This window comes from Nicotiana sylvestris, chromosome 8 (genome assembly GCF_000393655.2).
Source record: "Nicotiana sylvestris chromosome 8, ASM39365v2, whole genome shotgun sequence".
Lineage (NCBI taxonomy): Eukaryota > Viridiplantae > Streptophyta > Magnoliopsida > Solanales > Solanaceae > Nicotiana > Nicotiana sylvestris.
In genome coordinates this window covers 121,094,141-121,166,229 of record NC_091064.1, presented here as the reverse complement: position 1 = coordinate 121,166,229, position 72,089 = coordinate 121,094,141, and the positions used below count along the sequence as shown (strand labels likewise).

The 72,089-nt window shown below is 38.7% G+C and overlaps 1 protein-coding gene and 1 long non-coding RNA gene across 2 annotated transcripts; both read left to right on the top strand.

Annotated features, from left to right (window-relative positions):
- The first annotated feature begins 16,549 nt into the window (after positions 1-16,549).
- LOC138875607 (uncharacterized) lies at positions 16,550-40,178 on the top strand. Its single transcript, XM_070154454.1, has 4 exons — positions 16,550-16,892; positions 36,756-38,311; positions 38,400-38,541; positions 39,658-40,178. The coding sequence occupies exons 1-4, from the start codon at positions 16,550-16,552 to the stop codon at positions 40,176-40,178; spliced, it is 2,562 nt and encodes an 853-aa protein (XP_070010555.1).
- A 15,003-nt stretch (positions 40,179-55,181) lies between these two features.
- LOC138876482 (uncharacterized) lies at positions 55,182-68,370 on the top strand. The gene is made up of 3 exons (XR_011401782.1): positions 55,182-55,630; positions 59,894-59,961; positions 68,087-68,370. It is a non-coding gene; the product is annotated as an uncharacterized lncRNA (long non-coding RNA).
- The last annotated feature ends 3,719 nt before the right edge of the window (positions 68,371-72,089 follow it).

The following is a 72,089-nucleotide window of genomic DNA, read 5'->3' as shown; positions in this document are numbered from 1 at the left end:
TGAAAGCTAACAATACAAATATAATACAGGGAAACAAGGAATTCAATAACTGAAACAGAGGCAAAACAATCACAAGAAAATAACCGGGGGATCTCTCAGTATCCCGAGGATCTCTTAGTACCCTCAATATATGCCAAGGATCTCTTGGTATCCCAAGGATCTCTCGGTATCCTCAATGTATGCTAGGGATCTCTTGGTATCCCGAGAATCTCTTGATATCCTCAATGTATGATAGAGATCTCTTGGTATCCCGAGGATCCCTTGGTATCCTCAATGTATGATAGGGATCTCTTAGTATCCTGAGGATCTCTTGGTATCCTCAATGTATGATAGGGATCTCTTGGTATCCTCAATGTATGATAGGGATATCTTGGTATCCCGAGGATCTCTTGGTATTCTCAATATACGTGTTAGGGATCTCTCGGTCCCGCACTTCAGCTCAAATTGTAAATGCGTACAGTGGATCTCCCAAGATGTCGTCCCGTAGTCCCAAAGTAAAACACACTACAATGGCACAAGGAATATTCAAATAAACTCAACTTCATAACAAGGTGACACAAACAAATTCTAACCTAGCATGCTTCATGTAATACAAATAAGGCAGTTAAAGCAAATAAAACAATTAAGTCCATTAGACATGCTTCTCTAACTAACAGCAGGTTTAAAAGTGCAAGTAGAATAAATAGAAAGGGAAAGCACAATTAAAGTTACTTAATGAAAAATGGATTTTCAACAATTAGCACAAGTACGCACTCTTCACCTCACGTACAAGGCATTTCAATTATCACTATACCAATCCTAAGGGGAAAGTCCCCCACACAAGGTTAGACAAGTCACTTACCTCGTACTCAATAATCAATCCGAAACCACACTCTTGCCAGGAGTACTCGACTCCAAATGGCCTAAATCTATTCTATTCAATTTCATAACGTAAATAACACTTCAACTAACTGATTCTATAAAGAAATTCTAAGCTAATATGTGAAATTAGGTAAAATGACCAAAATGCCCCTCAGTCCCACGTCTCGAAATCAGGTAAAATTTATATTTTCAGAAACCTTGTACTCTCACGAGTCTATACATAATAAGAACACTAAAATCGGAGTTCAATTGACCCCTCAAATACCCATGTTAAGGTCTCTTAATCCCAAGCCCTAATTACCCATTTTTCCAAATTTTTCACCACCAATTAGGTCTTTAATCACATATAAACGAGTTATGAAGTCAAAATATTACCTCCAAGTGATTCCCCTTGAATCCCTCTTCAATCCTCTTCAAAAAAGCTTCAAAATCGCCTACAAATGGAGGAACTTAGGCTCAAAATCGCGGAATAGGCCTTTTAAATCATTCTGCCCAGGCATTTAAATCATTCTTCGCGAACGCGGTCAAAGCCTCGCGTTCGCAAAGCACAAATTGACGTTGACCATTTTTCTTTCTTCACGAACGCGTCCCCTTCTTTACGAACACGAAGGCTCAGCTTCCCAGCCCATCGCGAACGCGACTCCCTTCTCGCGAACACGTAGTTCAACGACCCCAGCCCTTCGTGAATGCGGGACCTCCCTCTCGAGCGCGAAGGCCAAACCTTTAGCTCCACATCCTAACCCTTCGCGAACGCGATGCACAACTGGTCTGCAACACACACAACAGTTTTCTGCAACTTCAAACATCATGAAATGGTCTGATTGACCACCCAAAACTCACTCGAGGCCCCCCGGGACCTCAACCAAACCTGCCAACCGATCCTAAAATATCATTCAAACTTGTTCCAACCTTCTGAACGCTCAAAACAATATCAAAACACCTATTTTTCATCGGATTCAAGCCTAAGAATTCCAAAAACTCTAAAAATACGCTTTTGATCAAAAAGTCTATCAACCTCGTCTGAATGACCTAAATTTTGCACACACGACACATTAAATACTATGGAGCTACTCCAACTTCCGAAATTCTATTCTGACCCTTGGATCAAAATATCACTATCGAACCGGAAACTTCAAAAATTCAACTTTTGGCATTTCAAGCCTAAATTAGCTACAGACCTCCAAAACACAATCCGAACACGCCCCTAAGCCCGAAATCACCCAACGGAGCTAACGGAACTATCAGATCTCCATTCCAAGGCCGTCTTCACACTGTTCCGACTACAGTCAACTTTCCGACACTTAAGCTCTCATTTAGGGACTAAGTGTCTCAAAACTCTCCGAAACTCAAAACCGAACATCTTGGCAAATCAAAATAGCAGAAATAAACTTGGGGAAAACAGTTAAAAGGGGACCGGGGCGTAAATTCTTAAAACGACCGGCCAGGTCATCACACAATATCACTAATGATTCTGCAAACATAAAGATCTAAAAGTGAAATGTCAGATCATCTTTTTACTCTTTGAAAATAATATTTATGGTGAATAAAATTATAATTATGATTAAATCTTTAACTAATAGTAAGAATCTTAATAAACATAAAATAAATTATTTGTTATGTTACCAAATAATAAAATCTTTCAATTAATTATTCAGCAAGAGAATACAATTTAATTATTTTTTAAATTCATCATATGAGTAAAATTATTTTTCAATTTAAAAAAAAATCTTAAGGTACATAACTTTATTTCATAAAAAGAGCGTTATAGATTAAAAATTAGATCACAAACTAAAAAATATTAGTATAGTATTAAGAATCAAACATAGGAATGTCAATGGGGCGGGGCGGATTTTGTTTGATGCGGGGCGTGGCGGGGCGTGGCGGGCAGGTTTACTCTTATGCGGGTGCGGGGCGGGTTAAAACAATTTTTAAAATTTTTAAAATGAGGCGGGGCGGATTGCGGATTTAATACGGGTTGAATGTGGGGCAACTTTGAATTTTATCTTTTTACTGGGGTTGTAAAAAAAAAGGAACCTAGATTTGTAAGCATATATTCTAATTTATACTAAATGAAAGTTGGAGACTTTATAAAAGTTGTATCCATTTAGCGATATGACTACTGAGCTATATTATTTGTTGTTGGCTATAAACTAAGACTAAAATAACGCGATACTTATTTGAATGTTTCGTATGAGGCAACTTGAACTGCTTTTCTTTTACATTAACTTTTTTCAACTTTAAACTGCATATTTCAGTTCTTTCAATGATATTTTGTTAATAAATTTCTATCTAATGCTTAATCGTCACGTGCGGAAGATGCTTCTTATCAGTGGGAAGTTTAGTGCACTATACTTTTCTGAGCATTCGACTTTCTAATGTAGAATAGTTAATATATAATTAATGTCTTTTCACTGACCTTTCTTTTTAAACTAGTTTGTTTTAGAAAAAAATTAAGCAAGGCGGGGCGGGTTAAAAACTAAAAAAATTACTATGCGGGGCGAGGTGGGGCAGGTTGAAATTTTTGTGAGTTTTGCCAAACCCGCCCTGCACCCGCCCCACCCCATTGCCATCCCTAATCAAACGGCCACACAATTGTCTGTTGAAGCATAATCAAAGCTAAATCCTGAACAAGAACAAACTTTCAAGACTATATTATAAAGAGTCGACTCTGGTATAGCGGGATTATCCTTTGTAGATGTCTCCGACGGAATCGAAATAATATTTCTATGTCATGCATTACTTGAAAATGTCAATCAAGAGGCATGATACTGTTAGTAAAATAACAAATGGTGTACCAACAACAATTTTATTATGAGGTCACTCACTTTAGATTCGATATACCTTTTCAAACAATTGAAATAACCATCACAAATATATCAAAGCAGAGCAAATGTTGCTAAATTTATAAGAAAAACAAAATTGATATTATGGGATGAAGCGCTTATGGCTAAGTGTCAAAAATCGAAACAAATTGCTTTGAATTCTAGAGATATATATTGAATATCAATGAAGTGCTTGGTGAAAAATTAATTATTTGGAAGGTGATTTTTGTCAAGTACTACAATAATTCCAAAATCGACGAAAGCAGGGACTATAAACTAGCTTGTCATACTTATGCCCTCAAATGAAAAAAAGTCAACTAATAAAAAATATAAAGTAAGAACAGATCTAGTTTTCGGTGACTTCTTGATTCGTGTCGGAAACAAAGAAGAGCATCTAATAAAAGATGATTATATAACAATAATGCATTTAATAAGGGAAATATTTCTATCATTATATTAAAACATACTTTGTGAAAATTGCATGATAGAAATTAAAGGTATCTTAATTAGCAAAAATGAATATATTGATCAACTAAATAAAAGGGTGATTGCGAAATTTTATGGTAAAAATAAAATATTTTTCAGTTTTTGACTTAGCGGAAGACGATACCAACAATTACTACCATGCAGAATACTTAAATACTTTAATACCAAATGGCTTTCTACCAAACAGGTTTGTTGTCAAGTTTATTAATTCTTACTTATATTATTGTCACATATATATATATATATATATATATATATATATATATATATATATATATATATATATATATATATATAATATATTAAGTTAAAATTGATCTTCTGTTGCATATATATTGATTTAAAAAAAATATCTGTCATGCTACTGAAAAAGTTAGATCCGCCGAATAGCTTATGTAATAGCATAAAGATGGTATATAGAAGTTTTGACAATAACTTCATACATGAAAAAAATATGATACTGGTCAATGTACTTCTAAGTATATGTTTATCCTCGAATTCAACTTTCGTCTTCCGAAACTAAAGAATATTTTTACATTTGTGTGATAATAATTTTAGATATATTTATATTTTGCAATTATAATAAATAAAGCACAAGAAAAAACATAATAAATATTAGGCTATATTTATTGCAATATGTTTTCTTGCACGAATAACTATTGTGAGCACGTGATTTTTGCCCTATATGAATTATTCCCACAAATTCAAAAGAAATAAAATTTTCCCATTGTTTGCAATTTCATGGATTTTTGTAGCATTTTTTTTTATTAATTGCATGCATTTGTCTGTGCACGTTTATTTTATTCATGAAAATATAAAAAATACATTGCATTTGCATTTAGGATTCAATTTTGCATTTTTCAATTAATTAGTAGTTTAGTTGTGTTACAAAATAGGAAAATCACAAAGATAACTCATTTTTGCATTTTTAACTTTTAATTTTGAAATTTTTAGTTTTTTTGGTAATTTAGGATTTAGTTAATTATTGAAAATACTGTGTTGAGTAATTAGCTTAATTTGGTAATTTAATTTAGCTCAAGAGTTGATTTAGGATTTAAATTAATTAAAAAAGAAAAAAAGAAAAAAAAGGAAAATTGAATGTGGAAAAGGACAAGAAAAGAAGTAAGGGCTGTTTTGGGCCAAATTGTAACGGCCCAAGTAAATTCCCCCTCCCAAAACCCGCTCGAGTCCAGGCCAAAACTTGTCCAAACCCAGTCCCCCTACCACTTAATCAAACGACCTCGTTCCTGACCCAAACGACCCCATTTTGAAGCCCTTTGATCTGGGCCGTTGTTTTTGATTAATCAGACGGCTGAGAACTAGGGTCTTCTTGGTATATATATGTCCGAACGCCATTACCCCCATCTTGTCTCTTTCAGAGACTGATCCCCAACGAACCCTAACTGAGCCGCCTCAAAATTCCACCGCCTTCCCCTGGCGGCGCCACCGTGAACTGCTACCAAACTTACACCAAATGCCTTCCTCCATCTCCACATCCCAAATCCGCACCCCTCTTCCCTCAAATCGGTCCCCAACTGTTCAAATCTCAAATCGAAGTCTCAAACCCTAACCGCCGCCCTAGAATTCCCAACCCCCTGCATGGCGGCGCCGAGCCCTTTCCCTACCAAATCAACACCAAGTGACCACCAGTCCCTCCCCATCTCAAATCCCATGTTGGTTTCTTTCGAATATCCCTGAAAGCCCCTGAATCTTGGAATCAAGTTTAGCCCTAAAGTTCCGGTTTTATACAACTGAATTTCTTGGTGAAGTTTTTGTTCATTTTGAGGTTATTCATGTATTTTTGATGAGAAAATACATGTTTAATCTCAAATTGAGCCGAGATTGGAGAAATTCGGAGGCTGTTCCCTTTCTTCTTCTGTTCAAATCATGTTAGGTATTTTTCTTCTTTATCTTTTGTTCAGTATTCTTTCTGTTCTACTCCTCCATTCCTTCTTTTATTTTATTGTATTGTTTGACCCTTTTGTGTTCGTTCAGAGAGTCATTTATTCATGCCTGGTTAATTTAGGGTACTTGCTTAGTTAATTAGTTCGCCTAGCAATTGGGTTAGTTCCCTTTCGTCATTTAGCACTAATATAGGTTAGGTTCTAGTTATGAGGTTTATGACAGTACTTGTATTGTTTTTTCTTTTCTCTTTCAGAAGCTTATAGAATTAGGGATTTGATTTGGAGCCTCAATTCATTACTAATCCGGTTGGCAATTGAGCCCATTCAATTTGGCTTGTATTTTTGGGTCGAACTTGACCCGTTTGGTTTGTGTTTGAAGTAATTCTCAGAATTAGGAGGGTAGTCTAGGTATTTTCGGGAGGGAATCTTTTCTGTAACTAACTAGAAGCTTCCAGGGAAAGGGGGAAGGGGAGGGGGGGTAGCTCAGTAATTGGTTTTAATTGAGGGTATTAAATGAACAAAAGAAAATTTGGAAAAGGGCCTGAGGGGTAAGAATCAAATTCAGAAAGTTGCCCTACCTGCCTTGCATATAAAGGCAGGCTTTCTTGCCTTTGAAGGCAGAGATTTAAGAACTGAAAAAATTCCAGAAAATTTCAGACGGCCAAATATTGAGAATTACTGTTTCATTGAGTTTAAACTTGAACTTTGAGGTCTCTTTGAATTTCTGGAGCAAATCTTCTGAATTAAAATGGATTGATCTTGTGGTTTGGGAAAAGTTTTGGAGTCAAGCTGTGTTGAGAAGCACTGTTTCGTTGGTTTAAGTTGGTTGCCTTGCTCGGTTAATTGAACCTGTTGAATCACTGCTACTGTTGTTTTTATACTGTGGCTGGTTTCCTCTTGGACCTCAAATCTTGTTTCTGATTCTGTTTCTATTACATTCAGGTACCTGCTCTTGAAACTCTATACTTTGTGAAGTTTTCCTTGAAGAATGAAATAAGAAGCAGAAGTTTTAAAGCACAACATTAATGTTTTGTTGATTCAGTCATGTTAATTTTGATTTTTTTACCTAATGAGTTATATTGTCTAATTGAGTTTCTAGTTAGTATAGATAAGTTTCATTACTGTACCTAATTTGGAATTGTCATGAAAAATGGAAAAACAGCTTGTTGGTTCAAATCAGTAGTTTAGGCTTTGTATTTCATCAGTTAAATCCTGGACTACACTAGGCATTCTCTATCATGTAATTCATTTAATTTGTTGGCAAATGCTTGTGGTGTTTGGATGTTGCAATGTTCATGTAAGGGTACAGTTGAATGCTCCTTTTAAGATGGTTTGGTTTGCTTCAGGGGGTAAAATCATGCATTAATTTACTGTTGAAGGGCATGTGAATGTGTCAAACTTTAGAAATGGAGTGGAAATTGGGGTGCTCATTTAGTCGACTTAAGGGTAAATATCAGAAAAGGTATCATGATTAGCTAGTTAATGTCTCAGTAGTTGTCAATTAATATTATTTCAATGATTAGCATGTGAACGTATTTAAACAAAGAATTGGTTGAATTAGTTGTCAGTTTAATGCCGATCAGTGTTTCAATAGATAATAATTTTCAGTTTAATTTTGTGGTTAATCAGTGTCGATTCTGCAGGATAGATTGAGGTTTTTGTGTTGGGTAAGACTCGATATTGAGTCTTGAATTCCAGTTTTGGTCTTGCAAGTCTTAGGTTCATAAAGCCTTAGATTTTGGGCCATTTTCGAGATAAGATGGTGCATTGATGCATTGGGCTTATCCGCCAAGCCCAATAGCTCATATTAATTGTTGTTGGACAATTTCTGCGTAACAGAGTTGATTCAAAATGTGCTAGAATAAAATTGGAGGCTCAAGTTGGTTAATTTGTTTTAATCAGTAGAAAATCAGAAACAAGGATGTAATTCAATTTTATGTTTCCATACAATGTTCTATTGAATTGGTAATGCAAATGTTTGGTTACGGAGATTGGGCCTACGGGTGGCCCAATTTGCCTAAAAGGCATCTAGTTTGGACGTTCGTGTCTTCACAAATCAAGGGGGCTCACTTTGGGCCCGAATCTGGACTCCTCCTGTGTTTAATTGATTAGGTCCATCAATTAGTGAAGGCGAGCCATACTAGATAATAATAGTTCATGGCCCTCATTTTTAATTAGACTTTGCTTTAATCCTTAGAATTCGAGGCGCGCCATTTAGCAAATTCCATGGCCCTCGCAAAGTGCAAACGCGTAATTGCTTAGGCGCGTATTCTAATAATCTATTTTCCTAAACTCGGGTGCACATTTATGTGACCCAAATCCAAATCTCAACGATGTTAAAATATGTCAAAAATCACGGGCACATTTATGTGACGTGATTCGAGGCGGGTTTTAATAACGTTGCAATTTCTCACTAAAAATGGATAAAAGCGGGTAAAGTCAAAATTTGCACATAGGTTCATAATTGTTTAAAATCAGATAATTAAGCCGAATATAACAGTTGAGCGACCGTGCTAGAACCACGGGACTCGGGAATGCCTAACACCTTCTCCCGGGTTAACAAAATTCTTTACTCGGATTTTTGGTTCGCGGACTGTTAAACAGAGTCAATCTTTTCCTCGATTAGGGGTTTGAAACCGGTGACTTGGGACACCATAAATTATCCTAAGTGGCGACTCTAAATTTAATAAATAAATAATCTCGTTTTGTTTGTCACTTTAAATTGGAAAAACTCCCTTATACCTACCCCCGGGTGTTAAAAAGGAGGTGTGACAGCTCTGACGACTCTGTTGGGGAATGAACCTAGAATCTCTGGTTCAGGGTTCAAGAATTTGAGCTTAGATGAATTGTTATATTTGGTTTTATCTGTTATCTGATTTTATTACATGTTTTGGGCCTAATGTGCTAAGTGATGCTTTTACCGCTTTGATATTATCTTAACTGCATATAAACTGTTACGAAACCCTTCTCTTCTCATCTTCGGGGATGTGCTCGCTGGTCGAGACTCCCTATTATGTTAGTGTCATACGTTGAAATAAGAAAGAGGCTCGGACAAGTTACTTAATCGGATGGCCTTTTGGTTCCCGATACGTAGCCCCCTCATCGGCTTAAGTTGTCCGCTCGGGTACACAGTCTAGAACATATACCTAGGTTTTGAACCTAGAATAACTCAGCCTCATGCCGGATCCCTAGTCAGAACGTTTGTTTTGCATCATGTGCATTTTGACTTTTGAGATTCAACACAGGGGTTGGGTCTGTCTAGGAGAGGTGTACCCGAAATGTAAAGATCATTATGATGCATTTTATTTGCTACTTGTGTATTCATTTGCTTCGGATTTGCATGTTGACCGGCTTATAAGGAAAAATTAGAAGGGTTAATGAGATGGTTGAGAGGGATAAGTGTCTGTTTTGAAAAACCAATGTGTCAAACATACCGAAACTCTACCGAAATTTTGAAAAAAGAGAGAATTTTGTAGTTTTCAAAGAAAAGAAAAAAGAGGAAAATCTTTGTGTTTTAGAAAGGAAAAATAGTTGGTTTTATTTTGATAAATTTACCCAAACTACGCCAGTTTGATTCCCACCGGATGTGGGATACGTAGGCAACCCCCATCAGGTCCAACTTCCTTTTTGCAAAAATAGCCCAAAAGAACAAATATTTTACTTTTGTTTGCAAATAATTAGGGTGACGTCATTCTTGGCAGAAATAGCCGAATGTCCCTAAAAGGGCGCCGGGAGGTTGTTTTTGCAAGAACAGCCACTTGTGGTCATTTTTTTCAAGGTTTTCACCTGTTAGCCAACACAGCCTTAAAATCTTTGACTCTGAGGTGCTGAAAGGCCGTATTTGCAAAACCGGATTTTATTTTTAAATGAAAAAGTGTCAATTTGTTTTTGAGTCAATTGAATCGTGATTTTTGCTTAACCACCCTAATAAATGTGCAGAATGAGCACAAGTCGGAATTTGCCAATAACAGTCGTGAACAAGATCCCTTTGGAGTTGCATGTAGTGGGATGATTTGGGTAAATCGGGACAAGACACAGTCAATCAATACTTGGGAGGCCTCACTGGGTTGTTGAAGATTAATCCTAGGGGAGACATCATAAAGGCGTTGGTTACATTTTGGGACCCGGCCCATAATGTATTTCATTTCTCAGATTTTGAACTTACCCCAACATTGGAAGAAATAGCCGGATATATTGGGAATCCCAAAGTTCCCCTGCGACACCAGTACCTGATTGCTCCAAGGGCCGTAGCCGTCCACAGGTTCTTAGACTTTTTGAAAATAAGCAGGGGGGTCCACAACCTAGACCTGACAACTAGTTTTTGTACTTTGCAGTTTATATACAACAGATATGGTCTTGTAGGAGGGTTCAACAAGTCGGAAAATAAAATCTGTAGCAAAGGAAACCGCCTAAAATGGGAAGAACACAGGTGTTTCGCATTCATGGTGGTCTTCTTGGGACTTTTGGTGTTTCCTAGAAAAGATGGGAATATTGACATATGAATAGCCGGAGTTGTCAGCACTTTGCTTACTCAGGCCAACAACACCCTCGTACCCATGATAGTAGCTGAAATCTTCCGCGCTCTCACAGCCTGCAAAGCCGGAGGAGACTTTTTTGAGGGGTGCAACGTGTTGTTGATGATCGAACACTTATGCCATCGTCCTCAATTTATGAGCTATAGGTCGACAAAAAAGACATGCGTAGAAGAATTTTACACAAGGGTTAACGGGATCAGCCTGCCAGAGGGGGCCACAGAGTGGGAAGCGTGCCTCCATTCCATTACTGCAAACCAAATAGAGTGGACGTTTGGATGGCTGTCTATGGATGAGGTCATATACATGCTAGCCACCGAGCCTCATTTCCTCTTGATGGGACTCAGGAGTATCCAGCCTTATGCTCCATATCGGGTTTTGAGGCAGCTGGGTAGATGCCAGATAGTTTCGAGAGATGAAGATCTTAGTGCCCAAGTAGTCGAGATCGGACTTAACGGTCAATTTCATGAAGCACCAGTCCGCCAAATATGGAGCGAATGTCAATACTTAACAGCCAATACCTGTGTGCGTGATCGATCTAAAGGTGAGGTTTCACCAGGGTACCTTGCTTGGTATAGGAGAGAAATTGAGTTAGGAAGGCCGGCTAAAAAACCCCATCTTCAGGAATTCATCGAGGCATCACAGGATAGGGGTGGGCATCGGTCGGTTCGGTTCGGTTTTGAACATTATCGGTTTTGCCTATCGGTTATCGGTTTACAAATATCATAACCCGATAACCAAACCGATAAGATATTGGTCATCGGTTATCGGTTAATCGGTTATATATCGTTATCAGTTTACCCAATAAGATAAAACAACTAAAAAAATTTGCAATATATAAAACAAAGAAATCAAACTGCCAGAACGTGTAAACTGCCAACTTTTGTTGTTTCTTAACAAAAGCACGCTCCCACTTCTGTGCAGTATCTACTGATGTCTGGCGGAGAACTGGTGGTGAGTCTTGCGTCTTGACTCTTGGGGGCTGCGACGGAAACAAGAATGAGAACTGAGAGACAAAGGACTGAAGACTGAAGAGTGAAGAGGGAATTAGGAAAATAAATAATCCTAGTATATACTTAAGGGTAAATTAGTAAATTACATCATTCTTATTGGGTTATCGGTTTTTACCCAATAACAAAAATGCAAACCGAGCCCGAACCGATAACCCAATAAAAAAAAATTTAACCCGTTACCGAACCGTTAACCCAATAATCCAATAACCCAATACCGATAACCCAATACCGATAACCCAATAAAGAATTAACGGTTCGGGTTATCGGTTTTACCCGATATATGCCCACCCCTATCACAGGAACAATGGGACTGGTTAGCCAAAGAAAGCGAGTATAGGGCTACCATAAGCAAATTGGAAAAACAAGTCAGGGACCTTCAGTTTGAAAATAGCTTGCAAGCCACTGCGGGCGAAGGAGAAAAGAAAAAGCTAGCCATAGAAAATGAGGCCCTTCGAGCCCAGATTCAGAAAATGAAAATAGCTGCAAAAAACCCAGCCCGAAGTGCCAAAGATGAGAAACTCATAGCTAACTTGAGGCAAAAAGTGAGTGATTATAGTTTTGATTTGAACAAAGCAGAAAGTGCACTAGCCAAGGCTCGAAAACAGTTGGCTAAAAATGCAAATGAATGAGCACGCCTGGTTAAGCAGTTGAAAGAAAAGTACGATGATGAGGTCGCGGGATTAAAGAAAAGGGTTATCACCACGGAAAAAAAATGATCAAACAGGCTAAAAACTTCAAAATTGAAAGAGAGCATTGTTATACAGCATTAGCACAATTAGAAATAAATTTGCAACAACTTTAGGAGCAGAATCAAGCGTCCGAGCAAACTTTGGAGGCCAGGGCCCAGCAGATTGGGCATTTGTTACAAGAAAAAGGTGTCATAAGAGAGAGAATTAGAAACATCGCCGATTACATCGTTATGAAGTGCCAAATCTGTGAGGATATGACTCGCACTACCCTCTTCGCGGCAGTGATGCCATTCGTTAAGTAGATAATGAGTGACTTGGACCGACTTCAAAGGGATCTTGCATATAGGCCCGCGACGAGACCGAATGATATCCCGCGGGCACCAGGAGCATTGATGTACTCACGATTTTTCATTTGAGTCTGTATTTCCTTTTTCGATGGAGTCTGTCAGTTGTGTTGAGTTTGTATTTTCCTTCTACTGGAGTCTGTCGTTTGTTGTCGAGTCTGCATTTTCTTCTGTCGGAGTATGATAGTTTATTTTTGGAGTTTGTATTTCATCTTTTCATCAGCGTCTATTAGTTTCTCTGGGAGTCTGTTAGTATTGAGTCTTTGTAATCAAAGCGTTTGCTTTTTATGAAATTAAAAATCTCAAAAATTGTTTTGTTATTTGCTTTCACACTTATCTCCCAGAACTACGCTCGGTCTGATTCATGCGGGGTCATGATACATAGGCAGTCTCCATAGGATTCGACCATAACCAAAAGAGAAAAAGAAAGAAGAAGTAAAAAAAGAGAGGAAAACAAGAAAAAAAAGAAGAAAAAAAGAAGAAGGAAAGAAAAGAGAGAAAAATAATAGGAAGAAGCAATGGCAAAACAAGAGAGAAATGAGTGGATAAAAACAAAAGAAAAGGCCAGAATGGAAAAAGAGAAGAAAGAAGTTACAAATGGAAAAGTCGGGATGACGCAAGCAGCCGATCAAATGCATAATAGAAACGGTTAACTGCTTAGGTGCATTCATTCCCCAAATGTGTGGTTATTAATTTGTTAAAGCCCTAACCACTAACAAGGTTGTTGTTGATGCATTGAGTTCAGGCAGGTGGTTAGTTGATTGGCATTCTGGAAACTCACTCATACAACACCCGATCAAAAGACAGGCTGAATATGGCCAACCAAGAACCGGAGACAAGTATTGTTGAACCGTCAAAAGAGGTGGAAGAACTAGATGTTAATGCAATGAAGGAAGAGATGTATAAGTTAAAGCAGCAGATGGCTGAAATGTACCAAGCCTGGGCCAAGGGGCATCCACCACCGGTTTATCCCGCCAACCCTGCCTATATCCCACCATCGGCCCAACCTCAGGATCCTCCCACTGTGAACTCATCTCTAGCCTTTCCCCTCTACCAACAATGCTATGGTGCCACTTCCCATACTTCTCAAGCTCCACCACCCAAACAAGTCCCATACCCTCCCCCACCAATCACACCTGTTTTTGTGGCACCTCCACCTTCTACATTACACCCATCTTCTAGTGAACCTCTGTTCCAAACTCACGACAACCAGTACTATCCCCCTGAACCCACCTTCAAAGTTCCAGAACCATATTCTTACACCCCTCATCTTGATCTCCCGGCAGAGACCGAGAAGCCACCCAACAATTCCGAGCATGAAGAGATGATCAAAAAGGTCAAAAGCTTAGAACAATCGTTAAGAGATATGAGGGGGTTGTGAGGTCAAGTAAGTGTGGCCTATAAAGATTTATGTTTGTTCCCAGATGTTCAGTTGCCAGCAGGGTTCAAAATGCCCAAGTTTGATCTGTACGACGGGCATGGTGATCCAGTAGCACACTTAAGAGGATTTTGTAGCAAGATGAGAGGAGCAGGTGGAAGAGATGAATTGCTGATGGCATATTTCAGCCAAAGTTTGAGTGGATCGGCATTAGAATGGTATACCAGATAAGATCGCAGCAGGTGGTACACATGGGACGATTTGGCCCAAGCCTTTGCCTGCCATTTTCAGTACAATCTCGAAATTATCCCAGATCGTCTGTCATTAACAAAGATTGAGAAGAAGCCCGGTGAGAGTTTCAGGGAATATGGATTCTGTTGGAGAGAGCAAGCCGGGAGGGTTGACCCTCCGATGAAAGAAAGTGAGATGGTTGATTATTTCTTGCAGGCTTTGGAACCCACTTATTTTGGTCACTTGGTGTCAGCAGTGGGCAAGTCTTTTAATGAAGTTGTAAAAATGGGAGGCATGGTTTAGGAGGGACTCAAGTCTAACAAGATCATGAGTTATTCAGCAATCAAAGCGACCACCCAGGCCATCCAAAACGGTAATGGAGGTGTACTCGAGAAAAAGAAGAAAGAGGACGTTGCGACAATTGAGTTGGGAGCTTAGGTCGGTTCCAGGAACCTTCCACGTTACTACAACCCGCCTCGACCCTACCACCAAACTTACCCCTACACTCCATATAGCCCACCGTAACACTACTACCCACCGCCAGATCCCCATTTTTACGTTCATCACGCACAAACCTATACCCAACCTTCTGCTCACGCACAATGGCGTACGCCAGCCCCACAAAGTCCATATCTAGCTCCACAAAATGCCCATCCACCCCCAAGAGCCTACAAACATCCCCCTAGAATAGGTTTTCGGCCAAATCAAGCCTTTAAGAATGAGAGGTTACAGAAGCAGAAGACTTTCACTCCATTGGGAGAATTATATACTAGTCTATTCCACCGGCTGAGACAGTTGGGTATGTTAAATCCGATCGAGGCTAAACTGCCGAATCCCCCTTCCAGAAATCTTGACCACTCGGTAAGTAGTGAGTATTGTTCAGGGACCCCGGGTCACGATATAGAGAAATGCTGGAAATTGAAAACAGCTATTCAAGAGATCATTGATACTAATCGGATTGAGGTCCAAGCCCCAGAGGCACCCAACATCAACCAAAACTCATTGCCGGCCCATCATAAGACTAATATGATTGAGATATTTCATAAGGGAGGGGAGCCTAAGAAGCCTTCGCAAAGCGTCATGATGATTCAGGCTAGTGAAGCCAAGCCGTTCGAAAAGTCAACAAATGAGAAGTTTGTGATCAAGTTGAACAGGGCAATTAATGAACCATCTGTGGAGGTCAAGAAGGGGTCCTCAAGTGACGTTGCAAGAAAACATGAAAGAGCAAAAGTGGTTGTGCCAGGAGTGACGAACAAGCCTGTGGTAATTGTGAAGGGCGTCCGCACAGATCCTGTCGTTATCAAACCGGTAACTCAATTACCGATAGTCAACAGCAAGACAGTCCCATGGAATTATGAACGAGTGATAGTAACTTACAAGAGGAAAGAGGTTAAAGAAGAAGTGTGTGAGAGCTATGGTTTGACTCGATCGGGGAGATGCTTCGCCCCCGAAGAGTTGAGAAAAGCCAAGACATTAAAAGATAACCCAGTGTTGGTGAAGAAACAAGTGACTGAGGAAGAAGCAGAAGAATTTCTGAGAAAGATGAAAGTACATGACTATTCCATTGTGGAGCAGTTAAGGAAGACACCAGCTCAGATCTCGCTCTTGTCATTATTGATCCATTTAGACGAACACCGTCGGGCTTTGATGAAGATCTTGAACGAAGCCCACGTTCCTGGAAAAATCTCAGTAAACCACTTGGAAAAGATAGCTAACAAGATATTTGAGGTAAACAGAGTCAATTTTTCTGATGATGAGTTGCCCATGGAGGGTACCGAGCATAATAGAGCCCTCTATCTAATGGTGAAATGTGAAGACTCCGTGGTTACTCGGGTACTGGTTGACAACGGCATTCTGAACAAGTTGAAGGTGGATGGTGAAAGAATTCATAAGAATAGTATCTGCGTTCGGGGATTCGGCGGAGGAGGGAAAGATTCGGTCGGGGATATAGTGCTCGAGCTTACAATAGGGCCAGTTGAATTTACTATTGTATTCCAGGTGCTCAATGTGGCTGTTTCTTACAATCTGTTGTTAGGTCGACCCTGGATTCATGCTGCCAAAGCGGTCCCGTCCACTCTGCATCAAATGGTTAAGTTTGAATGGGATAGACAGGAAATTGTTGTGCATGGCGAAGACAATTTGTGTGTTCCCAGTGATGCCATTGTTCCATTCATAGAGTTTGAAGACGACAAGGGGCCGTGGGTATATCAGGTTTTTGACACGGTATCGGTAGAGAAAATTCCTGAAGGGAAGTGCGTGCCGACTCCAAGGGTAGCTGCTGCATCAGTCATGGTAGTCGCTGAAATGTTGAAATATGGTTTTGTACCGAGCAAAGGTTTGGGCGCATCTCTGCAAGGTACCATACAACCTGTTTCTCTTCCTAAAAACTTGGATACATTTGGTTTGGGGTTCAAGCCCACAGTCGCAGAAGTGAGAAGAGCTAGAAAAATGAAACAGAGAGCATGGGCCCTTCCAAAACCAGTCCTGCGTCTATCCCGATCATTTGTCAGTCTTGGTACCAGTAAGCGCCTAGTGACATCGGTTCCCATTTCGGTGGTTGATGTCGATGGAGATTTGATGGAAAGTTTTGAGAGGATATTCGCCGATGTGAACGTGTTGGAAGCTGGAGAGGGTTCTAGCAAGGCAGATGTACAATTTGTTGGGCCCGGTGCAAAGATTAACAATTGGGAAGCTACTCCTCTCCCCACCAGGAGGGAGTTTTGGTAGTTTGCTTTGATTTTCTTTCAATTTATCTGGATTATGCCAGGGTTGTAATTCAGATTCTATGTTCCGTCCGTTTGGATGTATAAACCTCGTCATCTTTAATTTCAATGAAATGCAATTTCTCTTTTCCTTGCTTCCTGATAGTTTTATTTTTGTTTTCCTTTCTTCTTTGTACAGTTCTTTTATGCTGGCCTCGATGATATGACATGCATGCGGAATCTTCGGCCCAGTCTTAAAAGCCAATCTAGTTCTGAAATAGTAATTCAAGAAATAGAATGTGATGTTGAATCGGAATATGATGAGGATGAAGCCTTTGAAGAGATTAGTAAAGAATTAAGCCATTTTGAAGAAAAACCCAAGCCTAACCTGAGTGATACAGAAGCAATCAATTTAGGGGACCAAGATAATGTCCGGGAAACTAAAATAAGTGTCCATCTTGAACCACAACTCAGAGAGGAGATAATTAAAACACTGTTCGAGTATAAAGATATTTTTGCATGGTCCTATGACGACATGCCAGGTGTAAGCACTGGCTTGGTAGTTCAAAAATTGCCCACTGATCCGGCATTCCCCCCTATCAAGCAGAAGCTGAGGAAATTTAAAACTGATATGAGTGTGAAAATCAAGGAAGAGGTCACCAAACAGTTTGAGGCCAAGGTCATTCGGGTCACTCGGTATCCCACTTGGTTAGCCAATGTAGTGCCTGTGCCGAAGAAGGATGGCAAGAATAGGGTGTGTGTTGATTATCGAGACCTCAACAAGGTGAGTCCCAAGGATAATTTCCCACTGCCGAACATCCATATATTGATCGATCATTGTGCCAAACATGAGGTTGGTTCTTTTGTGGATTGTTATGTGGGCTACCACCAGATCTTAATGGATGAGGAGGATGCGGAAAAGACAGCATTCATCACGCCATGGGGAACGTACTGCTATCGAGTCATGCCATTTGGTTTGAAAAATGCTGGGGCAACCTACATGAGGGCAATGACGACCATATTCCACGACATGATATACAGGGTGATCGAGGTTTATGTGGATGATGTGATTGTAAAGTCTAAAAGTAGTCTGACCATGTCAGAGATCTGAGAAAGTTCTTCCAAAGGCGTTCGTAGGTACAATCTCAAGCTCAATCCTGCAAAATGCGCGTTCGGTGTTTCGTCTGGAAAGTTGTTGGGATTCATAGTCAGCCACCGAGGTATTGAATTAGACCCGTCAAAGATCAAAGCTATCTAGGAATTGCCACCCCCAAAGAACAAGACTGAGGTGATGAGCCTGTTGGGGAGATTGAATTACATCAGCAGGTTTATTTCTCAGCTCATGACAACTTGTGAGCCCATCTTCAAATTGTTAAAGAAAGATGCTGCAGTCAAGTGGACAGATGAATGTCAGGAAGCATTTGATAAGATAAAGGGGTACTTGTCAAACCTACCTGTGTTGGTCCCGCCAGAACTAGGGAGACCTTTGATTCTGTATTTGACAGTCTTGGATAATTCATTTGGATGTGTGTTGGGACAGCATGACATCACTGGCAGGAAGGAGCAGGCCATATATTATCTCAGCAAGAAGTTCACATCTTACGAGGTTAATTACACTCAGCTTGAGAGGACGTGTTGCGCCCTAACTTGGGTAGCCCAGAAGCTGAAACATTATTTGTCATCTTATACTACTTACCTCATCTCTCGCTTGGATCCGTTGAAGTATATCTTCCAGAAGCCTATGCCCACGGGAAGGCTCACAAAGTGGCAGATCTTGCTCACAGAATTTGACATTATCTATGTGACCAGGACCGCAATGAAAGCACAAGCATTGGCCGACCATTTGGTTGAGAATCCTATGGATGAAGAATACGAACCTTTGAATACTTACTTCCCTGATGAAGAGGTAATGCACATTGATGAGTTGGAACAGATTGAAAGGCCAGGATGGAAGTTTTTCTTTGATGGTGCTGCTAACATGAAAGGCGTTGGAATAGGAGCGGTACTTGTTTCTGAAATAGGGAATCATTACCATGTTACAGCACAACTTCGGTTCTACTATACTAATAACATGGCGGAATATGAGGCATGCATTTTAGGTTTAAGGATGGCTATGGACATGGGTGTCCAGGAAGTCTTGGTCTTGGGTGACTCGGACCTTCTGGTAAACTAGATATAGGGAGAATGGGAAACACGGGATTTAAAACTCATACCTTACCGGCAATGCTTGCATGGTCTCTACCAACGGTTTCAATTAATAGAGTTCAGGCATATTCCGAGGATCCACAATGAGGTCGCCGATGCTTTGACTACTCTGGCGTCAATGTTACATCATCCAGATAAGGCTTATGTAGACCCGTTACATATTCAGGTTCGCGATCAGCATGCTTATTGTAACATGGTGGAAGAAGAACTCGATGGCGAACCTTGGTTTCACGATATCAAGGAATACATCCGAAGGGGAGTATATCCGGTACAAGCCACAGGTGATCAAAAGAGAACAATTCGCTGCTTGGCAAGTGGAGTTTTCTTCAGTGGAGGAGTTTTGTACAAAAGAACTCTAGATCTCGGGTTATTAAGATGTGTAGATGCCAGACAGGACGCGACCATCATGACCGAAGTACATTCTGGAGTCTGTGGACCGCACATGACCGGGTACGTGTTGGCAAAGACGATTCTTCAGGCGGGTTATTATTGGCTCACTATAGAGCAAGATTGTATCAGTTTTGTGCGTAAATGTCACCAGTGCCAAGTGCATGGAGATTTGATTCATTCTCCCCCATCTGAATTACATACAATGTCTGTACCATGGCCTTTTGTTGCTTGAGGAATGAATGTCATTGGACCAATCGAGCCAGCAGCGTCCAACGGACACAGGTTTATTCTAGTGGCCATCGATTATTTCACCAAGTGGGTAGAGGCTAAAATATTCAAGTCTGTAACCAAGAAGGCGGTGGTTGATTTTGTGCATTCAAATATCATTTGCCGATTTGGGATACCGAAGGTGATCATTACAGACAATGGGGCTAATCTCAATAGTTATCTGATGAAAGAGGTATGTCAGCAGTTCAAGATTACACATCGCAATTCTACCCCATACTGCCCTAAGGCAAACGGAGCAGTTGAGGCGGCTAACAAGGACATAAAGAAAATACTTCGGAAAATGGTGGAAGGTTCTAGGCAGTGGCATGAAAAGTTGTCGTTTGCATTGTTGGGTTACCGCACTACTGTCCGTACTTCAGTAGGGGCGACTCCTTATTTGTTTGTGTATGGCACTGAAGCAGTAATACCCGCAGAAGTGAAAATTCCATCCCTTCGAATTGTCGCGGAGGCTGAGATCGATGATGAGGAGTGGGTCAAAACCCGCTTGGAACAATTGAGTTTGATCGATGAGAAGAGACTGGCAGCAGTGTGTCATGACCAGTTGTATCAACAGAGAATGGCAAGAGCATACAACAAGAAGGTGCGTCCACAGAAGTTTGAAGTGGGGCAGTTAGTATTGAAACGCATTCTTCCTCATCAGGTTGAAGCAAAAGGAAAATTTGCCCCAAATTGGCAGGGGTCGTTCGTTGTGACTAGAGTATTGTCCAATGGTGCATTGTATTTGACAGATGTAGAAGGCAAATTTGTAGAAATGGCTATCAATTCTGATGCAGTCAAGAGATATTATCTATGATTTCTTTCTTTGATTGTACTTGTTTGTATTTGGCATGTCTCGAATATTGAAATGACGAAGGCATTTTGTTCTGCTATCTAAACACTTTATCCCTCGTTACCCCTTTGAGACTCATTTATTTTCTTTCATACCCCTCCTTCGGAATCAATAGCAAATATCGGAAACACAAGCGTAAAGATAAGTAAAGGAACGAGAGAAAAAGAGAAAGGAAAAAGAAAAGAGAAAGAAAAGAATGGAAGGAGAAAGAAAAGAATGAAAAGAAAAAGAAAAGAAAAAGAAAAAGAGAAAAAAGAAACACAACAAAAGGAAAAACAAAAGAGGAAAAGAAGAGAAAGAAAAGAGAAGAAAAATTACAACAAATAAAGTAATTCCTATGTCATGAACTACGTTCGACCTGATTCCTTTTAAGGATACGTAGGCAGCCTCACGGTTCGGTCCCATCAAAATAAAAATTCAAAAGTCCCCAAGCAAGAAACTGGTGTAGAAGTTGTGGTTGTTATAAGAAATCTGGTTCCGAAAGTTGTAATTTTGAACCCATGATAAGTTGTTTTGAGCCTTTTATGCCCTTTCTTTCTAACCCCATCCAAAAGCTCACATTACGGTCCAAAGAAAGATCTTCTGATCAGTCTTCAAGAAATGCCAAGGCAAGAAAGTAGCGGTGATTCACATCAGGGGCAACACTCTGGTCCAATCAGGAGAAATAAAAATGAGAGAGTCTTATTGGTGAAAACCCTCACGGGCACCGTAAGGCGACAAGAGTTGAGAGAAATAAAAAATGAGAGAGTCTTATTGGTGAAAACCCTCACGGGCACCGTAAGGCGAAAGTGAGTTGAGAGATGAACGGATGAGAGAGGTCTGCTGGTGGAAACCTTCCAAGACACCGCAGGATGAACAAGGTCAGGATTTGGTTGAAGAAATCAGGTTATGGAAATTCCAGGGCAACAAAGTGTGGAAATTGGAAGTTGATTGGTTGGACAGATTGGTCCGAGTAATCCAAAATGCGCGTCATGATCATTGGGGCCGGCTGCTCCGCTCAGATAAGTCCTTTTTCTTTTTCATCTTCAGATAGTCTTCCCGTTTTGGATTTCCTTATCCTTAATTCTGAAAGTCATTGCATTTCATTTCTTTTGGGTTTATTCCTCTAAGATGTTCCCAATGTCAGCTCTGTTTAAGCAAATGAGAAGGAGTTTCAAAGCTCACACCAACTTCAAGACTGCAAAGCACAGCGCAGCCAAAGCATACTAAAGATAGCATGATGTAAAATGGGGCAAAGTGCCAGCAAGAGTTCCATCGGAAAAATGATTTGGTAATTTCATGGGAGATGTAGGGGTTCTGTTAAAGGGGTCAGAGGTGTGAAATAACGGTTCAAGTGTAACTCGGGTCATTCAAGGTCATAGGGTTTTGAAAGTCAGTCAGAAAGTCAAGCAATTCAGGGCCAGTTCGAGGAAGCCAGTCAAAACAAAACAATGCAGCGGAGAGACTTTCAGCAAAGAATGCCATCAGCTAACCACCACATTTTAATCTGATAGAATTTTTCTTTGATTAAAACAGGGGCAAGAAACCTAGTTTAAAGTTCAGAAATAACATAATCTAGCATAAATATATCCCAAAGGAATATAAGTTGGCTTAGAAGTTTGCATATTCGAGATAGGATTCAATTAGGAGTTTCCAGGACCCTCCTGAATAATGGGACTTAGCTTTAAGATTTCGATTAGATAACAACATGTAGCGTAAACTCTGCTGTAGGATAGTATAATTTAGCCATGAAAGTTGTCACCCTTAAGATAAGATTTGACCTTTGGTTTTTAGGACCCTCCTGGATAATGGGGAATAGTTTAAATGTCCTCTTAGATAGCAAGATTTAGCAGAAGTCACACCTATAAAGGATATAACTTAGATTTAAAATTGTCGTTTAGTTAAGAGTTGTCAGGACCCCCTGGATAATGGGACCTAGCTTTCAAATTCTTAGTAATACTTGGTAATATGATTTAGTTTTACACTCACATCTGTGCCCAGCCACCAAACTGGGGCAGAAAATTTCCTTTGTTTTTGTCTGTTCTGTTAAAGTCAGGAGCCCGCCTGGAGAGCAGGGAATACATTTCAATTCAGCAATCAGGAGCCCGCCTGGAAAGCAGGAAATACTTTTCAAGTCAGCAATCAGGAGCCCACCTGGAAAACAAGAGAGTATAACTCAAGTTTTAGATTTCAAGTTCTTATTGATATTTGGTAACGTGGTTTGTTTTACACTTACATACGTGTCTAGATACCCAAACTGGGGCAGAAAAATTCTTTGTTTTGTCTATTTTGTTGAAGTCAGGCACCCACCTAGATAGCAAGGGAATACTTTTCAAGTTCAGCAGTCAGGAGCCTGCCTGGAGAGCAGGGAATACATTCAAGTCAGCAGTCAGGAGCCCGTCTGGAGAGCAGGGAATACATTCAAGTCAACAGTCAGGAGCCCGCCTGGAGAGTAGGGAATACAGTTCAAGTTAGAAGTCAGGAGCCCGCCTAGAGAGCAGGGAATACATTTCAAGTTAGAAGTCAGAAGCCCACCTGGAGAACAAGGGAATACATTCATGTTTCAGCAATCAGGCGTCCACCTGGAGAAAGGGAAACATCTCAGATTACAATGCAAGGCGGCAACAAGGGGATTCCACCAGGAGAATACCAGTCAACAAAGCAACAAGAACCACAAGAGCAAGTCTGAAGATATAGATAGGATTTTATAATGCGTAGATCATAGTCTAGTCTAGCTTCTTTTCATTTTATCATGGTGTAATAAGGGGGTTCAGTAAGCAGTAGAAGCAACAACAACAACAGTGAAATCACAGCTTTATGGTAGTCCCAGCTACCAAAACTTTTGAACTACACAGACCTGATTCCTTTATGGCCAAGGATATGTAGGCAACCTCGGAAGTAGGGTGCGGTCAAATCATTTAAAAATGCTTCCCACAGAATACTCAAACGGGCAAAAATAGCTCATACCCGCTCACTTTATCTTTGCACGAAAACTCTTCGTGTTTCCGAGAAAAGAGGGGCAGCTGTGAGCACGTGATTTTTTCCCTATATGAATTATTCCCATAAATTCAAAAGAAATAAATTTTTCCCATTGTTTGCAATTTCATGGATTTTTGTAGCATTTTTTTTATTAATTGCTTGCATTTGTCTGTGCACGTTTATTTTATTCATGAAAATATAAAAAATATATTGCATTTGCATTTAGGATTCAATTTTGCATTTTTCAATTAATTAGTAGTTTAGTTGTGTTACAAAATAGGAAAATCACAAAGATAACTCATTTTTGCATTTTTAACTTTTAATTTTGAAATTTTTAGTTTTTTTGGTAATTTAGGATTTAGTTAATTATAGAAAATACTGTGTTGAGTAAATTTAATTTAGCTCAAGAGTTGATTTAGGATTTAAATTAATTAAAAAAGAAAAAAAGAAAAAAAAGGAAAATTGAATGTGGAAAATGACAAGAAAAGAAGTAAGGGCTGTTTTGGGCCAAATTGTAACGGCCCAAGTAAATTCCCCCTCCCAAAACCCGCTCGAGTCCAGGCCAAAACTTGTCCAAACCCAGTCCCCCTACCACTTAATCAAACGACCCCGTTCCTGACCCAAACGACCCCATTTTGAAGCCCTTTGATCTGGGCTGTTGTTTTTGACTAATCAGACGGCTGGGAACTAGGGTCTTCTTGGTATATATATGTCTGAACGCCATTACCCCCCATCTCGTCTCTTTCAGAGACCGATCCCCAACGAACCCTAACTGAGCCGCCTCAAAATTCCACCGCCTTCCCCTGGCGGCGCCACCGTGAACCGCCACCAAACTTACACCAAATGCCTTCCTCCATCTCCATATCCCAAATCCGCACCCCACTTCCCTCAAATCGATCCCCAACTGTTCAAATCTCAAACCGAAGTCTCAAACCCTAGCCGCCACCCTAGAATTCCCAACCCCCTGCATGGCGGCGCCGAGCACTTTCCCTACCAAATCAACACCAAGTGACCACCAGTCCCTCCCCATCTCAAATCCCATGTTGGTTTCTTTCGAATATCCCCGAAAGCCCCCGAATCTTGGAATCAAGTTTAGCCCTAAAGTTCTGATTTTATACAACTGAAGTTCTTGGTGAAGTTTTGGTTCATTTTGAGGTTATTCATGTATTTGTGATGATAAAATACATGTTTAATCTCAAATTGAGCCGAGATTGGAGAAATTCGAAGGTTGTTACCTTTCTTCTTCTGTTCAAATCATGTTAGGTATTTTTCTTCTTTATCTTTTGTTCAATATTCTTTTTGTTCTACTCCTCCATTCCTTCTATTATTTTGTTGTATTGTTTGACCCTTTTGTGTTCGTTCAGAGAGTCATTTATTCATGCCTGGTTAATTTAGGGTTCTTGCTTAGTTAATTAGTTCGCCTAGCAATTGGGTTAGTTCCCTTTCGTGATTTAGCACTAATATAGGTCAGGTTCTAGTTATGAGGTTTATGACAGTACTTGTATTGTTTTTTCTTTTCTCTTTCAAAAGCTTATAGAATTAGAGATTTGATTTGGGGCCTCAATTCATTACTGATCCGTTTGGCAATTGAGCCCATTCAATTTGGCTTGTATTTTTGGGTCGAACTTGGCCCGTTTGGTTTGTGTTTGAAGTAATTCTCAAAACTGGGAGGGTAGTCTAGGTATTTTCGGGAGGGAATCTTTTCTGTAACTAACTAGAAGCTTCCAGGAAAAGGGGGAAGGGGGGGTAGCTCAGTAATTGGTTTTAATTGAGGGTGTTAAATGAACAAAAGAAAATTTTGAAAAGGGACTGAAGGGTAAAAATCAAATTCGGAAAGTTGCCCGCCTTGCATATAAAGGCAGGCAGACTTTCTTTCCTTTGAAGGCAGAGATTTAAGAACTGAAAAAATTCCAGAAAATTTCAGACGGCCAAATATTGAGAATTACTGTTTCATTGAGTTTAAACTTGAACTTTGAGGTCTCTTTGAATTTCTGGAGCAAATCTTCTGAATTAAAATGGATTGATCTTGTGGTTTGGGAAAAGTTTTGGAGTCAAGCTGTGTTGAGAAGCATTGTTTCGTTGGTTTAAGTTGGTTGCCTTGCTCGGTTAATTGAACCTGTTGAATCACTGTTCCTGCTGTTTTTATACTGTGGCTGGTTTCCTCTTGGACCTGAAATCTTGTTTCTGATTCTATTTCTGTTATATTCAGGTACCTGTTCTTGAAACTCTATTGTTTGTGAAGTTTTCCTTGAAGAATGAAATGAGAAGTAGAAGTTTTAAAGCACAACATTAATGTTTTGTTGATTCAGTCATGTTAATTTTGATTTTCTTACCTAATGAGTTATATTGTCTAATTGAGTTTCTAGTTAGTATAGATAAGTTTCATTATTGTACCTAATTTGGAATTGTCATGAAAAATGGAAAAAAAACTTGTTGGTTCGAATCAGTAGTTTAGGCTCTGTATTTCATCAGTTAAATCCTGGACTACACTAGGCATTCTCTATCATGTAATTCATTTAATTTGCTGGTAAATGCTTGTGGTGTTTGGATGTTGCAATGTTCATGTAAGGGTATAGTTGAATGCTCCTTTCAAGATGGTTTGGTTTGCTTCAGGGTGTAAAATCATGCATTAATTTACTGTTGAAGGGCATGTGAATGTGTCAAACTTTAGAAATGGAGTGGAAATTGGGGTGCTCATTTAGTCGACTTAAGGGTAAATATCAAAAAAGGTATCATGATTAGCTAGTTAATGTCTCAGTAGTTGTCAATTAATATTGTTTCAATGATTAGCATGTGAACGTATTTAAACAAAGAATTGGTTGAATTAGTTGTCAGTTTAATGCCGATCAGTGTTTCAATAGATAATAATTTTCAGTTTAATTTTGTGGTTAATCAGTGTCGATTTTGCAGGATAGATTGAGGTTTTTGTGTTGGGTAAGACTCGATATTGAGTCTTGAATTCCAGTTTTGGTCTTGCAAGTCTTAGGTTCATGGAGCCTTAGATTTTGGGTCATTTTCAAGATAAGATGGTGCATTGATGCATTGGGCTTATCCGCCAAGCCCAATAGCTCATATTAATTGTTGTTGGACAATTTCTGCGTAACAGAGTTGATTCAAAATGTGCTAGAATAAAATTGGAGGCTCAAGTTGGCTAATTTGTTTTAATCAGTAGAAAATCAGAAACAAGGATGTAATTCAATCTCATGTTTCCATACAGTGTTCTATTGAATTGGTAATGCAAATGTTTGGTTACGGAGATTGGACCTACGGGTGGCCAATTTGCCTAAAAGGCATCTAGTTTGGACATTCGTGTCTTCACGAATCAAGGGGGCTCACTTTGAGCCCGAATCTGGACTCCTCCTGTGTTTAATTGATTAGGTCCATCAATTAGTGTAGACGAGCCATACTAGATAATAATAGTTCATGGCCCTCATTTTTAATTAGACTTTGCTTTAATCCTTAGAATTCGAGGTGCGCCATTTAGCAAATTCCATGGCCCTCGCAAAGTGCAAACGCGCAATTGCTTAGGCGCGTATTCTAATAATCTATTTTCCTAAACTCGGGTGCACATTTATGTGACCCAAATCCAAATCTCAACGATGTTAAAATATGTCAAAAATCACGGGCACATTTATGTGACGTGATTCGAGGCGTGTTTTAATAACGTTGCAATTTCTCACTAAAAATGGATAAAAGCGAGTAAAGTCAAAATTTGCACATAGGTTCATAATTGTTTAAAATCATATAATTAAGCCGAATATAACAGTTGAGCGACCGTGCTAGAACCACGGAACTCGGGAATGCCTAACACCTTCTCTCGGGTTAACAGAATTCCTTACTTGGATTTCTGGTTCGCAGACTGTTAAACAGAGTCAATCTTTTCCTCGATTCGGGGTTTGAAACCGGTGACTTGGGACACCATAAATTATCCCAAGTGGCGACTCTGAATTTAATAAATAAATCATCCCGTTTCGATTGTCACTTTAAATTGGAAAAACTCCCTTATACCAGCCCCGGGTGTTAAAAAGGAGGTGTGACAACTATATGTTGCACTTTCAAGAGGAATAGCAATATCGACAACAAGAATTCTGGTTACGGCAGAGCAACCAAAGCATTAGAAGGAACCATACTAAAAAAACATCAACTACAACGAAGTATTCGGTAAGATACCATCACATTAAATATTTTTAAACTATAATATATAATTATCTAGCTAACATTATTAAATTGATCATTTGTGTAAGTTCTAATGATGACCTTTCATTTTGAATTCACGTATTATGCTAATGTAATATTATTTTCTAGCTGATAGATGATTTAAATGTTTAAGCCATCACGTACCATTATTAACACGCAACGCACGTTCATAGATACTAGTATAAGATAAAATTGTGTATGTTTAAATAGAGAAAGGAAATTATGTTAAAAATAATACTCCTAAACCAAAAAGGAGTTCAAAGTGTCGTTTTGTACCTAATATATTCGTAAAAAGTTAATTTGTCAAAACTTTACTAACTTTAAAAACCTTTCTAAACCTAAAAGAAGTATAAATTGGTCAAAACTTTCCTAGTGTAAAATTTAATACTCCTAAATTTAAATGAAGTTCAAAGTAAAAACTTTCCTCCTGAAGAAATTGGAAAAGGAACGAAATTTTTCAACTAAAGGGATTGAAATCAAACGAAACTTTTGAAAAAGAACTAAACTTTCCTACTGAAGGATTTGAAAATTTTAATTAATTCTCTAAGATTTAAACTTTTCTAGTGTGAATTGAACGCTCTAGAATTCTAGAATGGAAAGAAATTCAAAAATCAAAGCTCTAAATATTCAGAAAATAATTAATTGACTATTCTTAACTATTAGGGAATTCATTAAATAGTAGTGATTAGGGAAGTCAAATGACTATTTTATCCAGTGCGAACTCTATTTTTATAAGGGCAAAAAAGGCGAACGACATTTCGCTAAGGGCCTTCGTGCTTTTAATATAGTATAGATTAAGATGCCTGAATCTGAATACACATCTAAATATCAAGATGTGCATTAAGATTAAGACATCTGAATTTGAATACACATTTGAATATATTAAGATGTGTATTAAGATCTGAATAGAAATAATTAAGACTGTTTGATTTTTAACACCTGAATGTATAAAATTTATCTTTATTTGAAAATTAATAAATATAAAATTCAAATGAAATACTAACTAATCTAATATCGTATCAATAAAATATATAGTTTTTTTTATTAAAATACGATAGCCGTTGTTGGTGATGGCTAACGGGTGAATGCCGACTAGAGACGATGGTTGGTGGTAGTTTTGGTTGATGATGGTGGTTCATGCTAGTAGCTAGTAGTGATTGGTAGTGGTGGCGATTATGATTGAGGATGGTGGTAGTGGATGGTAATAGTTAATAATGGCTGGTGGTGGTAGTAGTTGTGACTGAGGAAGGTGGTGGGTGGGTAGTGGTTTGTTATAATGATGGGCAATGGCGGCTGTGGTTGTTGATGGTGATGGAGTGGTCAGTTGTGGTAGTTGAGGTGGGTGAGTATTGATTGTGGGTGAGAATGATATATGGTGGCCGGAGTGATGGGGATAGTGTGTGGTGATGGTCGATAATGGTGGCAGCTATAATTGAGGATGATGGTGGCATGGTGGCGGTGGTGGTAGTGGGGGTGGTGGCGGCGGCATGGTGGTAGTTGATAATGGTAGGCGGTAGCGGTAGTTAATAATGAATATGTGATAGCATGTTAATTAAATTAAGTTTTTGTTATAGATCTTAATCATACAGACCTGTTAAGACCCAATAAGTGGTTGTGAAGTAAAAAAACAAACACACTAAATGATTAAAATTTGAATAATTAAAATTCTGACTTTAAAAACAAACGCACTTAATGTCTGAGATCTGAATGATTAAGATTCAGATCTCCATTAAATGCAAACAAATGAGGCCTAATTCTTCTTATAAAAGAAAGTCAGAAACTAAACAAGACTCTCCATCCCCGTTTCATTGAGGAAGTGTTTTGAGATAATATCATTAATTTTCCGACGGAGATTGTAATTGTTATCAGTCAGCCAGCAGGATTGTAATTCTCCTATCTTATAAGAGGGAGTTAGCACACACATGGACGACATGCCTGCTTTACACTACAAATTGTCTTCCCATCTAAATTTTTATTAGTTTCGCTTGGATTATATCGACCACTTCGGAAAACCTGGCAATCACCGATATTTTGCTTCTGTCTTCTTCCTCTTCTTGTTCTTATCGGTACCAGACAGATAGCTCTTTAAGAAACTTGGCAGATGCAGGTTCTCTGTATCAAAAACCAATGTAGCAATAGTTTAAAAGTTCCAACGTCTGGAAATTGAAGTTTTCCAGCTCCACCTTTTCGCTCCTCGCAGTTCCTGATCTTACCGCCAATATTTCTCTTTGGGTCATTGTTTTTTGTGAGTTTTCTTCTTCTTATCTTTTGTTTCTCTATTTAATCTTTCATGGTATGCCAAGGCTTTGCTGCACAGAAAGTTTAATGTGTCTATCACCTTTGTTCTTTAGGTGTTCGAGGCAATTCCTGAATGAATTAGGCCTTTTTCAATATTTCTATTATTGTTTTAGGTTTAACTACACCTAACAAGAGCTCCCTTTTTTTGTTCCTTTCGTCCACCCCACATCGCCACCCCCACATCGCTAAGCTAAAGAAATTATATTTGTTTTGGATGATAAACAATTAAATGAATGTTGATGTGTTAAAGAAGAAGAAAGAAAGAAAAGAATAAATTGGGAACAATTTCTGATGCTAGGTGTGCTAATTGTTGTGAGATTTCTTGTCATCTTCTTTTTCTTTGTTGTATCTTTTATGGCATGCTAAGGCTTTGTGCACAGGAAGTTTAATATGTCAGTCGCTTATGTTCTTTATGCGCTTCAGAAAATTCTTGATAGAATCAGTCTTATCATTGCCGGTAATTTTGATTTTGGATAAGCAGTAGGCGGTGACACATTTTTAGGCTTGAATATTTCATGAAAAATTTGGGCTGAAAATATTTTACAGATAAAAAGAAGTTGAACTTGTATAGCTGATGGATTCAAAAGAACCAAACAAGTGCTCTTACGCGGAAAAAAAGAAAGGCTGCAATGCAACTCAAACGGTGTGCTACGCAAATCCAAATATCTGCTCATAGAAGGGAAGCGATGTTGCTATCGTGACATATGAGAAGACAAGATTCTGCTAAGCACAGCCTTCTTCAAAGCTCGAATTTTGCTGTCCCAGAGCAATCAACATCATCTTAGGACAAAGTAGGATTCCTGAAACAAACTGCTCTTGCCATACGAGAACCTCCTTCCCTTGCGGAAAAAGGTTAGATTGTTGTACTCATATTTAGAAACCATATGTTATTAATACAATGGTTCTTATGTATTTTGCTTGGAAACTTAGTATGACACCTTGTTTATCTTATATGTGCCTATAAGCTAAAATACTCAAATAGTAAGTGCTCTATTGCACTCTATTTTGCACCTGCTGAAGTTTCACTGTACGCTTTTAAACGCCTTCGTTGTTGTGTTACTATCTACCAACCATCAAGCTTGCGTGACTACATTGCGTGATAATTTAGAAAAAGGAAAGGCTATATTGGATCCTCCTATCATTTGTGAAACAGGTAACCATATCCTTCTCTTCGTTAAAAAGGTTATATTGTTGTACTGATGTTTATACACTATATATTATTAGGACAAGGATGCTTCTTAATTTTGCTAGGATATTTAGTATGATATCTTACTTATCTTATATGTGCCTATAAACTAAAATACAAAAATACTACATGATATTTTACACTTTATTTTGCATCTACTGTGGCTTCATTGTACGCTTTTAAACGTCTTGGCTATTCTATTTACTAGCTACCAGTCTTCAAACTTGCACGACTACAGTGATGGATAATCTAGAAAAAGGAAAGCGTATATTAGATCCCCCGATCATTCGTGAAACAGGTAAACCTGCTTTAGATTATACTTTTTTTTAGAATAACATATTGTTTGTACATTACTATAATTTGTGACTATTTACATATAAGGGTCCACATCGGCTACATCTAACCTGCCTCATGTTTCCTTGAAAATGGAGAGTATGAATTAGCAAAGAACAATTAGGCACCATTAGAATAAAGTTAATAACATAGTGCGGACAACATTACAGAGCTAAGAACAGTAAAAGTTTGTTTGTTCAAGTATGAAGGATTACATGCATCAGGCCGTCTCAAGCTCCAAAAATGAATCAAACAAACCAAAAAACGGATAGATAGCCTATGAAATTTGTAGAACTTTAGAGGAACAGGATAATTTCAAATGGACGAACACTTAATCATAGAAGTTTGACTGTGGATTAATAAACCCTTCTCCTTTATCGGGCTTGGGACCGGCTGTATTGTAGTATAACTGAAATACAGGCGGAGTTAAAATTTTGATTATTTAGTTCTTGAGGTAGGGTTCATAAGAAATTCTATTATAACAAAGTTCTTGGTGGAATAATGCTCAGTATGGTAGAATTAACACTTAAGTACAATAAACCCTCACAGATGTTCCACTTTATTTGATGTTTCAACACACTTAAAACGAAAAGGAAGAGTAGAGGACATTCAACTATATGAGGTTGTACGTAAAAAATAAGTTGTATATTTATGAGCACTTGTTTGGTTCTTTGGAATCCATCAGTTATGCTAGTTCAAGTTGTTGTACTCATATTTATACACTATATATTATTAGGACAAGGATGGTTCTTAATTTTGCTAGGAGATTGAGTATGATATCTTATCTTATATGTGCCTATAAACTAAAATACAAAAATACTACATGATGTTTTACACTCTATTTTGTGTCATGACCCAATTTTTCCTCCGTTAGGTTTCGTGATGACACCTAGTCTTAGGGACTTGGTAAGCCTACCAATTTTTGAATATCAATAATAAGGAAAATCCAACAATCTTAATACAGAATCTTTACAAATTTATAGTCTTCCCAAAACCGGTAGTACAAGTCATAAGCTCTATAGAATTTACTACCACTTCTAAATACAACTGTTTGAAGATAAGTAAAACAGTGTGGACATGAAATAGGGAGGTGACTCCGAAGCCTGCGAACGCAGCAACAGGTTTACCTTGAGTCTCCTCAGTAACGACCCGCATAGCTACTAACGAGCAATACCTGGATCTGTACAAAAAAATATACAGAAATATAGTATGAGCACACCACAACGGTGCCCAGTAAGTATCAAGACTAACCTCAGTGGAGTAGTGACGAGGAACAGTCATGACATCTATTGGTCTAATAAACTGAATAAGAATGAGTATAAAAACAACATGATATGATGTCTACATATAAAGACTACGCAGTATGGCTAACAGTACAGTAATTACAATAAGGAATGAAATAACAAGTAACAGTGGAACATTATAATAACGACACAGAAGGATGGACGGAATCACAACTCAAATCCGAAAATTTCAATACAGCAAGGGCAATTAGTGACTCAGCACTGTAAAAAGTTTCCACGTCAGGCCTTAGCCAACAACCCCAATATTTTAGTCAAATTCTTCATGTATAAACTTTCACTCGTAAGTTTCTATATTGAAATCTTTAAAATATAATCCTTTTCAATTGGGAAAAATTCTTTTAAAATATACCTACTTTGAATCTAAACTTTTCAACTAGATATTCTTCAAATATAGTTTCTTCAAGATAGTTACTTTTCAAATATACTCTTTAAATAAATGTCTTTCAAACATAATTTCTTCAAGATGAATGCTTTTCAAATACAACTTTTTAAGTAAATATCCTTCGAGTATAGGTCACTCTGTGATACGTAAGTATAGAATATTAACAGCTCCGAACACAGATATATCAATAGGGGAATCTACCGGGGTCCTATCCCGTAGCCCCGAATTCATTATACAGTATAGGGGGATCTCCCGGAATACGTCCGTAGTCGCAAAATAAACATGCAGTGCTGAGGGATCTCCTGAAATACGTCCGTAGTCCCAAAATAAATATGCAGTACAGGGGGATCTCCTGGAATACGTCGTAGTCCCAAAATAAATATGCAGTGCTGGGGGATCTCCCGGAATACGGCCGTAGTCCCAAAATAAATATGCAATATAGGGGGATCTCCCGGAATACGCCGTAGTCCCAAAATAAATATGTAGTACAGGGGGATCTCCCGGAATACGCCGTAGTTCCAAAATAAATATGCAAAGGATCTCCCACGATATCGTCCCGTAGTCCAAATCATAAATATGCAGGGGGATCTCCCGGAATACCAATCCGTAGTCCCAAAGTAAATATGTAGGGGGATCTCCCGGAATACCGTTTCGTAGTCCCAAAGTAAATACGCAGGGCAACCAATAGAATCAACAATTATATCACAACAGAAGGATCAAACTTCACCGCAATACATATAACCACAACAATGACAATAATATAAGGTAAGACAAGTAAATCAACTCAGGGACTGTAAATCACAAGGAAACGATATAACCAGTTCACAAGGAATAACCACATAAAAGAATGCTGGCATAAATGGAACAGTTCAACAATGGAAAAACTAACATGTAGCAATGATCCCACAATCTACAAGTCAATAATAAGAACTTCAACACGAGTCAAGTCGCCCCAAATAAAAGTAAGTCAACCAGGATATAGATTATCTGAACCCCCTCCACCCATTTTTAAGGTTGGAAAATTATAAGGATATTCAACAATTCAATTTGGGAAAAATGATCTTAGCTTCAGTTAAGACTAAACAAATTTTCAGGAGGGATAATAATAATTCTCAAATAAGACAAGCAGTTATAAAAATATAACATGACAATAGGAGAGGCAAAACTATTCAGTTAAGTCAAATAGGAGTCAATTAGGTAATAAGAGTGAATCATGAAGCAATTAATTACAATTAAGCATGTAGAGGTGAAACTAGTAAATAGGAACTCAGTCATATTAAGAAAACGTTCATACACAACGAATGTAAAGACCTAAGAACCCTAAAAGGCCAAATTTCCCACAAATAAGTCCGAGTACACACTCGTCACCTCGCGTACACGAACTACAATCAATATAGAAGACTTAAATCCTAAGGGATAGTCCTCCACACAAGGTTAGACAAGATACTTACCTTAATCCGGCCAATTCAATACTCAATTTAGCTTTTCCTTTTTCCAGTTCATCAATGCTCGGCTCAATCTAGCCAAAAACGACTTGAATACATTAGCAATGCAAGAGAACATAATTCCAATTAACAAAGCCATGATTCTTATACAATTTGTAAAAAGTCAACTCCTCGGGACCGCACCTCGAAACCTGATAAAATTTACAAAAATCGAATACTCATTCTGATACGAGTTCACCCATACAAAAATTATCCAATTCCGATATCATTTGGTCCTTCAAATCATCATTTTATATTTTTGAAAGATTACACAATTTTTCCCAAATTCCATCCCAAATCACGAATTAAATGATGAATTCAAATGATAGATTCATGTATTCTATCCAAATCCGAGTTAGAATCACTTACCCCGATGAATTTCTTGAAAAACTTTCGAAAAATCACCTCAAACTAAGCTCCCTAGGTCAAAATATGAATTAAAACCCTAACCCTCATATTTATAGAGTACCTTCCAGGTTCCCTGACTGCTGACCGCACAAAAACTAGTGCTGACCATGGTGGAGCACCGCTGACCGCACAAAAACCAGTGCCGTCCGCGGTGGATTTGACTGCAGTGATAGACTTTAGTATTTTGGTCATAACTTTCGCTACAAATGTCCAAATGCCTATCATAATATGTTTCTGAAAACTAGATTCAAAGATCTACAACTTTTATTTTTGAGTCATCTCCAAATTCCTTGTAGATCAAAAGATACGAGTTTTCGAAGTCGGACCAGCGATCCTGCAGAATGATTTTGGTGTGCGGCCGCACACCATTTTGTGCGGTTCGCACACCATTTAGTGCGGTCCGCACTCCCCTCTGCGGTATGCATATTTTTGGTGCGGTCCGCACTCCCAAAAGTGCCAGAACCATCTCAGAGTTCCGAAATGCCTAGACTCCCTCGAAATTCACCACGAAACACACACGAGGCTCCCCAGACCTCAACCAAATGTACCAACATATCCCATAACATCATCAAAATTTAGTCGAGCCTTCGAATTACTCCAAACAAAACCAAAACACCAAATCCACCTCGGGTTCAAGCCTAAGGACTTAGGAACTTTCAAATTCCACAAACAACGCTGATATCTATCAAATTAAGTCCGATTGATCCCAAATTTTGCACATAAGTCATAAATGACATAATGGAGCTATTCCAACTTCTTGAGTCAGATTTTGATCTCGATATTAAAAAGTCAACCCCTCGGTCAAACTTTCAAACTACGACTTCTCGTTTTCACCATTTCAAGCTGAATTAAACTACAAAGTTCCAAAAAAAAATCCAGGCACGCTCCTAAATCCAAAATTACCATATGGAGCTATTGGAATCATCAAAAATCCATTCCGGATTCGTTTACTCATATTTCACCTTCCGGTCAATTTAATTCAACTTAAGCTCTCTTCTTGGAGACTAAGTGTCTCAATTCCTTTCAAAAACCTTTTCGACCCGAACTAATTTCCCCGACAAGTTACATAAGAACCGTGAAGCATGAATTTAGCAGTAAATGGGAAAACGAGATTGTACTTATTCAAAATGACCGGTCGTGTCGTTACATTTTGCATCTACTGTGGCTTCACTGTACGCTTTTAAACGTCTTGGCTATTCTATTTACTAGATGCCAGTCTTCAAACTTGCACGACTATAGTGCTGGATAATCTAGAAAAATGAAAGCATATATTGGATCCCCCGATCATTCGTGAAACAGGTAAACCTGCCTTTAGATTATACTTTTTTTGAGAATAACATATTGTTTGTACATTACTGTAATTTGTGACTATTTGTATATAAGGGTCCACATCGGGTACATCTAGCCTGCCTCCTATTTCCTTGAACGCTATTCCAATCGAAGGTTTGCATAAACTTTATATTATAATAACGTCCACCATACTTATGCCTTTGTGTGTCCATTTTTTTAATGATACTTCTTATATATTCAGTTCATAGCCGGGCCAGAAAGGTGTGTCTGGCTGCTAAAGAGCAACAAAGTGACTATATTGCCCTAAAAAACGTTCCGCATTGTCAATACTGTCGTGCAAAGAGGTTCGAATATGAACCTCCAGGATTTTGCTGTAACAGTGGTTCAATAAGGTTGACATCTCATAAAATGCCACCTGAATTATCAGAGTTATACTTTGAAAATACTGAAGAATCTGAAAACTTTCGAACTTATATTAGAACATACAACAACATGTTTGCATTTACTTCACTAGGTGTAAAGTATGATAAAGAGCTAGCGAGAAGAAATTGCGGTATCTACACATTTAGAGTCCAGGGACAAATGTATCATTTTATAGATGATTTAATTCCTTCTAATAAAAAACCCAGGAATTTACCGTTGTACTTCTATGATTATGATAATGAACTAGCTAATAGGATGGCTTGTTTGACAAGAGTTAATGAATCAATAGTGAAAAAGTTGATGGACATATTGAAAGTAAATCCATACACTATTTTCATAAAATCTCTCTTAAATGTTCCCCAACTATCTGATTTCAATATTGCTCTTAAATGTCACTCAATCTTAGATCAACAAACATATAACTTACCCAGCTCATCAGAGATTGCAGCATTATGGCTTGAAGAAAATCATATAGACATTTCTACACCACATATTCGAATTTATACCCATAGCAATAAAGCTCGATTAGTACATTATTATTATGGATGTTATGATCCGTTACAATATCCGTTATTATTTCCTTTCGGTGAAAACGGATGGCATTGTGGAATCAAAAAAATTATTCAAACAAATAATGTGACGAAACGTAGAGCTTACTGTGAACATGAACAGTTGCCCAGTATATCAAACATGTGTTCAGTTGATGGATTTCTTGATATGGAAGACGAATCATTACAAAAAGGAAAACAAAAAAGAGATACGGTGTCTTGTCGAGAGTATTACTGTTATAAATTTCAAATAAGAGATAATGAAACAAATGATGTGATACATTGTGGAAGAATATTCCAACAATTTATAGTAGATGTATATATAAAACTTGAAACACAAAGATTAGACTTTTTCTCATTTAATCCAGATTTATTTAGAATTGAAGTCTTGCAAGGACTCTTTGATATCTTAAGATGTGATGAAAGGGAAGCCTCTAAAATTGGAAAGAAAACGTTCCTCCCTATTACATTTATAGGGGGACCAAGGGACATGCGCCGACGATACATGAATGCTATCGCATTGGTACAATATTTTGGAAAACCTGATATCTTTATAACAATGACTTGTAATCTTTCTTGGCCAGAAATAAAAGAACATTTGTCACTAGCTGATGAGGTACATAACAGACCTGATTTAGTTAGTAGAGTTTTCAGAGCAAAGGTAGAAGAATTAAAGACGGATATTTTAAAAAGACAAATCTTTGGAAGAGTTGCTGGATTCATGTATACTATAGAATTCCAAAAACGTGGTCTTCCACATGCTCATTTCCTTATTATACTTGCTGATAAACACAAATTACTGACTCCTGAATCTTATGATAAATTTGTTTGTGCAGAATTGCCTGATTCTAAAAAAAGATCGCGATCTATATTCACTTGTTACTAAACATATGATGCATGGTCCTTGTGGAAAGTTAAATCCTACAAATATTTGCATGAAAAATAATAACTGCAAATTCAGGTATCCAAACGATTTTGCTGAACAAACATCAGAAGGGAAGAATTCATATCCAATATATAGAAGGAGAAGAACCGGAGAAGCTGTAGAAGTAAGAGGTGAGTTTCTCGATTATTCTTGGGTAGTTCCATATAATCCATTTTTTCTATGCAAGTATAATTGTCATATGAATGTTAAAGTTTGTTCTGATATCAAGGTAGTAAAATATATTTACAAATACATTTGCAAAGGACACGATAAAATTACATTTAATATACATGGTAGTGATACAGATACAGACATAGATGAAATAAAATAATATCAATCTGCTAGATGGGTTTCACCTCCAGAAGCTGCGTGACGATTATTTCGTTTCCCAATAAGTGAAATGACTCCAAGTGTTTTTCACTTTCAGTTACATTTGGAAGGACAACAATTTGTCTCTTTTAAAAGTATTGAGAATGTTGATAGAATACTGAGTAATCTGATGGTTCAAAAAATAATGTTAACTGAATTCTTTGTTATGAACAGAACAAATAAAGATGCTATGCAATTGTTATTATTATATAAAGAATTTCCTGAGAACTTTGTATGGTCATTTAAGGAAAAAATGTGGACACGTCGAAAACAACGTACTGTAATTGGACGTGTTGTAACATGTCATCCAACAGAAGGAGAAAGATATTATCTTAGATTATTGTTGATGAACGTTAGAGGACCAAAATCATATCAGTACTTATGTAAAGTTGATGGCAAATGTTATAATACATTTAGAGAGGCTGCAGTAAAAAAAGGATTGTTACACTGTGATAACAACTTGATTGAATGTATGTCTGAAGCTAAAAATTATCAAATGCCATATAGTTTAAGGCGTTTATTTGCAACATTATTGGTGTACTGTAATCCCGCTAATCCAGCAGAACTTTAGAAACAATTTGAAGATTCAATGTCCGAAGATTTTAATATTCTACCTAACATGAATGCTAAAGATATTCGTTTTATGGCTTTAAATCATATTAATGATATTTTGCATTTGATGGGACGTGATATTAATGAATATAATCTTATCCCTGAGAAAATTAAACCTTCAGCTACTATCAGAGAAACCAATGACTGTCAGTTTGAAAGAAATATCATTGTTAGAGAATAAGATTTGCTTCTAGAGAGAAAATTAAATACTGAACAACGAAAAGCGTATGACACGATTTTTGATAGGATATTTTCTAACAAATCAGGAGCATTTTTCGTTGACGGATCTGGAGGAACTGGAAAAACTTTTCTATATCGTGCTTTATTAGTTGCTGTACGATCAAAAGGTTTTGTCACTTTAGCAACAACAAGTTCAGGTGTTGCAGCTTTGATCCTCCTAGGAGGACGAACTGCTCACTCGCGTTTTAAATTTCCTATTGATATCGATGAACAATATTCTTGCAACATTAGTAAGCAAAGCACACTTGCAACTTTAATACGTGATGCAAAACTGATTGTTTGGGATGAAGTATCTATGGCAAAAAAGAAAGTGATAGAAACTTTTGATATTCTCTTGAAGGATCTAATGGATATAAATGCTCTATTTGGAGGAAAAGTGGTCGTTTTCGGTGGTGATTTTAGACAAACTCTCCCGGACGTTAGGAGTGGGAAAAAAGAAGATTTTATTCAAGAAAGCTTATTATATTCTGAAATTTGGAATCAACTAGAAAAACTACGATTATCAGAAAATATGCGTGCAAAGACAGATCCTACCTTTTGTGAATAGTTGATGAGAATTGGAAATGGACAAGAAAAACAAATAGCCATGACAAAATTGAAATCCCTGATTGTTTTGTTATCCCTTTCATTTCTCAAAAAAATTTGTTATTTAGAGTTACTTATCCAAATCTACATACATGTTTTTCCGATGCATCTTCTATTACTTCGCGTGTAATTCTGACAACCAAAAATGACTTTGTTGATCAAATGAATGATTTGCTCATAGCTCAATTTCTTGATGATCCTAAAACATATGTTGCATTTGATGAGACTATTGAAGCAAACGATCAAAGTCAATATGAAGATTTTTTGCATACTTTACATCTTGCCGGTTTACCTCCCCATAAATTGACTTTGAAAAAGAATTGTCTTGTTATGTTGTTACGAAATTTAAATCCATGTGAAGGTATATGAAATGGTACACAACTTATATCTTGTGATCTTCGAAAACATGTTATAAGTGCTAAAATTGCCACTGGGGACTTTAAGAATGTCACGACCCCAAATTGGCCCGGTCGTGATGGCGCCTCTCGTGAATACAAGGCCAGCCGGCACAACACTCACATTAACCCTTTAATCATTAAGAGTCATCTTTTAAACCTTTAATTAGAACAATGCTTCATAATATACGTCTGAAAGAACAGTGCGAAATTAATATACAAGCCCGACATCGGGGTGTCACTAGTCATGAGCATCTACCAAGGTCTGAATACAACAAAAATAGTCGAAAGTGTACTAAGTACAGTAATGAAAATGAGAGGAAGAAGGCAGTGCTGCGAACGTCGTGCAGCCACCTTGCTAACTCCGATAACTCCGCGTCTGAGCAATCAACATCCGCTACCGGGTTCCGAAATATCTAAATCTGCACACGAGGTGCAGGGAGTAATGTGAGTACTCCAACCTAGTAAGTAACAAAAGTAAATAAAGACTGAGTAGTATGAAACAATGAATCCACATTTATGATAAACTCAATAAGCAAACGGGCTTCCAAATTAGAATACGAGTCGATCGTCTCAATTAAAATCCAGCCTTTTGGTAAAACAAATCATTTGAGAATGCTTTCCGACAGTTTCAGTAGGGGTTCAATACCATTTATAATAAAAGAGATGAAAACAATAATCGGCCTCTCGGGCAAACCAGTAATCATAAACATCTCATAACTTGAAAATTTCAGTGGAAATAACCGATGTCAAATCAGTGATCAAATTCTGAACATCTCATAAATCCCAGCTTAAATGAAAGTTGTTTTTAAAACATTTGTTCAACACTTCGACAGAGACTCAATATAAAGATGAGTGAAAACAGTCAATAAATCAACATATTCGATAGAAACTCATTCTTAAGAGGAGTGAAAAAATCAATAAGTTCATAAACAGACCCTTCAGGCAAGTATCACTCATGTGCATGTATATATCTATCGCCCCCTCGGGCTAGCCTCTCAGTCACTTATGACTCAACTCTTACCAATCAATGCTCATACTCAGCACTCATGCTCAATAGGTACCATATAGTAACCATTGCGACGCGCAACCCGATCCATATATCGCTTCGACGGCGCTCACTGGGAGTGTGAAAACTCCGGAGGGGCTCCTACAGCCCAAGCACTATATCGCTGCGGTGTGCAGCCCGATCCATATAAGAATCGCTGCGGCGTGCAGCCCGATCCATATACATATATATATTGTTGTGGCGTGCAGCCCGATCCATAGATATATTATCCTCACAACTAGGCCCTTGGCCTCTCTCAGTCATTAACCTCACCATCAGACTCTCAGTTTATCTCAGACATCAATCTCACAATCAGACCCTCGGTCTATCTCCATCATCATCTCACGATCACTCGGACCATCAGTAAAACATGGAACTCAGCCCAAAATAGTGTCCACATTTTTAAGAATATAGTGATAAAGCCAGATTTGAGCAGTAAACAGGTAAAACATGATTGAAGATATGCTTTCAAACAAATAGAGTGAGGAAAGATAGTAAAAATACCCCCAAGGGTCTCAACAAGTCGGCACAAGGCCCCAAACATGGCATACATCCTAAAGTATAATAACATCAAATAGTTAACTATCAAATACACATTAAAATAGTCGTTCGGAATGGACTAGGTCACAATCCCCAGCGGTGCTCTACCCCACGCTCGTCATCTAGCAAGTAAGTCACCTCAAAGTAATACAACGATGTGTAATCCGGGGTTTCAAACCCTCAGGACAGTATTTACAATCATTACTTACCTCGAACCGGCGAAATCTCTAGCTCGCGACACCTTTGCCCCTCAAATTAGCCTCCACGCGCGTCGAATCTATCCAAAATCAGAACGAATACATCACAATATACTGAGGGAGCAAAGCCCAAGTGAAAACAATCGAAAAATATCGAAAATTCCGAAATTAGCAAAACCCGAGCCCTGGGCCCACTTCTCGAAACTCAGAAAATTTCACATCAACGGGTTCTTTATCTCCCCACGAGTTCATACATACTAAAAGTTCTTAGATCCGATCCCAAATGGTCTTCCAAATCCCCAATTAGAATTCCAAAATTCCAAGCCCTAGTTCTTCCACTTTTAGCTTAAATTCCATGATTTTCTAGGTGGGTTTCACAATATAATCGAGTTTTAGGTTCGAAATTCTTACCTCCAATCGATTTTCCTTGAATCCCTCGTTAATCTCCTTCAAAATCTTCAAAAACGAGCAGCTATGGGTGAAAATAGACCCAAAATCGCGGACAAGACGACTTAAAACATTCTGCCCAGGCCTGACTTTCCTTCTTCGCGAACGAGGTCAACCTCTCGCGTTCGCGTAGCACAAATTTACATTGACCAACTTTTACCTTACGCGAATGCGACACGCCAGTTGCGAACGCGATGCTTCCTCCGCCTTGACCTTCACGAACGCGTCCGCTCCTTCGCGAATGTGAAGTATAACTGACCTCAGACCCATCAGACCCAAAACCTCCTTCGCGATCGCGTATACTCAATTGCGAACGCGGCCTGGACCCTCGCGAACGCGAAGCTTACGAAACACGTCCCTTAGCGAACGCGAGCTACCCTTCGCGAACGCAAAGGCCAAAATACCTACAACTGTTGGAACAAAAATCTGCAATTTTCCAAACTCCAAAATGGTCCGATTGACCACCCGAAACTCACCCGAGGCCCCCGGGACCTCTACCAAAGGTACCAACATATCCTAAAACCTTATTCAAACTTGTTCCAATCACCAAAACACCTCAAACAACATCAAATCGCTCAAAACACATCGGATTCAAGCTTAAGTTCCTAAAATCTTCTGAAATACGATTTTGATCAAAAACCCAACCAAACCACGTCCGAATGACCTGAAATTTTACACACACATCCCAAATGACACAACAAAGCTACTGCAACTGTCGGAATTTCATTCCAACCTCTATATCAAAATCTCACCTATCGACCGGAACACGCCGAAATCTCAATTTCGCCAATTCAAGCCTAAACCTTCCACGGACTTCCAAAATGCATTCCGATCATTCTCCTAAGTCCCAAATCACATAACGGAGCTAACTAACTCATAAAAATCCCGATCCGAGATTGTGAGCACGTGATTTTTGGCCTACATGAAAATAACTCCTAAAAATAGACCAAAAATAATTTTTTATTGATTTTAGGAATTTTTCTTTATTTATTTGCATTTTATGCATTTTTAATATTTTTAAATCTTAAACAAAATCCTAAAAATTGTCATTTTTACATATTTAACTTTTAGTCTTTAAAATTAACATTTTTCTTTAGTTTTAAGTTAATTAGTTGTTTTAATGTTAAAAATAAATAAAGAATTTTAATTTCTACAAAATAGCTTAATTTAGGATTTTAATTAATTAAAGAAAAGAAAAAAGGAGAAAAGGAAATTAGGAAGAATGTATTTTTTGTCTTATTTCTTCTAAAATTGGGCCAATTCCTAAAGCGACCCAAATTAATTTTAAACCCCAGCCCGATTCTAATATCAATACCCATTTGATCCATTGCCCTTTTTTTATTTTTTATTTTTTATTTTACCCCAGTCCTTCACATAAAAGGGGAGCTAAGACACAAAAAGGGGGAGAGGACTAGACCCTTAGAACACAGAGAACGGCGCCCCTGTTTCTTCTTGAATGAGGACCCCTCTCGTAGAGAACAGAACAAGACGGCACACCCCCTATAGCCACTCTCTGAAAACAACAGACCAGCGTTGTTCCCTCCTCCTCTCTGGCCTCACTTTCTCATCTACTCTTCTCAACTTCACTCAGAATTTAATTTGGAAATAGAAGAGTTTTTAAATTTTCGAAAATAAAATAAGAAAAAGAAAGGAAAAAAAAATATATATAATTTTGATCATTCATCTGGCGTATATATTCTAAGTCCACAAAGGCTTTTGGAGTTTCGAGTTACTGTCTATTACTTTCTGTCGCTGTATTTTTCAACTAGTAGTTGAGCTCAACCTGCAGTCGTGTTCTTCGGCCTCTATTTGGCTGTTTGGAGCTCTGTTATTGCTGTTAAGGTATTGTCCCCCTTTCTTGATCATGTAATTCTCCTTTTGATTCAATGAAAATATGTTTACCGTGCCATGACAGCGTATAATTATGTGTTTTCTTTTGTTAGATTTAGCCGTTCTTGTTAGTATTTATATTATTCCCTTATCCGATTGTGCGTAAGTGTTGATTTAGGCCTATCTACAGTATCTCATATTCATCTTGTTGAATAGATGTGTTATCTAATGATGAAGATGAGCCATGTTGCTTTGTTTATTTGGCTGTGGTTTCATGAATTAGACCATCAATCGGTCAGATCTTGAAATTTCAAAGTTTAAGTAAAACAGGGCTTGCAACCTCTATCCTATCGATTCAGTATTTACTTCATGTTATTACTTTTATTTTGATTCACTGAAGTGTTTGAGATCTTCATTAGTTGACATTATTAGCTTGTTAATACTTTACTGTTTCTTCCCTATTAAATTAGTAGTTAGAGATTATAGTGATTGAATTATAATGGCTAAGTGGACAGTGCTATAATCAAAATTTGAGCTGTAGGGATAGGCTTAAAATGCTTGTTTCGATGTTTGGTTCCGTAGACTTTGTAGTGGTCTACAAAGAAACGGCTGGGCTATTGGTGAATGATTCCGTTCTTTGCACGCGCAAGATGCTATGGTCTTATTTCTAAGTATAACCAATTCAAGAACAGAATGAGGCTGATTATGGAGGGAAAGTTTCTAAGGATGTTGCCTCCCATCAGCATGCTCGTGATATCTTTGTATTCTGCTACTACAAAGCAGTACCCCTCCGTTCACGCTTGGCTAGCGCTCTAATGGTTATTCACTATCTGCCATATTTCTCACACTATGTGCTTTCTTCTTCCTTGGTCCATATCTTTTCCTTTTTTTTTTTTTACAAATTCACATTACCTCTTCCATAAAGAACTTTCCATACTTCCCATGGCCCTCGGATAATTAATTTTAATCCTTTAGAAATCGAGGCGCGCCATTTAGTTGAATTTTCCATGGCCCTCGCAAAGATGAAAGTGCGTAGTTGCTTTAGGCGCGCTATTTAAAAATTACCTTCCTAAACTCGGGTGTGCATTTCATGTGACCCAAATCCAAATCTTAACAACGTTAAATAATATGTGTCTCGGATTGCAGGTGCATTTTAAGTGGCGTGTATGTATTAAAATCAGATAATAGGCCAACTATAACAGTTGAGCGACCGTGCTAGAACCACGGAACCCGGGAATGCCTAACACCTTCTACCGGGTTAACAGAATTCCTTACGCGGATTTTTGTGTTCGCGGACTGTAATATAGAGTCAATCTTTTCCTCGATTCGGGATCTAAACTGGTGACTTGAGACACCATAATTATCCCAAGTGGCGACTCTGAATTTAATAAATAAATAATCTCGTTTCGATTGTCACTTTAAGTTGGAAAAAACTCTCTTATACACCCTTCCGGGGTGTAGGTAAAAGAGGAGGTGTGACAGCTCTAGCGACTCTGCTGGGGATCGAACCCAGAATCTCTGGTTCAGGGTTCAAGAATTCGAGCTTAGAATGACTGTTATAGTTGACTTTTATTTATTATCTGATTTTATTTACATGTTTGAGCCTAATGTGCTAAATGTCACTTTTTACCGCTTTGATATTGTTTGAACTGTATATAAACTGTTACGAAACCCTCCTCTCTCTGGGTCTTCTAAATCATCTGGGAAGTGTGCACTTCGTGTGACTTCTCTTCTGTTAGAGTCATATCCCAATTTTAGAACGAGGTTCGGACAAGATGCAAAGCCGGTGAAGCTTCTATATTCCCGGTACGCTGCCCCCCTCGGCTCGAGCTGTCTGCTCGGGTAAGCCAGGGCTAGAACAATAAACCCAGGTTTTCAAACCTAGTATAACCTAGCCTCATGCCGTATCCCTAGTAGGAACGCTTGTTTGCATCATGTGCATTTTGGCTTTGGGGACTCAACACAGGGGTTGGGTCCGTCTAGGACAGGTGTACCCAAAATAACAGATCATCTTGATGCATCCTATGTGCTACATGTTGCATTTCTTCAAGGGTAAAAGGGTCATTTAGCGGATTAATGATAGTTGAGGGCAAATGAACAAAATGAAAAAGAAAAAAGAAAAAAAGAGAGGGTGAAGTGTGAAGAGAGTGGGGCCCAATTATGTTTTCTGTCACATTTTTTGTTAAGGAAAAAGAGCTTGAAAATTCAAAAAAAGATTTTGCACTCTTTCATCATTTTCCGAAAATCAGGAAATCAGAAAAAAAAATCCAAAAAAAGTTTACATGTTCCATCATTTTTCATTTTTTTTTTCAAATTAGTGTTTTTTTTAATTCTCGCCCGTATCCAATCTGCCCGAACTATGCAAACCTGATTCTTTCGGGGTGTGATACGTAGGCAACCCACATAGGGTTCGGTCTTCCTAGTAAATCTCAGGTTTTTGGCTTAGCGGGGTCTTAGCCAAATTTTGCACTTCTAGCCACCTTTTGGCCAAATAAGCCATTTTGCAAATAACCTCAATCATGTCTTGCATGTGTCTAGTAGAGAATGTTATTGTCTCACATAGTGTTGGTTTAAGTTTTCTCATACAGGTGTGGATCTACATACCGGAGTTTGAGCATAACAGATACCTCATGATCATTGCATTCAGGAGCTGCTCGAGCCGCCATTTTATGTTTTTGAGTCAATTGTTCATGTTTTACTTTCTAGTCCTGTATAGTAGTATCCAATTTTTTAGGTGATGTTAGAGTTTGTAATAGTCTAGTTAAGTTTGCGAAGTCTTTTGTTATTGTATTTCTTATTTTGTATTTGGAAATGTGTTACAAGTCAAAAAAAAAAAGAAATTTTGCGTTTTTATATTTACGTTATAAGTTTTCTTTAAGATATTAATTCCGAAAATCCAAAAAAGATTTTCTTTTGAGGTTATTCTTTGGGAAATTAATAAAAAATGAATGATTTTTTTTTTATTTTACAAGAACTTTAGGACATTGTACATAGAAGAAATAACATACCTTATCTTCTGTTTATCTTTTAAAATTTCTCCTTTAGGTAATTAAAAATTGAAATCCAAAAATATTTTTTTTGTTTATCTTTTTCATTTCTCATTTTGAAATCTTTCTACAAGGATATCAAATGAAAATTCAAAATATTTTTCTTTGGTTTATTGTTTAGATTTCCTTTCGAAAAAAAAAAGAATCAAAAAATATTTTTTTCTTGTAGGGTTTTTTCTTTAATAATTTCCCATAGAGTGTTTATTTCAAAAAGAAGAAAAAAAAGAACAAAAATATTTGCTCGTTAAGCTTGAGTTTAGAATAGGTTATAGGTCATTGAGTCTAGAAAATTCAAAAAAAGGGGTTTTGCTTCTTTTATTTTTCTTTTCTCATCAGAGTAGTCATTAAGGTAAAAAAAAGAAAAAAAAAGAGAACGTTGGTTTGTTTACTTTATTCTCAATCTTCCAGAACTACGCAAAGATCTGATTCATGTGGGGTCGTGATACGTAGGCAACCTACATAGAGTTTGATCGAATCATTTTTTTAAAAGAAAAAGAGAAAAAATGGGAGAAGAAAAAAAGATGGTGAAATTATGGGACATGAGAAATGAGAGGAAATAATAAAGTGATAATTAGAAAAAAGAGGAAGGAAAATGAGCAAGCCAAGAAGTGCTAAAAAAGAAAGAAAAGGGAAGATTGAAATGAACAAAATCGGGATGATGCCAAGTGACCTTGTGACCCTTGAAGTCATTCTAGAACCGTTAATTATTGCTAGATGCATTACACGCAATGTGATATTTTTAGCTGTTAAATACCCTAATGCTAACAGGATGACCCCATTTTTGTTCCTTTTGTTATCTTCATTGAGCAGAAGGGTGGTTGGTTTGTGGTTTAAGTAACTCATCCATACAACACAAGGTCAAAGAGCAAGGTAGTCATGGCTAGCAAAGACTTGAACACAAGGGTTGTTGATCCGTTTAAGGAAATTGTTGAATCAGAATCTGAGATGAAAGAAGAGGTCTTAAGGTTGAAAAGACAGATGGCCAAAATATACCAAGCTTCGATTAGTGGGCGTAATCCACCATCAGTCTCCGATGCCCAACACTATGCTCCAGAACCAATTTTCAAGGTCTCGGGTCCATACTCTCACGCTCCTCATTTTGAGCCTCCCGGTGAGACTACAAAGCTTGCTAAGATAGTGGAGCAAGATGAGATATCCAGAAAGCTGAAAGGGTTTACGATGCCAAAGTTTAATTTGTATGATGGGCGGGGAGATCTAGTAACCCATCTGAGGGGTTATTGCAGTGAAATGAGAAATGTTGGCGGGAAAGATGAGTTGCTGATGACGTATTTCAGTGAGAGCCTGACTGGGGTAGCTTTGGAATGACATACTCGTCAAGATGTCGGTAAGTGGCATACATGGGATGGCATGGCTCAAGATTTTGTGCGACACTTTCAGAACAATATAGACAGTGTCCCAAACCGCTCCTCCCTATCTCAGATGGAAAAGAAACCCAAGGAAAGTTTTAAGGAATTCTGGTTCAGATGGAACGAACAAGTTGCTCGGGACAGTCCTCCCGTTAATAGAAAAGATGCTGCCGAGCCCCGCCAACGACAGAATCCAGTGGGCATTCTTGCTAGACGCTTTCAGCCTCAATACCAACCCCATGAATATCCCCGAACTCCACATAATCCACCCCAGTGTTATCCTGCGAACAATGTCCGACCATCTGTCCAAAAGGGTCACTCCAAAAGGCGAGCACGAGCACCGCAGAATCCCCGCCAGCCTCCACAAAATTTCCAGGTATCCTATAACCCACATTCAAGCCAAGGGTGTAGAAGGGAACAAAGGCTGAAAGATAATTTTACACCAATAGGAGGGTCCTATGTAAGTTTGTTTGAGAGATTAAAGCATTACGACATGATTGCACCTATTCCTTTAAATTATATAGACCCACGTGCGAGAAGTTTTGACCCTGCTAAAAGGTGTGAATACCATTCCAATGCCCAGGGGCACAATGTTGAAGATTGTCGTGCTTTGAAAAGGGAAATAGAAAGAATGATTCGAGAAGGAATAATTGTGGTCCAAGGCAGTAATACCCCAAGTGTCACACGTAATCCTCTACAGGTACATGACAACACACAGATTGTCGGAGTGGTTGGCAATGACGAAGGGTTGGTCAAAGGAGTCAAGGAGCCACTTGGTGAAATTAATGATATTGAAATTGGTACTGGTCTTGGTAATATTGATGTGGAACTCAGTGGCTAAGATGCCGAGCTTGGTAATTGGAAAGACGCTCCTTTCTTGGCTAGCCAGGGAGGAGTCTTGATGGTTCATTTTGTTGTCATTTCTGTTGTCCGGTTTATTTCAGGGTTGTAATCCGGACATTGTCTTGTGGCTCAAACCCTTCTATCCTTTTATTTTGCCTAGTTTGTTTAGTCGTAGTAGCTCGTTTAGTGTTGTCTAGGTTTATTCCAGGATTGTAACCCTATTTTAGTTTGCTTGTTTTGGTATTCGAACCCCTTCACCGTTTGCCTAATGCAATTTCCTGTTTTCGGTTATTTTTAGTTCTGTTTATGTCTCTTCTCCTTTTATAGTTCTCTTCTTGCTCGCTCTAGTGACATGACATGCACACATAATTCTAGGCCTAGTCTTAAAGTTAGTTTACTCATGAAGCAATGAAGCAATTTTGAAGATGACTGGGGCATTTGAAAGAAATAAGTACATAATTTTGAGATCATTTGAAGCCCAAACTATGTGAAACTGGGGCAGATAATTTAGGAAGTTAATAGGGTAACAAGAATTCGTCAAAAAAAGAGTGCATCCCGGACGATTTAAAGCAAGCAACTTTGAGTTCAAGTGCATCTCAAGTTACAAGATAAAGTCAAGAAATTTGTCTCCGAATTGACGGAGGATATCCATTGTGAAAAGGGAATCACCCAATGAGGGTTCTGCACTTGACAAGGCGCTAAAGAAAAGTGGAAGGCATATCAGTAATACCAATGCCGAAGCTGCAAAAGAAATATTGTGCATGATCTTCAATTTTCATTTCAAGTTGCATGTGTTGCACTTGGCATTTTCAGGGATTGTTAAGCCCTCTTTCAGTTACCCAAACACTTATACCATTTGATACCCTCTTAAGCCTGTACTAGTTTCTTTGACCTCCCCTCTTTTGAATCAAGTTAGAGTCATAAAAAAAAGTTTATGTCCCAATAGGTTTATTTGAAAAGGTTCATACCAAAAGAAAAATTCAAAAAAAAATAGAGATAAAAAAGGAAAAGAAAGAAAAGAAAGAAAAGAAAAAAAAAGAGAGAAAAAGAAAGAAAAAGAAAAATAGCAACAACAAAAGTAGTCTTGTGAACTACATTTGGCCTGATTCTTGTCACCACAAGATACGTAGATAGCCTCATGGTTCAGTCATACCAAATAAATTATTTCATAATCCCATGAAGTCGAGAGTGGGAGATTCAAAAAAAAGAAATCAAGTTCCCTTGTTTTAGAAATTGGGGCAAAGTGTTTAGAATGGATTCCAAAAGTTGTAAATAAGTTAACCCCGTTGTCTTAGTTATTTAGAGCCTTTTCGATATCTTTTCTTTCTACCCCTGTCCAAAAGCCACATTACAGTCCAAACCAAATCCATTCGAAAGGTTAGAAATCAACAAAAGAAAAAGTAAAAAAAACCTTCCGGATAATCTTTGAGAGTGCTGAGTTTAGACATGCCAAGAGTATATGATGTTTTACCATGGTTAATGCCTTATCATCTGCAGAATCAGAGGAAATAAGAAGAAAAATAACAAAATGAGAGAGTCTTATTGGTGAAAACCTTCACCGGCACCATAAGGCGACGGTGAGTCGAGATAAATAACAAAATGAGAGAGACTTGATGGTGAAAACCCTTCGGGCACTACAAGTTGAATAAGGATTGTGAATCAGATTGGATAATCGGAGCATTGAAGCCCAAATTTCACGGTTTAGGGGTATAACAAGAGTTGAACATCAGACTTGCTTGATAGATTAGGCCACTTACTCCAAAGGTGCATGTCATGGTCATTAGAGTTGGTATCCGTATCTGATAAGTTTCTACTTTGTAGTTTTTTTGTTAGGAATCGTCTCATTCCATTATCCTTTACTATGTTCCTTTTGTCTTGTTTACTTCCTCTTCCTGAGTCTGTTTGGTCAGAACGAGTGAGAAATGACTTCAAAATTTGCCACCATCTTTCCAATTGCACAAAACGGGATCTGGCTAGCATATCAAAGTGGCATAAGTCAGGAAAAGAGTAGCAAGCACACTGAGTTGGTAACAATCAACATGCTTTGAGATTCATGTGAAATACAAAGAATCGGTATATGTCAACTCATGAACAATGCAACAGATAGAGGGTGTTGGGTTGGAACAGATCAAAGGTATTTTCTTTGATAAAATTGATAAAAGAAAATGGTTAACCAGTAACAAGCAAGGTCTTCCAAGCAGAAATTAAAGTTATCATGGCAAGTTATGGAACAATAGACCTCAAGGCCAAGGCCAGTGGTTTAAGTCGAGAAGGAACAACATACGCACTGAGTGGGTGGCAATTGACGTGCTTTGGGATTCATGTGAGACACAAAGGTTTGGTAAATATCAGTTCATGAGCAATGCAACAGATAGAAGGTATTGGGTCTGAACGGAGAAGAGGTACTTTCTGTGATATGGGTGATAAAGAAAGTGGTTAGTCAATAAACAAGCAAGGTCTTCGAGTGGAAATAAAAGTTATCGTGGGAAGTGAAGGAGCAATCGCCGTCAAAGTCAAGGCCACAAACCAACCACTATATTTTTAAAACTGACAAGATGTTTCTTGATTTGAAACAGGGGTAGAAAATTTCGTTTGTTTCAAAGAAAACCTCCGTAAGGAAAAGCAAGCACCAGACAGGTTTGACCGTAAATTCTCAGGACCCTCTTGGAAAATGGGACCTAGTTAAAATTCAAAACAATCATGAGTAGCAAAATCTAGCATAAATGTACCCCAAAGGAATATAAATTGGCTTCAAAATTTTCATTCTTGAGATAGCATTCAATTAGGAGTTGTCATGACCCTCCTGAATAATGGGACTTAGCTTTAAGATTTCCATTAGATAACAAAATATAGCATAAGTTCTGCTGTAGGGTAGTATAATTTAGCCGCAAAAGTTGTCACTCTTAAGATAAGACTTGATTTTTGGTTTTCAGGACCCTCCTGGATAATGAGATGTAGTTTTAAGACCCTCTTAGATAACAAGGTTTAGTGGGAGTCATACCTTTAGAAGATATAATTTAGATGTAAAGCTGTCATTTAACTAGGAGTTCTCAGGACCCTCCTGGATAATGGGATTTAGCTTTCAAATTCATAGAGATATTTGGTGACATGATTCAATTAACACTCATAGATGCGCCCAGCACCAAACTGGGGCAGGAAAATTTCTTTTGTTTTGTTTGTTTTGTTGTAATCAGGTTCAAAGGCAGCAGTTTCAGATGAACAGTTGAAGTTTTGGCAATCAGGCGCCCACCTGGAGAGCAAGGGAATACAGTTCAAGTTTCAGCAATCAGGCGCTCACCTGGAGAGCAAGGGAATACAGTTCAAGTTTTGGCAATCAGGCGCCCACCTGGAGAGCAAGGGAATACAATTAAAGTTTTGGCAATCAGGCGCCCACCTGGAGAGCAAGGGAATACAGTTCAAGTTTTGGCAATCAGGAATCCACCTGGAGAGCAAGGGAATACAGTTGAAGTTTCGGCAATCAGGCGCCCACCTGGAGAGCAAGGGAGTACAGTTAAGGTTTTGGTAGTCAGGCGCCCACCTGGAAAGCCAGGGAATACAGTTCAAGTTCTAGCAATCAGGCGCCCACCTGGAGAGCAAGGAATACAGTTCAAGTTTCGGCAATCAGGCGCCTACCTGGAGAGTAAGGGAATACGATTCAAGTTTTGGCAATCAGACGCCCACCTGGAGAGCAAGGGAATACAGTTGAAGTTTTGGCAATCAGGCACTCACTTGGAGAGCAAGGGAATAGAACTAAAGTTTTGGCAATCAGGCGCCCACCTGGAGAGCAAGGGAATACAGTTCAAGTTTTGGCAATCAGGCGCCCACCTGGAGATCAAGGGAGTACAGTTCAAGTTTCGGCAGTCAGGCGCCCACCTGGAGAGCAAGGGAATACAGTTCAAGTTTTCGCAATCAGGCGCCCACCTAGAGAGCAAGGGAGTACAGTTCAAGTTTCGGCAGTCAGACGCCCACCTGGAGACTAAGGGAATACAGTTCAAGTTTCGGCAATCAGGCGCCCACTTGGAGAGCAAGGGAATACAGCTAAAGATTTTGTAATCAGGCGCCCACCTGGGGAGCAAGGGGATACAACTAAAGATTTGGTAATCAGGCGCCCACCTGGAAAGCAAGAGAATACAGTTAAAGATTTGGTAATCAGGCGCCCATCTGGAAAGCAGGGGAATACAGTTAAGGTTTTGGTAATCAGGCGCCCATCTGGAAAGCAAGAGAACACAGTTAAAGTTTTGGCAATCTGGCGCTCACCTGGAGAGCAAGGGAATACGGTTCAAGTTCAGCAATCAGGTGCCCGCCTGGAGAAAAGGGAAAGTATCTCAGATTACAATTCAAGTCGGCAACAAAGGAACTTCACCTGGAAATTACAAGTCAACAAGGCAACAAGAATCACAAGACCAAGATTGAAGATATAAATAGGATTTTTGTAATTCATAGATCAACTTAGTCTAGCTTCTTTTATTTTGTCTTGGTGTAATAAGGAGTTCAGTAAGCAGTAGCAACAGCAACAACAACAATGAAATCACAGCTTTCTAGTAGTCCCAGCTACCAAAACTTCCCGAACTACATTGACCTGATTCATTTATAGCCAAGGATATGTAGGCAACCTCGGAAGCAGGGTGCGGTCAAAAATTTTCAAAATGCTTCCCACGGAGTATTCAAACGGGCAAAAATCGCTCGTATATGCTCACTTTATCTTTGCACGAAAACTTTTCGGGTTTCCGAGCAAAGAGGGGCAGCTGCGAGCATGTGATTTTTGCCCTACATGAAAATAACTCCTAAAAATAGACCAAAATAATTTTTTATTGATTTTAGGAATTTTTCTTTATTTATTTGAATTTTATGCATTTTTAATATTTTTAAATCATAGAAAAAATCCTAAAAATTGTCATTTTTACATATTTAACTTTTAGTCTTTAAAATTAGCATTTCTCTTTAGTTTTAAGTTAATTAGTTGTTTTAATGTTAAAAATAAATAAAGAATTTTAATTTCTACAAAAATAGCTTAATTCAGGATTTTAATTAATTAAAGAAAAGGAAAAAAGGAGAAAAGGAAATTAAGAAAAATGTATTTTTGGTCTTGTTTCTTCTAAAATTGGGCCAATTACTAAAATGATCCAAATTAATTTTAAACCCCAGCCCGATTCCAATACCAATACCCATTTGACACATTATCCTTTTTTTTTTTTTTTATCCTAATCCCTAACATAAAAGGGGAGCCAAGGCACAAAAAGGGGGAAGAGGACTAGACCCTTAGAACACAGAGAACGATGCCCCTGTTTCTTCTTGAATGAGGACCCCTCCCGTAGAGAACAGAACAAGACGACACACCCCCATAGCCACTCTCTGAAAACAACAGACCAGCGTTGTTCCCTCCTCCTCTCTGGCCTCACTTTCTCATCTACTCTTCTCAACTTCACTCAGAATTTAATTTGGAAATAGAAGAGTTTTTAAATTTTCGAAAATAAAATAAGAAAAAGAAAGGAAAATATATATATATATATATATATATATATATATAATTTCAATCATTCATCCGGCGTATATATTCTGAGTCCACAAAGGCTTTTGGAGTTTCGAGTTGCTGTCTATTACTGTCTGTCACTGTTATTTTCAACTAGTAGTTGAGCTCAACCTGTAGTCGTGTTCTTCAGCCTCTTTTTGGCTGTTTGGAGCTCTGTTATTGCTGTTAAGGTATTGTCCCCCTTTCTTGATCATGTAATTCTCCTTTTGATTCAATGAAAATATGTTTACCGTGCCATGACAGCGTATAATTATGTGTTTTCTTTTGTTAGATTTAGTCGTTCTTGTTAGTGTTTATATTATTCACTTATCCGATTGTGCGTGAGTGTTGATTTAGGCCTATCTACAGTATCTCGTATTCATCTTGTTGAATAGATGTGTTATCTAATGATGAAGATGAGCCATGTTGCTTTGTGTATTTGGCAGTTGTTTCATGAATTAGACCATTAATCGGTCAGATCTTGAAATTTCAAAGTTTAAGTAAAACAGGGCTTGCAACCTCTATCCTATCGATTCAGTATTTACTTCATGTTATTACTTTTATTTTGATTCACTGAAGTGCTTGAGATCTTCATTAGTTGACATTATTAGCTTGTTAATACTTTACTGTTTCTTCCCTATTGAATTAGTAGTTAGAGATTATAGTGATTGAATTATAATGGTTAAGTGGACAGTGCTATAATCAAAATTTGAGCTATAGGGATGGGCTTAAAAAGCTTGTTTCGATGTTTGGCTCCGTAGACTTTGTAGTGGTCTACAAAGAAACGGCTGGGCTATTGGTGAATGATTCCGTTCTTTGCACGCGCAAGATGCTATGGTCTTATTTCTAAGTATAACCAATTCAAGAACAAAATGAGGCTGATTATGGATTGAAAGTTTCTAAGGATGTTGCCTCCCATCAGCATGCTCCTGATATCTTTGTATTCTGCTACTACAAGCAGTACCCCTCCGTTAACGCTTGGCTAGCGCTCTAATGGTTATTCACTATCTGCCATATTTCTTACACTATGTGCTTTCTTCTTCCTTGGTCCATATCTTTTCCTTTTTTTTTTACAAATTCACATTACCTCTTCCATAAAGAGCTTTCCATACTTACCATGGCCCTCGGATAATTAATTTTAATCCTTTAGAAATCGAGGTGCGCTATGGCCCTCGCAAAGTTGAAAGTGCGTAGTTGCTTTACGCGCTATTTAAAAATTACCTTCCTAAACTCGGGTGTGCATTTCATGTGACCCAAATCCAAATCTTAATAATGTTAAATAAAATGTGTCTCGGACTGCGGGTGCATTTCATGTGGCGTGGTCCAAAGACGTATTTTAGATAACGTTGAAATCTTCCTTAAAATAATTAAAAGCGGTTTAAAGTTAAAATTGAACCATAGGTTCATGTATTAAAATCAGATAATAGGCCAATTATAACAGTTGAGCGGCCGTGCTAGAACCACGGAACCCGGGAAGCCTAACACCTTCTCTCGGGTTAATAGAATTCCTTACCCGAATTTCTGTGTTCGCGGACTGTAATACAGAGTCAATCTTTTCCTCGATTCGGGATCTGAACCGGTGACTTGGGATACCATAATTATCCCAAGTGGCGACTCTGAATTTAATTAATAAATAATCCCATTTCGATTGTCACTTTAAGTTGAAAAAAACTCCCTTATACACCCTTCCGGGGTGTAGGTAAAAAAGGAACAAACAAGTCAAATCTTGGTCAAACCTTTCAAATTTAGAGCTTTAAACTGAGAACCGTTCTCCCAAATTCATTCTGATTACCCTGAAAACCAAAACCAACGATTTACGTAAGTCATAATACATCACACGGGGCAAGTCATGCCCGAAAGCTAGCGATCAAAGTGCAAAAGCTCAAAATAACCGGTCGGGTCGTTACATCCTCCCCCACTTAAACATACGTTCGTCCTCGAACGTGCCTAGAGTTGTTCCAAAAGCCAACCAATCGCTGAATAACCTTATCATGCACATACCCGGGGGTGATCCCACGTCACCCTATCTCACATAGGTCCGATAACACCTTGTAACTGAAATTACACAATCCCAATCTAGCCCATTGTAACGACTCGACCGGTCGTTTTGAGCTCTAGTGCGTCGTTCAGCAGTTGGAAGTCACGAACAACTTCATTTCAGGTATATTGACTTGTATGTATGGTCAGAGTTGAATTTCGGGAAATTCGAAGTCAAATTGGAAAGAAACTTTTCATTGCGGCAACCTTAAGTTGAAGAAAATGGCTAAGATTGGAATTTTGAGTAAACGACCTCGAAATTGGGATCTGAAAGTTTCAGCATGTTCGTATGATGATTTTGGACTTGGGCGTATGTCCGGATTTGATTTTGGATAACCGGTGAGCATTTCGGCGTAAATTGTGGAAGTTAGTATTTTAGAAGAATTTCATAAATTTGGGTTGGAAGGTATTTCAGAGTTATAGATGTCCGTTTGGGATTCCGAGTCTAGGAATAGCTCCGTATGGTGATTCTAGAGTTGTGAGCGCGATCGGAAGTGAATTCGGATGTCCGGAGGTCATTTTGAAGTCATTTGGCTAAATATAGAAATTTGAAGGTTTTTGAGAAAATTCGATCGGAAGTGGAAAATTTGATATCGGGGTCGGAATGCAATTCTGAAAGTTGGTGCAAGTCCGTAATGTCGAATGTGACTTGTGTGCAAAATTTGAAGTCATTCAGACTAGTTTTGGTAAGGTTTGAGACACTTAGTCTCTTTTAAGGAGGTTTAAGTTGGAAAAGTCAACCGAACATTGACTTATGTGTTAGAGGGCTCGGATTTGAATTCCGATGATTCGGTTAGCTTCGGGGGATGATTTGTGACTTAGGAGTGTAATCGGAAGTAATTTTGGAGGTCCGGTGTAGAATTAGGCTTGAATTGGCGAAGTTATTATTTTGGCGAATTCCGGTTGATAGGTGAGATTTTGATCCGAGAGTCGGAATGGAATTCCGAGAGTTGCTGTAGCTTTGTTATGTCATTTGTGATGTGTGTGCAAAATTTCAGGTTATTCGAACATCGTTTGGTCGGGTTTTTGATCGAAAGTGTATTTTCGGAAGTTTTTGGAAACTTAGGCTTGAATTCGATGAGTTTTGGGTAATTTGATGTTGTTTGAGGTGTTTTGATGATTGGAGCAGGTTTTAATGATGTTATAAATTATGTTGGCATTTTTGGTCGGGGTCCCATGAGGCTCGGATAAGTTTTGGAAGAATTTTTGGAAGATTTTTGCCGTTTTGAGGATAAATGTAATGATCTAAAGGTTCATTTTTAGTTCTAGAGATCCAAATTTGATTTCGAGACTTCCAGAATTTAAATCATGAATTATAGGACTGATCTGGAAATTTTGGTTTAATTTTATCAAGTCGCGATTGAGTTTTTGACGTTAAATGTGAGTTAATTGTTTAACAAGCGAAATGGGTATTGAACTGGGCAAACGAGCTCTGAATTGAGTTTCGATTGAAGGGTTGTGTTCGTATTATTATTTGTGACTCGTAGGAACAAGAATCATCGAATTCCGAGGTTCCAGGCTCGAGAAATGAATTTTTGAGTAAAATTGTTTTCTGAAAATATTTAAGGAAAATGAAAATGAAATTTGATTAGAAAGTGATGATATCGGGCCCGTATTTTAGTTCCGGTGCCCGGTACAGGTCTTATATATGGTTTAAGCACTTTCTGTAAAGTTTGGTTGAAAACGGACGTCATTTGACGTGTTTCGGACTCAAAATGGAAAATTTGATGTTTTATGAAATTTGAACGAATTCTTGGATTTTAAAGCTTAATTCATGGTATATGACGTTATTTTGGCGATTTGATCGCACGGTTAAGTTCGTAGGATGTTGTTGAGTTAGTGCATATGTTTGGTTAGGAGGCCCGAGGGCTCGGGAGTGTTTCGGAGGTGTCTCAGAGTGATTTTGAACTTAGGAAAATTTGGAAAAATTGCAGAAATAGTACACAGTGAACAGTAACCGCGCGTGAACAGTAACCGCGCGTGAACAGAATGTTAAGTTCGATTTTTCCATTTTTGACGAATTGGAGCTCGGATTTTGGGCGATTTTTAGCAAGAAATCTTGGGAAATCTTGAGGTAAGTCACTTGTGATTATTTCTACTCCATAATATTGAATTATAATCGAATAATCCGACTAGATTACATGTTTTTGAGGAGTAAATTGAGGATTTAGGCCTAGGGATTTGAAAATAAGATTTGAAGATTTGAGGGGTCATTTGAACTCCGATTTTGGTAAATTTTATATGTACGAACTCGTGGCGAGACGAGGAATCCGGTGATGTGATTTTCATAATTTTTTGAGAAGTGGGCTCGGGGCTCGGGTTTTGCCAAATTTCGGGATTTTGATGTTTTCCAGTTATTTTCAATTGGGTATTGTTCCTACAACATAATGTGACATATTCGTTCTGATTTTGGATAGATTCGACGCACTAAGAGGCCAATTTGAAAGGCAAGGGCATAGCGAGCTAGAGCTTTGGCCGGTTTGAGGTGAGTAATGATTTTAAATGATGCACTGAGGGTTTGAAACCCCGGATTGCACAACTTACTGCTATGTTGAGATGAGACACGCGTTGTATGACGAGCGCGAGGTTATTTACTATTGGGGATTGTGACTTGGTCCATCCCAGTTGATATTTTTACTGCGTAATTGATAAAGATTTATTGTTTTTCACTATGATTGGGGCTTATTGCCATATTTGGGCTTCGTGCCAATTATCTGAAATCTTTTGTGAATTTACATCACTATTTTCCTCACGAATTGAAATATTATTTGAACTCAGTCCAATTGAATTATATTATTTTGTGAACTCAGCTACATTTATACTCAACTCGAGATTTAATGATATTTATAATGCTGTTGAGCTGAGCACTATTGTTTTACTGATGCCCAAGAGGCTTATGATTATTTTCTGGACTGATTGAGGCCGAGGGCCATACGTGAGGATATGTTGAGTGATGTGAGGAGGCTTTCAGGCCTCGAGTGTTATATGAGGAGGCTTTCAGGCCTCGTGTGTGATGTGTGAAGGCTTTCAGGCCTATTGATATTGCGCTTGGGCTGTAGGAGCCCCTCCGGAGTCTGTACACACCCCCAGTGAGCGCAGGGTACCCAGGTGAGTTGGGAGTGGGCCCGAGAGGCCGTTGCTTGTGTGTGGTGAGTTGGGAGTGAGCCCGAGGGGCTGATGTTGTGTGCTGGTGAGTTGGGAGTGAGCCCGAGGGGCTGATACTATACTGAGATTTACATATTGAGCCCGAGGGGCAAGCTTTTGATTTATCCTTACTGTGGAAATTATTTGTCTTTACTGTTTTAAAAGAAGAATTATCTGATACTCACTATTTTACTGTATAACTGATTTTACTGCTTGGGATAGCGCTATATTGTGCCGTTATGAGATTTCATGTTTTCAGTCGTTATTTATTTTTATTACTCACTGGGTCGGAGTACTCACATTACTCCCTGCACCATGTGTGCAGATACAGGCAGAGCTGAGTTCGCTCCTGAGCGCTGATTCTTTCCAGACCAGGCGGTGACTAGGAGTAACGAGGTAGCTGTTGACGTCCGCAGCCCCGTTTTCTCCCTTATCTTTGTTATTTATGATAATTCCAGACTTTGTAAAATTTATCCCTAGTAGATGCTCGTGACTTGTGACACCCCGGTTAGGGCTGTGTCGGGCTGGGTCTACGCATTTTATCTATATTTTCCTCTATTTGGTATTATTAAACCATGTTGTACTATAATTGTGTTAAATAACAGTTTAAAAGGACGAATTGGGTTAGACGGGCTGGCCTTGTCTTCACGAGAGGCGCCATCACGACCAGGTTCGGGATTTGGGTCGTGACAAGTTGGTATCAGAGCCTAGGTTACATAGGTCTCACGAGTCATGAGCAGGTTTAATAAAGTCTCGCGGATCGGTACAGAGACATCTGTATTTATCCTCGAGAGGCTATAGAACCTTTAGGAAAACTTCACATTCTTGAATTCTTATCGTGCGTTCTTGATTCAGCTTGAAAAGTAACTCTTGAAATTTCTTCCACGCGTTCGCATGCGCGCATGAGCGCTCAGTATCAGATGTGCCTTGATGGCTTGTGATTCCCTGATTGAGGGGCGAGACGTGATCTCTATGAGTTGATGTTGGGCCAGTCTGAAGGACTTGAGGCCGGATCTTTTCCTACGGCTTAAGCACCGAGGTGCTGATTGTGTGAGCAAGTGTTTTGAACTTATATGTCCGGTATTGCCCCTATTAGCGGGTATGATGGCTGGGTAGCAATGTGATGAGTATGTTAGTACTGCGAGATGTTTCTATATGACTTGGAAGTGTCAAGGAAGATCTGCTGGATGATAGGTGAACTATTAAGTGTATGATTTCCATTGTGATTAGAGGTGTAGCTCCGAGTTATGGGCATGAAGAATCTTTTCAAGTCTCCTGTTTGGAGTGAAGTAAATTCCATGTTACAGTATGAGTTTAGACCCAAGAAGACTAAGTGATTGTGTAATGTATATGGCGGTGGAAGGTATTCAAAAATGTTAATTGGAGGCAAAGTAGGTGGGTTATCTCATGCGGAATAATCTACGTAGGTGTGTTCCTTATAATGTGGAGTAGAGAGTTTCTTTTCTACTAACAGGATGTATGTGTTGAGATTTGAATTTGACTCTAATTGAGAAATTTGAGTTGATTGTCACGAGAATGAAGGTGATCTTAGTAGTGGAATTGAGGTATTTTACGGTCTATGTTACCTAAGCTTGTGAAGAATTTTTGTTGAACTAGCTGTAGTAATATGGCAATATTTCTGAGTTTAATGACCTGCGTGGCCTGGTTGAATTAGAGGAATTTAGTTCTGATAGCTTGATTAGGAGAAAATGGATTTCCAAGTGTTCTTGATGGTTTCTACTATGGTTTAAAATAGATACTTTCTACAGGTATGGGGAACGTGTTGTGTATTGTGAGTTCCTGTATATTTCTTCATTATTGATGGGGTACGAAGGTTTTGGAGCGAGGTTCTGTTTAATGTGGGGTTTCCTACTGGTACTTGGTTGGTTTGAGTGGTTATGGTGATCGAGAATGGTGTTGCGAGTATACGAGTTGTGTAGTATGTTATGCGATTATATCTAGGGTTATTGTTATGGCTTGACACAGTTTGTTCGGACTTATACAGTATGTGTATGTGAGATTCGGATCTTGAAAAGAATTCTGGATGTTAGAAATTGGGCTCCAAGGATTTGGGGTAAGGTTAAAGTAATGTTTATTATTCACTACAATGGGTTTAATGTGTTTCGGAATAATTGGTTCCAACTTTTTTTTTATGAATTATATGCCCTACCGATATTAGGGTTCGTTATGTGCTATGAAAAAAAAATGTTTACGAAATTTATTGAGAAGAAGAAAGAGAGGAAATTGAAAACTGCAGTTGGCACAATGTGAAATATTTAAACCGGGCTGCAAGCCGCGGTGGAGGTTATGTAAGGACAAGGTCCTTGTGGTAAATAATTATGAGTTTCAAGTTTTCCTTTGTAAAGTTTAATTCATACGATAATATTAAAGGGAGTCATGCCAGTTAGGTTGATTTGATAATTCTTGTATATTTTATGTTCATATTCAGCCATTTCCGTACTGTAAACATTGAGTTTTAGCTTATGAGATGAGTTCCCAGGTGGCGTTAAATGTGACTCATTAATCCGAGTAAGTAATAATGAGGTCTTCATGCCTCATATTCTGTTGTCAGTATTGTGAAAATTTGAAATGAGGTGGTGGTTAATATGAGATTTATTGATAATGATGGAATTATTTATGAACAACTATTAAGACCAGAAATGTGGTTAAGATCATACAAATGATGCGTTTCATGTCAAAATATCATTGTGATAATATTGGGCTTGTAATGTGGAGATTAGTGTTATTGATATACTTGTGGTACTTGTTGGGTTGTGGACATGCTGTTAGGAGTTGTTTTGGTATTACTCTGACAGGTGGATAGGCCCAATTACGAGGGAGACTCTGCCGAAATATTTGAAAAATCTGGGAGTTAGTCAAATTTTGGGGACTTAAGAAAGTTGAAATGTTGGAAGAATATCTAAGATCTATATGTAGTCGTTCGGTTCATTTGGTTGTGGATCGTGGGGTGTTGTCCCGGCTATGGTGGTAGTTCTTTCATGTTATGAGAAGAAATGACTTATTACGGGTCCAGGAAAGGCTATCAGCCTAGTTCAGTGCGAGCAGAATCGACCTGAAGTGGGTGAATGGATTTAAATAGGATTATGGGCTTCATGTGAGTCAAATGTGTTCATTTTAGTATAGCGCTCCTCAAGGAGGGGTGTTGGAATATCATATGTTGTTCCGTGTTCGTCAACTAATGTAATATTTTGATTGTGCCATGTGTGTTGTGAAACGGCTTGATAAATTCCTATTCTCTGGGGAAAAGTCCATATTAGTTGTGCGAGTTGAGCAATCCATTCCTGGATCATTTCCTTATGTATCTTGTTCGCATTATGGCCTATTGGCGCATTTTTGCATCATGTGAGACCGTTGGTCATTGTCTGTGGTGATTGGTTGTCTGAGCAGCTCGTACTAGGTGAGGCGAGACTATTGGTATCGGGGACCATTGCAGTGGGATTCTGTGAGGTATATTACAGGGCAGTTACCAGTATTTGGGTAGTAATGAGGTGATGATTTTAGTCAAAAAGGAGAGAATTAATGTTTGGTTAACTCTGCAATGGGTTAGAAATTTCTGCACATCTCCTCCATTGTGGTTGTATCGTCAGCATTATAACAGAATGTATAGGTATATCATCATATGCATTGGGAGCATCAGAGTCGTAGAATTTTGGTTATTAAGGTTCATGGAATGTCATTGTGGTTAGATGGTGAATTATGCGATGCATGGTGCTAATTCAACAAAGGTACGCAGTCGTGTTCTGGTACCTCGTGTGGTAGTTGATACAGTGTTTACATATAGGGAACAAGTCTGGCAGAGAATTTCAGGTGTTGGAATTGGGTTCTGAGCTTATTGTATGGATAAAAGAGGATATCTGCAGATTTGATCAAACTAATGTGTCCATATGAGTTGTGGTAGCACGGGCAGGTGCACGAGGTGTTAAACAGTGATTTCAGATAACTTAAGAGCAGTTCTTGGAACGTTCGAGGACGAACGTCTATTTAAGTGGGGGAGAATGTAACGACCCGACCGGTCGTTTTGAGCTCTAGTGCGTCGTTCAGCAGTTGGAAGTCATGAACAGCTTCATTTCAGGTATATTGACTTTTACGTATGGTCAGAGTTGAATTTCGGGAAATTCGGAGTCAAATTGGAAAGAAACTTTTCATTGCGGCAACCTTAAGTTGAAGAAAATGGCTAATATTGGAATTATAAGTAAACGACCTTGAAATTGGGATCTGAAAGTTCCAGCATGTTCGTATGATGATTTTGGACTTGGGCGTGTGTCCGGATTTGATTTTGGATAACCCGTGAGCATTTCGGCGTAAATTGTGGAAGTTAGTATTTTAGAAGAATTTCATAAATTTGGGTTGGAAGGTATTTCAGAGTTATAGATGTCCGTTTGGGATTCCGAGTCTGGGAATAGCTCCGTATGGTGATTCTGGAGTTGGGAGCGCGATCAGAAGTGAATTCGGATGTTCGGAGGTCATTTGGCTAAATATAGAAATTTGAAGGTTTTTGAGAAAATTCGACCGGAAGTGGAAATTTTGATATCGGGGTCGGAATGCAATTCTGAAAGTTGGTGCAAGTCCGTAATGTCGAATGTGACTTGTGTAAAAAATTTGAAATCATTCGGACTAGTTTTGGTAAGGTTTGAGACACTTAGTCTCTTTTAAGGAGGTTTAAGTTGGAAAAGTCAGAACATTGACTTATGTGTTAGAGGGCTCGGATTTGAATTCCGATGATTCGGTTAGCTTCGGGGGATGATTTGTGACTTAGGAGTGTGATCGGAAGTAATTTTGGAGGTCCGGTGTAGAATTAGGCTTGAATTGACGAAGTTATTATTTTGGCGAATTCCGGTTGATAGGTGAGATTTTGATCCGGGAGTCGGAATGGAATTCCGAGAGTTGCTGTAGCTTTGTTATGTCATTTGTGATGTGTGTGCAAAATTTCAGGTTATTCGAACATCGTTTGGTCGGGTTTTTGATCGAAAGTGTATTTTCGGAAGTTTTTGCAAACTTAGGCTTGAATTCGATGAGTTTTGGGTAATTTGATGTTGTTTGAGGTGTTTTGATGATTGGAGCAGGTTTTAATGATGTTATAAATTATGTTGGCATTTTTGGTCGGGGTCCCATGAGGCTCGGATAAGTTTTGGAAGAATTTTTGGAAGATTTTTGCCGTTTTGAGGATAAATGTAATGATCTAAAGGTTCATTTTTAGTTCTAGAGATCCAAATTTGATTTCGAGACTTCCAGAATTTAAATCATGAATTATAGGACTGATCTGGAAATTTTGGTTTAATTTCATCAAGTCGCGATTGGGTTTTTGACGTGAAATGTGAGTTAATTGTTTAACGAGCGAAATGGGTATTGAGCTGGGCAAACGAGCTCTGAATTGAGTTTCGATTGAAGGTTTGTGTTCGTATTATTATTTGTGACTCGTAGGAACAAGAATCATCGAATTCCGAGGTTCCAGGCTCGAGAAATGAATTTTTGAGTAAAATTATTTTCTGAAAATATTTAAGGAAAATGGAAAAGAAATTTGATTAGAAAGTGATGATATCGGGCCCATATTTTAGTTCCGGTGCCCGGTACAGGTCTTATATATGGTTTAAGCACTTTCTGTAAAGTTTGGTTGAAAACGGACGTCATTTGACGTGTTTCGGACTCAAAATGGAAAATTTGATGTTTTATGAAATTTGAACGAATTCTTGGATTTTAAAGCTTAATTCATGGTATATGACGTTATTTTGGCAATTTGATCGCACGGTTAAGTTCGTAGGATGTTGTTGAGTTAGTGCATATGTTTGGTTAGGAGCCCCGAGGGCTCGGGAGTGTTTCGGAGGTGTCTCGGAGTGATTTCGGACTTAGGAAAATTTGGAAAAATTGCAGAAATAGTACACAGTGAACAGTACTGTGAACAGTAACCGCGCGTGAATAATGTCCAGCAGTCCGAGTTTGGTCATTTTTTTTGACTTCCAAGCTCGGATTTTGGGCGATTTTTAGCAAGAAATCTTGGGAAATCTTGAGGTAAGTCACTTGTGATTATTTCTACTCCATAATATTGAATTATCATCGAATAATCCGACTAGATTACATGTTTTTGAGGAGTAAATTGAGGATTTAGGCCTAGGGATTTGAAAATAAGATTTGAAGATTTGAGGGGTCATTTGAACTCCGATTTTGGTAAATTTTATATGTACAGACTCGTGGCGAGACGAGGAATCCGGTGATGTGATTTTCGTAATTTTTTGAGAAGTGGGCCCGGGGCTCGGGTTTTGCCAAATTTTGGGATTTTGATGTTTTTCAGTTATTTTCGATTGGGTTATATTCCCTTAGCCTATTGTAATGTATTCGTTGTGGTTTTGACCAGATTCGACGCGCGAAGAGGTAAATTCGAGAGGCAAGGGCATAGCGGAGTAGACGTTGGACCGTCTTGAGGTGAGTAATGATTTTAAATGATGCACTGAGGGTTTGAAACCCCGGATTGCACAACATACTGCTATGTTGAGATGAGACACGCGTTGTATGACGAGCGCGGGGTCATTTACTATTGGGGATTGTGACTTGGTCCATCCCAGTTGATATTTTTACCGCGTAATTGATAAAGATTTATTGTTTTTCACTATGATTGGGCTTATTGCCATATTTGGGCTTCGTGCCAATTATCTGAAATCTTTTGTGAATTTACATCACTATTTTCCTCACGAATTGAAATATTATTTGAACTCAGTCCAATTGAATTATATTATTTTGTGAACTCAGCTACATTTATACTCAACTCGAGATTTAATGATATTTATAATGCTGTTGAGCTGAGCACTATTGTTTTACTGATGCCCAAGAGGCTTATGATTATTTTCTGGACTGATTGAGGCCGAGGGCCATACGTGAGGATATGTTGAGTGATGTGAGGAGGCTTTCAGGCCTCGAGTGTTATATGAGGAGGCTTTCAGGCCTCGTGTGTGATGTGTGAAGGCTTTCAGGCCTATTGATATTGCGCTTGGGCTGTAGGAGCCCCTCCGGAGTCTGTACACACCCCCAGTGAGCGCAGGGTACCCAGGTGAGTTGGGAGTGGGCCCGAGAGGTCGATGTTTGTGTTCAGGTGAGTTGGGAGTGGGCCCGAGAGGCCGATGTTTGTGTTCTGGTGAGTTGGGAGTGAGCCCGAGGGGCTGATATTGTGTGTTGGTAAGTTGGGAGTGAGCCCGCGGGGCTGATACTGTATTGAGAATTTGATATTGAGCTCGAGGGGCAAGTTTCTGATTATTCCTTACTTGTTGAAATTTAATTGTTTTCACTATTTTAAAAGAGAATTATCTGATATTCCACGGTTTTATTGTATAATTGATTTTACTGCTTGAGATAGAATTATATTGTGCCTTTATGAGATTTCATGCTTTCAGTGGTTATTTATTTTTATTACTCACTGGGTCGGAGTACTCACATTACTCCCTGCACCTTGTGTGCAGATTCAGGTATGTTTTGGCTGATCGGAGGCAGAGTCATCAGAGTTTAGCAAGGTAGCTGCCGGCGTTCGCAGCACTGCTTTTCTCTCTCCTCATTTCATTAGTCTATATTTGTACACTCCAGGCTTTCAGTTGTATTTATCCCTAGTAGATGCTCGTGACTTGTGACACCCCGGTTAGGGCTGTGTCGGGCTGGGTCTACGCATTTTATCTATATTTTCCTCTATTTGGTATTATTAAACCATGTTGTACTATAATTGTGTTAAATAACAGTTTAAAAGGATGAATTGGGTAGATTGGTTGGCCTTGTCTTCACGAGAGGCGCCATCACGACCAGGTTCGGGATTTGGGCTGTGACACCCATAAACCATAGAACCACATTTCCACTTCTGAAACCATCAATACGATCACAACCCCACATCTATACTCTGAATAGGCCCGAACCAGCTGTAATAACCCGTGCTTGCAACCTCAGGTACAATTATATGATATACCACATAACTCAAGCACATGTAGCGATAACTTCCATTCACAGCAGCTGCACACAATAACCGAATACCGGTAGGAAACCTCTTATCCACTAAAGTCTCATTCCAACACTTTTATATACTGCCAATGAATGGCCATAACCGTTTCTCAGATCAACCATTCATGAAGCCACTTCTTCTTTGGCAAAAACCATAGCAATTTCTGAGCCGAACCTCGATATTATCCTTCCAACATGCTGAAATCGAATCCGTTCGTATTCATTAATGATCCCAACGATCTCCTCTGATCCAACACACTACTCTGGTGACATGACACATCAATATAGGCCTAAGCCTCAACTGGCACAATACGCGCACCAATAAGCAACAGTCCGAACATACTCAAATTATGAAAATGACTCAAATGAAAGAGTTGTCCCTCAAGCTCACCAGTACCACCACAGCGCAAGGCTGAGAACCCGTCTCTCATCATAGAAATAGAACACACGAATCTAACCCGCAAGGTCATAACTCCATATAGCTTCGCTGCAACGCGCGATCCTATCCAAACACTGCTCCACATAAAACTCCTCGAGTCACTATGCTCGAAATCGACAACCACGCACAATTTGATGTCTGGAGCCAACACAAATCATTACACCCACGGTGAAACAAATAACATATACCATGCAAACCCGATAGGACATAACCGATATGCCATTCACCAAGCAACACCCAATTAGTCTTCCTGCTCGACTTCCACTATGAAACTCCGATAGAACCGCGCCATAGGTGCCTATAACTAACAGATCATAATGTCTCGCAGAAAGGTAACTCATAGATCTCCCCAGATTACTAATAAGCTCAATAACAACCGAATCAACACATCCCTCACCTACAACAACTCGAAGTCAACAAGGCTGTCTTGATGCCGGACACATGTCCATATAGGTCTACCAATGGACCACACATCAACTCTAGTTACCCAAAACAGATAAATAACCCTTCGAAGGTTCACAATGACTAAATCATAGCACATACTAACATCTGACTAACTTGCCCACATTTTGCCATCCACAACCATGAGCTAACCTGTGTATGAGAACTTCTAGTCTCCAAATCCATAAAACACACGAAGTACCATATCTGATCCCAATTCCGCCACTCGCATATATAACTAACCTCTAGTACTTAATCATCCCACGAGAGATACTCTAAGATTCCTCTGTGCTGCCAAGCAAACTCGAATATCAGCAGTCGATCTGACAAGAAGTGCTGCAATACTACCGGAGTACCATCAACTTAATCATATTACCTTTCTCTGAATCATATACCCTCATCCAATCACCTCAATTAGCATTACCATTTCCTTAATCATCTAAAGATCATTTCTTAAATCATCTGAAGCTCATTTCTTCAATTTATCTGAACTGCCCGTGCTGCCTAAGAATTTATGACCTTCCTTTCAAATCTGAACCGTGACCTTACACATGCCAATCTCACTCCTACACAACATACTGCATAAACCGTACCATTCTAGGATAACCACAAGAACCTTGTATCTCTTCCGAGCCACAAGCAACTATGTACTCAACCAACCAAGGACTTCCATTGTTCCTATCTAAAAGAAAATCACTATACATACCATGCTTCTCATGCCCATAGAAAATATACATTTCCAACCGAGGTCGAAACCATCAAGAACTCTCCGAGTTCCCCTTGCACAACCCAGACCTGCCAGGACTGAATCCTTCTAACTCAACCGAGCTACGCAGATCACTAAAACCCAAGAGAATTGCCGAGAAACACCTGTAGAAACTCATTATCTCGCAAGCATCCAAAGAACTAATCGTATCTTTACCATACCAACTTGGACTACTACCAAGCTATCCCATCTATTTGAATTTCCTTCTGATTTACCTTCAACTTGATACTCATTCTTGCTATAACATCACAATTCCTCAACCCAAACTTGCCACACGGGACCCAAGCATAACGCCACACCGTCTAAGGCTCATAAGCCGCTGAATACTTTCTCAGATATTCCCACGAGCACCACGATCAAAGTACTTTGCAATGAAGAGACTTCCTGCGAATCTAAATCTGTTACCTTTACCTTCCTGGTACTGATACATAGAATCTCATAATTTATAATGAAAATACCACAAGTCTCGACATCTTCCAATGAAAACTCAGTTTCTAGCCACATATACAACTTTAAAATACCCAATTGTTGTATGTAAAATCTTGAACACATTAGAACCATTCTTGAGAGTCATTCACTCTATTCAAACTGCAATTAGCTTGATCAAATGAACAGAACCACCCATGCCTCAATAGCATTTCGACACCGTAGGGTGTAACCTCATCCTAGAACAACCAAGCCACTTCCTGCTCTATGCACCGAGCATCCATTACCACAACAGCTCAAGACACTCTGAGATTTCCATACACCTATAAAGCATGACATAACCTCTGTCAAAATTTTTCCTTTACTCGAGACATCCTCGGTCTCAATATTCGTAAGCCATAACTGATTCACCAGTGCGCCTCAAACTGGAACCAACATAGCACATAACCGTGCAATCAACAAATCAACAACAGACTCCCCCACTTGGCTCGAAACCATAGATCAAAACACACTCGATAACTCATAACACTTATACTCTATTGATGCCATAATACCATAGTGAGATTAAACTCAAATCTTTTATAAACTGGTGAAAACACAGATCATCTAGAATTTTAACTCTTCTGCAAATCTCGCAATTCACTCGCGCAACAGTCAAGCTTGCTCTCTGAAGCGACCCACATTCAAATTTCAACACTTATATTTCACTGGTAAATGAGATCTTCTAACAGACACATAAGGGTCACACAACCCCAAAATTCTTCGCAGGAGATGACCCACCTGCTTTGCCTTCAATTAACATTTCTGTATACCTTCCACCGTCACAAACAGTACGCAGTTACTTAGTCTTCTTGAGTGTGAACTCATACCGCAACATTAAATTTACTTCACTCTCAATTGGGAAACATTGAAAGATTCTTCATACGCCCATAACTCGAGGCTACACCTCGAACCAAGATGGAATTCAAAAACCTAATAGTTCTTCTATCCTCCAGCAGATCTTCCTCATCACTTCCAAGTCATATAGATACATCTCGCAGTACTAATATACTCATCACATAGTTATCCAACCGTCACTCCCACTAATAGGGACGATACCGAACATATAAGTTCAAAGCACTTGCTCACACAATCAGCACCTCGGTGCTCAAGCCATAGGCAAAGATCCGGCCTCAAGCCCTCCAAACTGGCCCCACATCAACTCACAGAGATCACATCTCGCCCCCCGGTCGGGGATCACAAACCATCAAGGCACATCTAATACTGAGTGCTCATACGCATATACGAATGCGTGGAAGGAATTTCAAGAGTTATGTTTCAAGCTGAATCAAGGATGCACGATAAGAATTCAAGAATGTGAAGTTTTCCTAAAGGTTCTGCAGCCTTTCGAGGATAAATACAGACGTCT

What these genes read in the sequence shown, in the direction of transcription:
- LOC138875607 (XM_070154454.1), top strand. Translation starts at nt 16,550, where the DNA reads ATGGTAGTCGCTGAAATGTTGAAATATGGTTTTGTACCGAGCAAAGGT. An exon ending in CGTGTTGGAAGCTGGAGAGG is followed by an intron (nt 16,893 to 36,755) that starts GTTCTAGCAAGG and finishes TTATATATTCAG; the next exon opens with TTCATAGCCGGGCCAGAAAG. An exon ending in CTGAATCTTATGATAAATTT is followed by an intron (nt 38,312 to 38,399) that starts GTTTGTGCAGAA and finishes CCTTGTGGAAAG; the next exon opens with TTAAATCCTACAAATATTTG.